The 72,089-nt window shown below is 36.9% G+C and overlaps 3 protein-coding genes across 4 annotated transcripts; 2 read left to right on the top strand and 1 right to left on the bottom strand.

Annotated features, from left to right (window-relative positions):
- Positions 1-24,085: 24,085 nt before the first annotated feature.
- On the top strand, positions 24,086-27,337 carry LOC110698012 (DNA-directed RNA polymerase V subunit 1-like). The gene is made up of 6 exons (XM_021875412.1): positions 24,086-24,115; positions 24,267-24,442; positions 24,797-24,872; positions 24,972-25,096; positions 25,336-25,490; positions 26,925-27,337. Exons 1-6 carry the CDS (start codon positions 24,107-24,109, stop codon positions 26,939-26,941), a joined length of 558 nt encoding a protein of 185 aa, XP_021731104.1. The 5' UTR covers positions 24,086-24,106; the 3' UTR covers positions 26,942-27,337.
- A 24,682-nt stretch (positions 27,338-52,019) lies between these two features.
- LOC110698010 (probable serine/threonine-protein kinase PIX7) lies at positions 52,020-62,119 on the top strand. Its single transcript, XM_021875409.1, has 6 exons — positions 52,020-52,690; positions 54,940-55,277; positions 55,389-55,524; positions 59,725-59,861; positions 59,945-60,068; positions 61,018-62,119. The coding sequence occupies exons 1-6, from the start codon at positions 52,498-52,500 to the stop codon at positions 61,536-61,538; spliced, it is 1,449 nt and encodes a 482-aa protein (XP_021731101.1). The 5' UTR covers positions 52,020-52,497; the 3' UTR covers positions 61,539-62,119.
- Positions 62,120-63,698: 1,579 nt separating this feature from the next.
- LOC110698011 lies at positions 63,699-68,967 on the bottom strand. Of its 2 annotated transcripts, XM_021875411.1 has the most exons (8): positions 68,570-68,967; positions 67,846-68,044; positions 66,229-66,378; positions 65,837-66,049; positions 65,452-65,573; positions 65,103-65,266; positions 64,141-64,295; positions 63,699-63,999 (listed from the first exon to the last, which is right to left on the bottom strand). In XM_021875411.1, the coding sequence occupies exons 2-8, from the start codon at positions 67,930-67,932 to the stop codon at positions 63,901-63,903; spliced, it is 990 nt and encodes a 329-aa protein (XP_021731103.1). In that variant the 5' UTR covers positions 67,933-68,044; positions 68,570-68,967; the 3' UTR covers positions 63,699-63,900. The 2 variants fall into 2 exon arrangements, with proteins under 2 accessions (XP_021731103.1, XP_021731102.1); XM_021875410.1 differs by lacking the exon at positions 68,570-68,967 and having other exon boundaries at positions 67,846-68,270.
- Between the last annotated feature and the right edge of the window lie 3,122 nt (positions 68,968-72,089).

Genomic DNA, 72,089 nt, shown 5'->3' with positions numbered 1-72,089 from the left:
ACTTTTTCACCAGCTGTAATGCTAAAATCCGTCCGGATCATCCTAGCGATTGCTGCATATAACGATTATGAAATATGGCAAATGGATGTCAAAACCGCCTTCCTTAATGGAATTTTGGAAGAAATTGTGTATATGACACAGCCAGAAGGTTTTGTCGATCCAGGCAACGCTGGAAAGGTTTGCAAGCTGAAGAAGTCCATTTATGGACTAAAGCAAGCCAGCAGAAGTTGGAATCTGCGATTTGATGAAGCCATTAGCAAATTTGGTTTTATCAAGAATCCAGATGAGTCTTGTGTATACAAGAAGGTGAGTGGGAGTGATATTGCATTCCTAGTCCTGTATGTCGATGACATACTTCTCATTGGAAACAGCACAAAATTGTTGGAGTCCGTAAAGGGCTGGTTGGGAAAGTGCTTTTCAATGAAGGACTTAGGAGAGGCACAGTACATATTGGGCATCAAGATCTACAGGGATAGATCTAAGAGGATGATTGGATTAAGCCAAAGTACTTACATTGATAAGGTACTGGCTCGATTCAACATGGAAAATGCCAAAAGAGGGCATTTACCCATGTCCCATGGCATAACTCTCAGCAAGAAACAGTGTCCGCAGACACCTGTTGAGCGAGAAAGAATGAATCAGATCCCATATGCTTCGCTAATCGGATCGATCATGTATGCCATGATATGTACAAGGCCAGATGTATCGTATGCCCTGAGTGCAATGAGTTGATACCAATCGAACCCAAGAGAGGCGCATTAGACTTCGGCCAAGAACATCCTTAAGTAACTGAAAAGGAACAAGGATAAATTCCTGGTGTATGGAGGCCACAAAGAACTGGTTGTTGAAGGTTACAGCGACGCTAGCTTCCAGACTGACAGAGACGACTTCAAGTCACAGTCGGGGTACATATTCTGTCTGAATGGAGGAGCATTTAGCTGGAAGAGTGCCAAGCAGAGCACCACTGCAGACTCTACAACTGAAGCCGAGTACTTGGCCGCTTCAGAAGCTGCTAAGGAAGCTGTTTGGATTCGCAAGTTCATTAGCGAACTTGGTGTTGTACCCTCAATCAAGGGGCCGATAAATCTCTATTGTGATAACAATGGAGCTATCGCTCAGGCCAAGGAGCCGAGAGAGCACCAGAAGGCCAAACACGTGCAAAGGCGATTTCACATGATAAGGGAATGGAAATTTGAAGGTGAAATCAGAATTTGTAAGATTGGCACGAATGATAATGTAGCCGATCCTTTGACTAAACCGCTACCTCAAGTGAAACACAACAAGCACATTGAGGCGATGGGAATCAAGCATGTTGGAGACTGGCTTTGAAATTCCCTGTACATGTGTTTTAATTAAATAGGATATTTAATGTAAGACACTGTATTAAAACCATTCATTAATGGAGTAATTAATTTTTGTGCAAAATTATCATTCACTCCATTACTATTTAATTGTGGTTAGAATTAAATAATGAGTCCATTCGATTTACGAAAATATTCAAAACAGGGTATCAAGACCATGTCTTGGATAAAGAAACACCTGTTAAGTGAACATTGAATATTAAATCGAATATTGTCCCTAATCGAGGTCATCTAACAGATGGACGATTGATGACCGCCATAGATTAGTGTGTAGTATGATTTACAGCACGGTTTCTTGTGCTGCGAGGACGTGACGGTCATAAATCATTTGCACAGGTACAGTTTAGAATAAGACCTATGAGAGTACTTTAAGAAAATTTAAATTTTGTCATAAGTTCATTTCTCATTATGATTATCGGAACTTGTTTCCTCCGACCATGAATACTGTGAAGTTTTCTTGTTTGAGTAGTAGACTCTTTGATGTTTCCAAACGTCTATCGTAACTGGGAATTATAACGGGAACACTCAGGAGACTATGTCCTCTTAGTAAGAAGAACTTACAATACAAGACTAGGATTGTCCCCCTACTACCAATAGGGAAAAATGTTTTGTTGTTTACAAGGCTGCTCGAAGAGCGAGACTGTGAAAATGCATGGCCGTGCTCAGATGGATTTTAGAAATCATCTGCTTATTGACAGTCAAACTCGGAGATCAAGAAACACTTCTGAACGTAATAAGGATGACAAAGAATCTTACCTTATAGTTCACGAAGAAACATTAAGTGACATAGGAAATGAGATATACACTGTATGCACACTTGTCCGAAAGGACAAGTGGGAAATTGAAAGGAATGGTGTCCTTCCAACAAGTGTATTCTTCCGATAGAGGGTTCAAAATTATTACAGAGCTAATTCTTCAGTAAGGTTAAGTGATCGGAATGCCTAGGTGGAGGCCGCTTTCGATCAGTAATATCAATGTGCAATTGATGTTACAGCTTAATCTTAACTGAACCCTTCAGGTCGAACCCAATCGAATCACCGATCCGAGACGACAAATTAATCCAAAAGGATTTAATGAGTCAGCAGAGTTTTACAAATATAGACGTCGGAAATCGAGCCTAGGACGTCGAGACCGAGCGTCGCAAAATCACAAGCGACAAGTACGAGTGTAGCCGTAGCACCACAATGGTCTAACCATGTAGATGCTAGGCTAGTTCGAGTTAGCATGCACCTAGCATGGCTAGGCGCACCATCGCAAGCTCAAGGCGCACCATCGCAGCCTAGGCGCACCATCACAGCCTAGGCATGCGCATGGCAACCTATCGCAAAGCACCACAAGCCCCAAGCAGCCCATCGGAACTAGCAGCGTGCTAGCCTGGGTGCGCATGGAAGCCATCGCAAGCGCCATAACCACCAGGCAGCCCATCGCAGCTAGCAGCGTGCTAGCCTGGGTGCCTGGGTGCCTGGGTGCATGTAGCAGGCTATCGCAGCAGCGTGGCACCACGCACAGCACCATCGCAGTGCTAGGCACATGCGTGTGTGCATGTGCGTGTGCACCATCGCCCAGCAGCACGCAGCTGTGTGCTTGTGTGCGTGCCTTCGCATGGCAGCACCAAGCACAGCGAGCTAGCAAGCAACGCTGGCCATGCGTACATGGGCTGAAAGGAATGGTGTCCTTCCAACAAGTGTATTATTCCGATAGAGGGTTCAGAATTATTACAGAGCTAATTCTTCAGTAAGGTCAAGTGATCGGAATGCCTAGGTGGAGATCGCTTCAGATCAGTAATATCAAGGTACAATTGATATTACAGCTTAATCTTAACTGAACCCTTCGGGTCGAACCCAATCGAATCTTCGATCCGAGACGTCGAATCAATCCGAAAGGATTTAATGAGTCGACAGATTTTTACGAATACAGACGTCGGAAATCGAGCCTAGGGCGTCGATACCGAGCGTCGCAAGATCACAAGAAACAAGTATGAGCGTAGCCGTAGCTAGGCTAGGCTAGCTCATAGCATGCCTAGGTGCACCATGTGTGTGCTAGGCGCACCATGGTGTGCTAGGCACCATCGCAGCCTAGGCGCGCCCTGGCAGCCCATCGCAAGCTAGCAACATGCTAGCATGGGTGCCTGGGTGCGCATGGCAGCTATCGCAAGCCACACAGGCACCAGGCAGCCCATAGCAGCTAGCAAGCATGCTAGCGTGGTGCCTGGGTGCATATGGCGCCTATCGCAGGCAATGGCCGCACTAGGCGCACCATGGCAAGCACTTGGTGCTGCGTGCGTGCGTGCCTGGTCTAGCAGCACCATCGCAAGCACCAAGTGCTGGCATGGTTGGATGCCTGGCAGTGGCGCGCCATGTGCATATGCTTGTGTGCTAGCCTTCGCATGGCAGCACCAAGCATCGCAGCACATGCGAGAGGCTGCGCGCTAGCTTGATGCTAGGTCTCGCACAAGCAGCCTCGCACCACAGGCGCACTGATGCGTGTGGGCTGGTGCGTGTGCGTGCAATGGCTGGCTAGGGTGCTAGCAGCAGCACCACGCATGCATGTGCGTGTGCGTGGTGCATGGCGCATGGCTGGTGCGTGATGCGAGGTGCAAGGCTTGCACATATGCGACCAGCCAGTGCGTGTGGGCAGGAGGCGTGTGCGCAAGATGCGAAGGTCAGTGCGGCCAGCATGCTTGGCTCGCTAGCAGCACGCATGCTGGCTGTGCTAGCGATGCGATGCGAGAGAGAGTGTGCATGGTGCGATAGGCAATGCTAGGGTGCCAGCAGCAGCAGCGCCTAGCACTGGCCAGCGCCTAGCATGGCCTAGCACCAGGCATGCGAGGTTGCTGGGCAGCACCATGCTAGCTGGCTGGGCTGGCCAGCGCCATGCTAGCTGGCGTGCTAGCTGGCAGCAGCCCAGCATGCCCCTTGTATGTGGCGGTTTGAGGGAGTGGGGACCAATTGGCTTAGAGCATGCCTTGGGGATCAACGCAATGGTCCCCCCCAAGGTTAATGGTCCTCACCTAACCTTCTCTCTCTATTTGACACTTGTTGCATTGTGATTAGCTTTGTTTAATAATTTATTTTAGAAATAAATTAATTAGCAAAATACATTCTCCCACATTAGTGGAGGATGAAAAATCAAGGGATCATTTCCCTATAAATACCAAGCTTGGTATTGGGATTTGATACAACCTTGAGTGGAATTAAAAAGGCAACTCTAAGAAAAGAGTAAACCTTTGATTCGTAAAACTCATAGTTATTTTGTCCGGGTCTTGACTAACCTTCAAGACTTAGGACGCTCGGGTCGGGTCGAGGGTACGATCCGTCGGAGATCTCGTCTTTTCGGGATTTTGAAGTAAGAGCTCTTTAGGAGCGAAGCACGCGTCAAAGGTATAATTCTTGTCCTTAATCTTGTTTGATTAAGTTTATTATGCTTGTTTAATTGCTTTAATTAAGGGGCGGGTCTTGGTGGGTTTCCTTCCGCGTAGTATCGGGTCACTACGAAAACCTACATGGGCACCATCGCAGGCCACGCACCAAGCACAGCGCACCTATGTGTGTGCGTGCCTCGCACTAAGTATAGCAGTGCTAGGCACTGGCTGATGCGTGTCAAGCGTTGCGTGGTGCATGGTGCGTGGTGCGTAGGATGATGCGAGGGAAGGGCCAGCATGCGTGGCTCGCTAGCAGCACGCATGCTGGCTGTGCTAGCAATGGCGCGCAAGGAGGTGTGTGTGGGCTGCTAGGGCCAGCCCCAGCACTATGTGCTAGCAGCGCCCAGCGCCAGCACACAAGCACCAGCACCAGCCCAGCACCAGCACGCACTGGCTGGCTGGCTGGGTGCTGGGCAGCAGGGGACTGCTAGCTGGCAACCCTAGCTGGCACGCTAGCTGGCAGCCAGCTAGCCCTCCCTTAACCCGGTTTGTGCAAGGTTGTGGGGACCAAGTTTTTGCCCTTGGGGAGCAAGGCATATGGTCCCCCACCTAACCTTGGCCACCACTCCTTTGCATGAGAACATGCCATTTGTCGCAATATGATTAACTTGATTATTTATTTAATTTGGAAATTAAATAAATGATTGATTTTCAACACTCCCACATTGGTGGAGGATGAAAAACCAAGGGTTAATTTCCCTATAAATACCAAGCTTGGGTATTGGGAAATGAACAACCTTTAGTGGAATTAAAAAGGCAACTCTAAGAAAGAGTAAACCTTTGATTCGTAAAACTCATAGTTATTTTGTCCGGGTCTTGACTAACCTTCAAGACTTAGGACGCTCGGGTCGGGTCGAGGGTACGATCCGTCGGAGATCTCGCCTTTTCGGGATTTTGAAGTAAGAGCTCTTTGGGAGCAAAGCACGCGTCAAAGGTATAATTCTTGTTCTTAATCTTGTTTGATTAAGTTTATTATGCTTGTTAATTGCTTTAATTAAGGGGCGGGTCTTGGTGGGTTTCCTTCCGCGTAGTGTCGGGTCACTACGAAACCCTACAAACCGGTTATGTGATTAAACGCAATAAAATTAGCTCAAATAATTAATGAAGCTCCCACTAAATTCCGCATCCAACTTAATTAAAATTAATCCAATTAATTTAATTAAGCCGGTTTACCTGCCAAAATTATTTTGCAAGTGCCGGGAAAAACCGAGGCCTAGCCTCGTTTTAATTATTAAATTAAATAGTTAAAACGGAAAATATCGCAAAATCGCATAGCCCTTCGATGCCTGAGTGCCTAGCACCAAGCAACGAGGCTTGGTTTGCTAGGCCCAAGGCTCGTCTGCCTTGCATAGTTACTGCCCCTCGCACATCCACTTGTTGTGCCAAGCATGTGCATGTAGCTGACAGCATCGCACCAAGTGCTTTATGCTGGCCACACCAGCATGCTTGCGCGCACACAAGTAAAGGCCTCAAAGGCCTACTCTTGTGCGAGGTGCACGCTTCCTTGCAGCCGCAAGCTGCAGCCCACGTAAGGGCCCTTCGCAGCACCAATGCTCGCACACGGTAGCCCACGCATGCACCAAGCAGCGCACCAAGCTCGCACACACACACTCACGCACACCTCAATGCACCAGCACCCTGCACAACCTCAGTAGCCACATGTGGGCTGCGCAAACAACCCAGCTGGCCGAGAGATGTGATCGGGGCTTCTTGCCTAGATTTACGTGCTCGAGCCTCGGGATTTCATCCCGATTCTTGCGTGATATAAAATTAATTCTAAATTATTTTTAGGGTCAATATTGAGTAAAATGAAAATAAAACAAGTCCAACTTAAATAAATTCAATTTGAAGTGCACAAACAAAAATTAATTCAAGAACCATTCTTTAAATTATTTTTGGCTCAACTTGATGCTACGAAAATTTAAGGCTATTCTCACAATTAATTTAACCAAACATAAATTAATAATGAGTTTTGACAAAATGAAAGGAGTTGGAAAAATTAAACACAATCATAAAATGAAAATTGTCCAACTCTAACTTGTGTAAACTTGAAAAATTACATCCTACCAATATGAAGAGTAATCAAATTTCAATCACAAGTTTGAACTTTTAAGACTTTAATCAACTCAAATATGATTAAAATAAAAAATTAGTTCAACGTGGAATTTAGAAAGTTAAGTTCCAACCAAATATACAATTAAAGATTGGATCTTTAATATTTTAGGGGCTTCAAAAAAAAATACAAATTCACCATAAACATTCACACTTGAAGCAATTAAATTGCAAAAATGTGAAATTTCAAGTTTATGTGAAAAATGAACTCACCAAATTAAGCACCAATTATGACTTCATAAATATGTTTAATAAGGGCTATTATTGCAGTAGATTAATGGAGTAACCATACACATAATCTAACATTAACATGCCATAATTAATCAAGGTTTAAAGATTTAAAAAAATTTCGTCAAAAACAAAAAAAACCCCTCGAAAAACATGTTTTCGGGTGGATTTTGGCTTCCAAAGCAGTCACAAAGTGGATCAAAACTAATTTAGAACATCGATCCACCCAAAATTCACTAGTCTTGGGTCGAAATCTGGGTTCTTTAGCCAAAATTAGTATAAATACGAGATTAAAACTAATTAAAACAAGCTTCTAATCCAATTGGAAAGAAAAACAAGAAATTTAAATCCATTTAAATCGCCTTAATTAATTATTAGTTACAATAATTAAATGCACGCGACTCCGATACCGCTGTTGGGTTTCGTGATGTCCAACATCACGTAAAAGGAAACCCGCCCAAAATCCGCACACAAACCAAAGTAACTAAGCATTTATTAAAAGCATAATCACATAATTAACAAGAGGAGAGAGAAAGAATCATTACCTTTGACGCGTGCTTCGCTCTCACTGGAGCTCGGACTTGAAAGCGTAGAGTCCCGCAAATGCGTGAACCTCCGACGGCCAACACCCTCGCTCCCCGAACCGACCCGGACCTTACGACGAAGCTTAGTCGAGGCTAGGCCAAAAATAACTTAGAGTATTAGATCGAAGGTTTTCTCTTCTTAGAGTATTAGGCCAAAAATAACTTAGTGTTCCTTCCCAATGCCAAATGATTGGTATTTATAGGGAAAGGAGCCCTTGAAATCTCATCTCCCATCAATGTGAGAGAGTTGGAAAAATGTAAAATGGAATTTAATTTAATTCTAAATTAAATTAAATATCCAAATGAATCACCATACGACAAGTGGCAAGGGGAGAGCAAGTGGTTAAGTGAGGACCACATGGGGGGACCACCCACCTCTTACTCCCCAAGCAAACTCTCAACAAACCAAGCCAACAAGCATGTGCTAGCTGGCGGCCTACCTTGGCAGCCTTGTTGGAGCCTAGCGCCATGGCTGGGCCTTCCAGCCAACCCGCATATACGCACGCACAGCCAGCAGGCCACGTACGCAATGCGGGCTGCTGCTGCTGCTATGTTGCTTGTGCTAGGCAGCGCCTAGCTAGCTGCTGTGATGCATTTGCTAGGTTACGCCCAACTAGATGTTGCAACCATGCGCGAGGCTCAGTGAGCAAATGGTTATTGCTGGCCTTGCGATGGTGCGGGGCTGGATGATGGCTTGCCTAGCAAGCACGACCAGCCATGCTGGCCTTGTGATGCGCACAAGGCATGCTTGGCCAGCGTTTTTGGCCATGGTAGGCATGTTGAGCTTGTGGGTGAGCATTGCCTTACGGCAGTGGCCCTTGGCTAGCCATCTTTCCCTAGCAACGACTTGTTGTTTGGTCGATTTTTCCGTCTCATCAATTCCTGAATTCAACTCGACTTACGACGCTCGATTTTGACGCTCTAAGCTCGAAATCCAACGTCTTTGTTCGTAATACTCTGTTGACTCATTTATTCCTTCGGATTAATTCGTCGATTTGGTTCGATTCCACGATTGGGTGTGACCCAAAGGGTTCAGTCAAGAATAAGCTGTAATATTAATTATGCATTAATATTACTGATCGAAGCGGCCTCAAGCTAGGCATTCCAATCACTTGAGCTCACTGAAAAGTTAGTTTTCTAATTAATTTCGAACCCTCTATCGAAATAATACACTTGTTCGAAGGACACCATTCCTTTCACCTCCACCTCCTTGATGTGTTCTTCTAGTGTTTTCTCCTTAGCCTTCTTTTCTTTCCACTCTTGAATTTTCTTGAACACATTTGATGAAGACGACGCTTCACCTCCTTCAGAATTTTTCTCTTTCTCCTTACGGTTTTTCTTGGTAGTCGAGGTAGTGAGTGTGGGTGTTTCAGGAACTTCTTTTTCCTTATTTCGAGATTCATACACCACCATAGCAAGAGGTGTTGTCTGTTCTGGTTTGGAATATTGTGGAGTTGGGATTTTTCAGTTGAATTTTTGGAAGTCTCAATCGTCATGTTTGAAGAATTAGAGGTTATGAGAGTTTGATGGTTGTTTACTGAAGTGGGTTTTGTGATTTGATAGTGGAGTGAAAAGGTGGGTAAAAGATGCCTTTTATAATTTATGAAGCGGTGCAAGGATATGAATGGGTTACTGTTCAGTCATTTTATTGAACAACTATAATTTATTTTAAAAATTAATTAGGATAAATTTTTTAACAAAACCTTTTCTTTCCTAATTCAATTAATTTCCAAAAATAAGGTTTTTCCAAAAATCAGATGCAATTGGAACATGCTTTATACACACATACAATGTACATTACTAATTATACACACATTCAAGTATTAGTGAACTAACCTCTAGGAATTTACCAACGGTGACACTTTAGCTATGTTTAGCACACCACATTTGTGCTAGATGTCCTTTTTCCTCTTTTTACATTATTTCTGACTTTGCCATATCTTGGAACTTCAGAAGTAATCAAGTCAGCTTGATCATCCTAAGTTCCAATCTCAATTTCTCAAATCTTTCTCTATTTAAGGGCTTGGTTAGAATATCTGCAATTTGACTTTTAGTTTTAAAAAATTCTAACTTAATATTTCCTTGTTCCACATTTTCCCTTAGGAAGTGATGCCTAATGTGGATGTGCTTGACCTTTGACTGTTGAACTGGATCTTTAGAAATACGTATAGCACTTGTATTATCACAGTAAATAGGAACACATTCAAAAATAATACCAAAATCTCTAACCTGTAGCATTAGCCATAAAGTTTGAGAACAACATGCTGCTGCAGCTACATATTCAACTTCAGCTGTAGATAATGCAAATGTGTTTTGTTTCTTAGAAACCCAAGATACCAAACACGGTCCTAAAAATTATTCCATACCTGAAGTGCTTTTTCTATTAACCAAATCACCTGCATAGTTAGCGTAGTAAAATCATTTAACTCAAATGAGTCACTTCTAGGATAGAAGAGGCCTAAATCATCAGTTCCTTTTAAGTAACGAAGGATTCTTTTCACTGCTATCAAGTGTGACTCCTTTGGATTTCCTTGGAACCTGGCACACAACCCTACACTAAAAGATATGTCAGGTCTACTGGCATTTAAGTAAAGTAAAGAGCCAATCATACCTCGGTACATGGTCTGATCTATGCAAGTTCCAGATAGGTCTTCATCAAGTTTAGTTGCAACCCCCATAGGAGTCCTATTGGTTTTGGCATTCTTAAGCTTATATCTCTTAATCAGTTCCTTAATATACTTTTGTTGATGAATCATATTCCTTCTTCAGTTTGTTTAATTTTCAAACCAAGAAAGAAATTTAACTCACCCATCATGCTCATTTCAAATTCTCCACCCATGAGGTCAACAAAATACTTACACAAAGATTCATTAGTTGCACCAAATAATTTATCATCAACATAAATTTGTACAACTAAGATGTCAGTTCCATTTGATTTCAAAAACAAATTTTTATCTATTTTACCACGTTTAAAATCATTTTTCAAAAGGAACTTAGACAGCCTTTCATACCATGCTCTAGGAGCGTGCTTCAGTCCATAAAGGGCTTTGTCAAGCTTGTAGACATGGTTTGGGAACTCTGGATTTTCAAATCCAGGAGGTTGTTCCACATAGACGTCTTCCTCAAGAAATCCATTTAAGGATGCACACTTGACCTCCATCTAGTACAACCTAAATCCCATGTAAGCAACAAAATCTATAAGTGAACGAATGGCTTCTAACCTTGCGACTGGAGCAAATGTCTCATCATAGTTGATTCCTTCCTGTAGATTAAAACCTTGAACCACTAGTCTAGCTTTGTTTCTGACAATAATACCATGTTCACCTAGTTTGTTTCTGTACACCCATTTGAGACTTATAGTCTTTTGATGACTAGGTCTAGGTTCCAGATGCCAAACTTTGTTTCTTTCAAATTTCTTCAATTCAGCTTTCATAGCATTAATCCAATCGACATCAGTCAAAGATTCTACATGGTTTTTAGGTTCCATGGAGGATAGGAATGCATAGAATGCACAGAAGTTCCTAAACTGAGCTCTAGTCTGAGTTCCCTTAGCAATATCACTTATGATTGCATCCACTGGATGTGAACTTTGATGTTTCCAAGACATAGGTTGAAAGTCTATGATGGGATACAACCTCTCTTGAATAGCATTATTGACTGGTACTTCTGTTGGAACCCCTCCTTGAGCATCATTTGAAACTTCTACAGGATCTTTCACTCGTTCTTGTTCTTGGTTCTATTGTGAAGTTCCTTGTGCTTCCAGTGGTGCTTGCTCCTCATTTGCTTCATGATTCGTTTCACCTTCCTTTTTAGAATGTTCCTTCTGCAATGATGTTGATTCTTCATCTGGAATACTTTCGTACAAGTCCAATTTCAAAATCATCATCACCTTCTTGTACATCAAACAATTGTTCAGTTTCATAATAAATTACATGTACAAACTCTTCAACACACATTATTATTTTATTATAGACTCTGTAATCTTTACTATTTGAGGCATATGCTAATAATACAGCCTCATCACTTCTCTCATCAAACTTTCCCAAGTTTCTTTTACCATTATTATGAACAAAACATCCGCAATCTAAAGATCTAAAGTAAGAAATATTAGGCTTTCTCCCTTTTATAAGCTCATATGGTGTCTTGTTGGTGATGGCTCTAACAGTGACTCTATTTAGTATGTAGCATGTTGTGTTTACTGCTTCTGCCCAGAAGTTCCTAGGAAAACCACTAGAAATCAGCATTGTTTTGGCCATATCCTCAAGGCTTTTGTTCTTGCGTTCAACCACTCCATTTTGCTGTGGAGTCCTGGAAGTAGAGAAGTTGTGGTACATCGCATGCTCTTTACAGAATTCATTAAACTCATAGTTTTCAAATTCTGTTCCATAATCTGATCTGAGATGCACTAGTTGGTTACTTGTTCTTCTCTGTTCTTTCTTCACAAAGGCAACAAATTCATCAAACGTTTCATCTTTGCTAACAAGAAAGAAAACCCATGTAAACCTTAAGAAATCATCAATAATAACCATAACATACCTCTTACCACTTCTGCTTTGGATTCTCATTAGACCACAAAGATCCATATGAATGAGTTCCAAAGGTCTATTGGTGCTTACCATATTTTTAGAGAAACACGAGTTTGTTTTCCTCTAACACAGGCATGAAAAACTTTATCATTTAAGAACTTGATAAATGGAAGACCTTCCACAAGTTCCCTAGATCTAAGCTTGTCAAGTAAAGAGATACTAGCATGACCAAATCTCTTATGCCATAGCAAAGGATCATCCTCAATGACACTAAGACATGTCAAACTACTATTTGGAACCTCGTTGAGATCCACTGTATAAGTGTTCCCATTACGAGTTCCTTCCAGTATAGTATTCCCAGTGTCATTGTTAATGATTCTGCACGAATTGGGAGTAAAGCTAACAGAGTTACCTTTGTCACAGAATTGCAAAATACTTAACAAGTTGTGTCTCAAACCCTCGACCAAAAATACATTATCAATAGCATAGGAACTTGACCTTCATACTTTTCCAATGGCAATGATTTCACCTCTCATGTTGTCACCAAAAGTCACAGTCCCACCATAGTATGCATCCAGTGAGAGAAATCTAGTTTTATCTCTAAATAGGGCAACACACCTAGTTACAACCTATTAAACACGGACCTTTACTCACAAGTTCCAGACTAAACTTACTACACGGTAGAACCCTATTCTACCCAACCTAAGTCCCCGATTTAGATTCACTCAGCACTCCCAGAGTACTCACACACTCAGCTTCAACCTTAAAGCCTACAATCTGTATGCAATATGCTAAACACTCACCCCAATACCAAAACAATACAAACTCTTAACTCTAATATGTGATTGGAAAGCTACACATGAAATCCGACACTAATATGACAAAGTTTAGAATTGGCAAACTTACACTTTTCGCACTCTTCAAATTTTTCACGCATAAACTCACACCTTGTGTAAATTATGAATTCTACTTTATATACAAGTTGTACTCGTATGTAAAGTAGGGTTTTCATAAGATAGAAATTAATAAACAACCGTTTTCATAATCACAACACTTAAGTAAATCTTTTAGAAGAAAATCTTTTAGAAAACTTAACAAAAATATAATTTTAGAAAAGAATAATATTTTGAAAAACCCGAATTTTATAAGATAAAATATTTCAAAAATATTTTCATAAAATCTAAACTTATCTTTTATAAACTTTCCATATTTAATAGCTTGTCAAGCTTTTCAACGCTTCTAATAGATTCCATGCATAATCTTACCTAACATATTTACAACAATCCTTGGTAAAATAAACTTAACACAAAGACTTTTATTCTATACCAGGATTGTCTCATCAATCACTGTATTGTAAGGATACTTGGGCTTCACGCAGACCAGGACTAAGTTCCTGCTGCCTTCAACTCTCCAGCTCCGTGCTGGAACTCGCAGTCCAAGTTCTTGTGGAACTTGTTGTCTTCAACGCAGTCCAAGCTAATCTTCTCAGCTTGCTATCAAGCTCCTGTTAGGGAACTTCTCTTCGTGTTCCTGTTAGGGATCACAGCTAGTTCCAATGAGGAACTCTTCTTCTACTTTCTTCAACTTTCCTTTAGACACTACTAGAAATAGGCCGAATTCCGACGGACTGTTTCCAACGAAGACGTATTTCCGTCGGAATAATCAATAATTCCGACGGAATTTTATTCTGTAGGAAATCCGTCGAAAATTTCCGACGGAATTAAAATCCGTAGGAAAATATAGGCTGTTTCGACGGAATATTCCGTAGGAACAGTAAATTACCAACGAAAATAAAATCAGTCGGAACATTAATTTTCCTACGGAAATAAAATCTGTCGGAATTTTCCTCTCTCCTCTCCTCTTCTTCATCCGCCCCTATTCCCCTTTCTTTCCTCATTTCTCTTTCTCTCTCCTCTCCTCTTTCAAAGTTTCAATTCCTCTTCTCACGCCCCCCTCCATTCCTTTTCTTGCCTTTCTCTTTCCTGCTCTTCTTTCTTCTCATTCCCCTTTCCCCTCTCAACACAACCACATCCGCAACCACCTCAACCACGCCTCACCTCAACAACCACAACCACGCCTCACCTCAACAACCGCAACCACAACAACCACAACCACAAAAATCGCCACGTGTCAACGACCGTCAACCACCGTATTTGTGGAAATATAGGTTAAATATTGGTTAGTTTGTAGATATAGGTTTATTTTTCACAAAATTTTTTTATTATAATTATTTTTTTGATGAAATTGTAACGTAAGTTTAAAAATTTTGTAATGTAAGTTTGTATATCTTGTTTTTCGGATTTTTGGACTATGTAATGTATAAATTATTTTTTCGATTTTTTGGTTTTTGTTTCTATTTTGGATTTTTATTTCGGATGTTGATTTTTTTGGTGTTTAAGAATTTTTTGTTTCGATTTGGTTTTTTTTTCGTTTTTCTAGGTGGTGTGGGCAGTGGTGTGGGGTGGGTGGTGGTCGGTATGTGGGGTGGGGGTCTGTGTGTAGGGTGGGTGGTGTGGGTATTTACGAATTTTGTTGTTACGATTTGGTTTTTATTTTTTTTCGTTTTTCTGGGTGGTGTGGGTGGTGGTGTGGGGTGGGCGGTGGTTTGTGTGTAGGGTGGGGGGGTAGTGGTCTAGTCTGGGTGTGGGTGGTGTGGGGTGGGTGGGGGGTCTGTGTGAGTGGTGGTTTTAGTGTGTGGGGCGTTTTTGTGTGGGGGGGTGGGTGGTGGTCCGGGTCTGTAAAGTGGGTGGTGTGGGGTGGGTGTGGGTGGGGTGGGAAAATGGGTTGGACTTGGTGGTGGTGGGTGGTGTGGGCTGGTGGCTGTTTTTTTTTTTTTTATTGACTTTTGCTGATGGAAATTTCCGTCGAAATATACCTCTTCCGACAGAAATTTTCGTCGGAATATCTCCAATTTCGACAGAAATTTCCGTCAGAAAACTGCGACGGTCAATTTAAGTCAAAATAAGCGCCGACAGAAATAAATCCATCGGAAATTCCGTCGGAATGGACCTTTCCGACGAAAATTCCCTCGGAATATAGCCAAATTCCTACAAAATGTAATGTGACGGTGCCTTCCGACGAAATTCCGTCGAAAACCGTCATTTCCGACGGAATTTCAGGATATTCCAAGGGACTATTTTCGTCGTTGATTAGCTGTTTTCTAGTAGTGAGATATCCTTGAGTCTTCATAGATAGGTTACTCTTCTAATTCCAAAGTCAACTTCCCTTATTCTAATCAAACACTTAGAGAAATCGCATTAGTTGAAGTTTGCTTTTATTTATCATCATCAAAACTCTTAAGCTTCAACACACTCCCATGTGGTCGGCCCCAACCATGGGCCTTGATGGCAAACCCAACTGGCTGCCATTGCCCACGGATGGGCTGCCAGGCCACCGCATCCCACACGCAAGCTAGCGGGCTGCTGCTTGCCACTCCACGCCCAGCAGCCATGCGGGCTTGGTGCGCTAGCAGCTTGGCCAGCTAGTCATGCTTGTGTGCATGGTGTGCTGGGTTGTCTTCCATGCTACACATGATGGCCCGGCCTAGCAGCCATGCTAGCACTGTGCTACTAGTAGCCCCACGGCCCTAGCCCGCGCATGACTAGCACGATGCTAGGATAATAAGAGGCTACGGCTTTGGGGTTTTGGCCTTAAATTGTGTTATTTAATTATTTTACCGTCTCGTCAATTCCTAGAATCGACTCGATATTCGACGCTCGGCTTCGACGCTCTAAGCTTGGAATTCGACGTCTGAGTTCATAAAATCTCTATCGACTTATTTAACCCTTCGGATTAATCTGTCACCTTTGTTCGGTTACACGATTGGGTGTGTGACCCGTAGGGTTCAGTCAAGAGCAAGCTGTAAGATTAATTATACATTAATCTTATTGATTGGAAGCGGCCTCCAGCTAGGCATTCCGATCACTTGAATTCACTGAATAATTAGCTTTCCTAATTAATTCCAAACCCCCTATCGGAATAATACACTTGTTCGAAGGATACCATTCAATTAATCTTACTAATAGTAAGGGTTAATTATATATTAATCTTACTGATCGGAAGCGGCCTCCAGCTAGGCAATCCGATCACTTGACTTCACTGAATAATTAGCTTTCCTATTTAATTCTGACCCCTTTATCGGAATAATACACTTGTTCGAAGGACACCATTCCTTTTACCCGATACCCCTCATCAGAACCAATAGGAGGGATACTTCTTGGAAATAACAGAGGGGGCGAATTTGCATGAGATCTAGTCATATTTTCTACTCTAGGGTATCCTAGAGGGATATTCTCCCTTTGATTTGCTTTAGTAATCCCACTACCTAAAGTAGTTAGAACATTCATCAACTTCTCATTGAGTTGGTTATGTTTTTCCACTAAAGGATTAAGTCTTGTAACTACTTCGGTTGCTACACTTTTTGATAAAGCCACGTTAGTAGCGTTCAAGGTTTCATTAATATCTAAAATAATCCTATCCACCTGTCTGGTAACCGCTTGTTGAGAAGTAGAGTAAAAATTCCTTAACTCGACAGTTACAACTCTAGCGGTTTCTTCTATTATGACATGATAGTAGTTATCAAACTGCTCTCTATTATTTTCTTTTAAATCCTCCATCAGACTTTTTACAATGTCCACGTATTTTGTGTTGTATTAAGTAAGTTTCTGGTAGGCGAATGGCTTTCACCTCTATCCAAAACTAACTCATCTTGCCTTTGAATTTGAGGCTCGAGTTGTTTAGAAGAGTATGCCATATTTTCAGTTGGCAGTTGATTTTCTAGATCTTGTTGATCCTCTAAAATGGTATCAGGATTGAGTTCGAATGAACTAACATCTTCCTAAGTATTTCCTTTACCTGTTGAACGCTTAGGAGCCATGGGAAAAACTTCCAAATTAACAGAGGCAAATGGAGTTAGTTTAGTGTTCTCCCACTGTGGTCGCAAAAAAAACTTATTGAGGTATATATTGTTCATTACCAACAATTCAAATACGCTATCTTATTCTAGAGTATTAGAGGGTTGCCCCTCGAGTTATCGGTTTCAAATATTGATAACCTTTCTAACATAACAAAACAAACAATAAGAGCTTTCCCAAACAAAGTAAAACAAGTAAGATTGCTTAAAGAAACGAGTAGATGAATATATGACAAAAGATACAAATGCATTCCATTAATTAACAATAGAGTAAGGTCTAAAATTGTATAAGTTGAAGGAGAGGTTACCTCCATGTTCATACAATTGAAAAAGAACGGACGATCTTCAATACATGCTAAGAAAACTACACTATCACTTGGCTACTAAGTCAAGGGAACTAAGAAAGCTAAGAAGAAAGCTTAAAAAGAAATGAAATATTTGTTGTTGATTGATTTGCTGATGTCCTTCCTTTGGTCTTCATGCCTCTATTCATAGGAAAATTAGAGCGGTTATGGGCTGACTCTCATAACTGTTTTGCAATTATGCCTCTTAGCGCCAACTTTTGAAAATCTAATTTATCCATTTTACCCCCAAACCGGCTCTTTTTCTTTCTTGGACCTTTGGCTAATACTAGCCCATTTCCACTTATCCTTTGTTAACTAACCCAAAACCTTTTACTGTTTCTAAGGTCCATTTAACTTGGTCAATTGGGTCATAGTCAAGGAAAAGTCAAGAAAATTCAAAAATCTGATTTTTGGGTGTAATAGTATCTCATCCTCAGACTCTTCATACTCAGAAATAATATTCCCATCCCTCCTAACCAGTTCCCTCCCAATTGACCTCTTTTCCCTTTGTGCATAAAGCTTACCCTTAGTAGCCTCTACTTGTAGTTTATGTGCTATTTCAATAATACTACAGTTAAATCCCTTAACTAAATCCCTAGATACTCTCTATTCATCATCACTTGTATCATGATCTAAGACCTCTGGTTTTCTCAACTCATCCAAATCTTCTTCCTCAACAGCTTCACCATTAGGCCCAAAACTAGCTTCATAAATCTGATAGTCAGCTAGCCAATCATCCTCCTCATATTCATTTTCATTGTAATCTATATCATGAGCTAGTACATAATCTAGGTCACTTTGTTCACCACTCAAATTGAGGTTTTCATAATCATCACTATCCCAGTCATCCCCACTATTGTCTGAATCATACAGTAAATGATCCAAGGGAATGGGCTTGTTAGGTCTAGGATCTTCCTAAGGTATGAAGTGGTTGCTTGTTCATCAGGAACCCTAGATCTGACAAAATTATCCTAAGGTATGAAGTGGTTGTTGGTTCAATTTGGAGTGTTTGTGTTTCAGTAGGGTTTTCCAAGATAAAAGGGTTAGAAACTAGGGACAAGATTTAAAGCTTCAGTGCAAGATTTCTTTGCTTTTGTGGTTGGTTTTATCTTTTTCTTTTCTGTGAGGACACTGTGGGGTTTGATTTTTTGGTGCTTTAGGACAGTTGAACCATGTTGTCTGACACCTCACTAGATTCCTTAGTCAACCTTAATGACCTTCTTGGAGTCAGTTATTAGGTCTAGGGGCATCAACTGGGCTATTCATGGGCAGGGCAAAACTTATGGATCCAGTTTGTGAGGTTATAATAAGGGTAAAAAAATCAAGCTCTCTACCATCATGCACAACATACAAGTCAAGGCTTCTACTTTCCAAAGCAATCTCACCCTTTGTTCTCACCTCATTATCATCATACACACTCCTTAATCTAGATTCAATATCAAGGTCAGACATCAAATAATACACCTTCAATTCACCACTATAAGCACCATATTTACCAACGACTAACTCTTTCAAGTAAAACCAACACAATTCATTAGGGTCATCAGCAAATGTCCTATCACTAGTAGAAGAAATGAAATAGGCACCCCCCCTTTAGCACCGGTTCGTGAAAACCGGTGCCAAAAAAAATGGGCGAGATTGAAAAATTCAAAGTTGGCACCGGTTCCAACCAAAACCGATGCCAATCATTTAATTAGCACCGGTTCAAACCGGTGCCAACTTATAAAAAAAAAATAAGTATGGCATAGAGTTGGCACTGGTTCGCCTTAAACCGGTGCCAACTATGTTAATTAGCACCGGTTTAAACCGGTGCCATTTTTGAAAAAAAAAACCGGGTCTTCTTTGTTTTCATTTCATTTCCCATACTCTTTCTTTCTCTTGCTTTCATTTCCTCTAAACCTGGGCACGGGCCGGGGGGGCCCGCGTGCCGCCCGGCACGGCCCGCCGTTCGGCGCAGCCCGGCACGGCCCGAAGTCAAGCACGGCACGGCACGAAGTTCAACTTCCGTGCCACGGGCCGTGCCACGGACACGGTGGAGAATTCCCAGGCACGGCCCGGCACGAGCACGGGCATGGCCCGCCGTGCTGGCCCGCAGGCACGGCCCGCGGGCCAACGGCTATAAACGGCTAGTTTTTTGCCAAAAATTCTATAAATACTCACCTCCATTTCATTCCCAAATCACAAAATCACAATCTCTTCTTCTTATCTCTTATATTCTCTAAATCTCTAATAATCCTTATTTTCTTAAATTCTCTAATTATTCTCTTAAATTCTCTAATTATTTTCCTAATATCGGAAAAAATTAAAAAGTTCGTAATCGTAATTAGTGGAGCGTTGAAGCACGGTTGTAAGATCTAAACTAATCTTAAATTTATTATTGTTTTATTGTTATTATTAGAATAATCTTGTTTAATTATTATTGTTGTTAATTGTTATTGTTGTTGTTATAATTGTTGTTATTAATTATTATTATTGTTACAATTGTTGTTATTATTTATTTTTGTTGTTATTGTTATTGTTATAGTTGTTGTTATTAATTATTATTATTGATATTTTTATTGTTAAAATTGTTGTTATTAATTATTATTATTATAGTTAACCACTTTTTATTAAAAAATTAATTGTTAATTATGGCATCGAACAACCCATCATCTAGGTCTAGGGGGAAAGGCCGACTTATCCGTAGTAGTAGTTCTAGGGAACCACCAAATACAACGAGCCCCCAAATTACGAGTCAAACCAATGACCCCATTTACTTCCCCCCGGGCTATGAGCCATATAATACGTCGGGATTTCCAGCACCACCACTAAACCAATTTCCACTACCACCATACCAATTTCCACCTAATTATATCGGTAATCAACAAAACTATTGTTCTAGCCAAGGTAGCCAAGAAAGTACCCGAATTCCCTCCGGTTCTACCCCTTCTACTGCCACTCCCACTAGTCCCCCTACTAACCATCACACACATCATGAATGGTTAACCGAAACTGAGATGCTACTTTTGAAAAACCGAAGGAGTGAGGTATGGCGTTATTTTGTCCTAAGTAAAGATGGTGAACAATGGGCAAAATGTAAAACATGTAATAGTGTATTCACGGCAATTACCAAAAACGGGACGGGACACTTATCTAGACACATGAAAGCTTGTGCAAAACCAGCTAGTGATCCAACCCAGCCCAAAATTTCCCAATTCCATCCATACGGCTTTACATACAACTATGAGAGGGATAGGGATGAACTAGGAAAAATGATAGTACACGCCGAACAACCTTTTCTTTTCTCGGAAGTGATGCATTCAACACCTACATTAACAAAGCACTACAACCCCAACATAAAAGAATCTCTAGGAAAACCGTTCGTTCCGCCGCAATGAAAAATTTCCTAGAGTACAAAGTCCGGTTACAAGCCGAATTGAGTAACCTTAACTGTAGAGTATCTTTAACAGCCGATTCTTGGGATAGTGGTTATAAATATCACTATTTATGTGTGACTTGCCATTGGGTAGATGATCAATGGATGTTACAAAAAAGAATAATACATTTCAAAATGCTGGAATACCCACACACCGGCATTAACATTGCTCACCATTTAATGCAAGCAATAGACGAATACAACCTTCGAGATAAAATGATGTCTATGACTTTTGATAATGCAACCTCTATGACATACACAGCTAATCTTATCAAACAAAACTTAACCGATGTACTATTAGACGGTGAAGCTCTTCATACTAGATGTGTTTGTCATGTACTTAACTTATGTGTACAGGATGGAGTTCGGGCAATTGGCCCATACTACAGCAAAATCAGAGATGCTATTATGTCTATTAATAGCTCTAACATGAGATACCAAGAATGGAAGAGTTTTCTAAAACAACAAAAGATAAGGGTAATAAAAATTAGAACCGATTGCCCAACTAGGTGGAATTCCACCTATGACATGTTAACAAAGGCAATTGAGTACAAGGGCCCGTTAACATTATTTTACAACCAAAAATTTCCACAAAATGCTTTGTATGATGATGATTGGAATAACTGTGAAAGATATATGCAATTTTTACAGTTATTATATAACATGACGTATTGTTTTTCTACTGTTTACAATCCTTGTGCTCAAAACTTTCTTTCTAATGCATGCTTACTCGCCCAACTTTTCGCTGATCATCGCGATCAAAGTGATTATGATCAGTATCTTCCAGCAATGGAAAAAAAGTGGCGTAAATATTATAGTGAGATTCCTTTGATTTATATTTTTGCTTCCATATTAGATCCTAGGCAAAAGTATGAAAACACATTTATGTTAGTTGACATTTACTTTCAATGCATGTTTCTTGACGATGATGTAGAAAACTATAAGACTAATGTGAAGGATCAGTTTTTTGCTTTATATAGAGTCTATGAAGCCAAATATGGCACCGTTCCTCGCTCAGGGCCTTCCCAACCATCCAAAAACGTAAGTAAGAAGGCCAAACATTTGTTTTCACAAGCTACTAACTTGATTTCAAGGTTTTCAGGTGATTCATCAATCAGGAGAACGCAAAGCGACGTCTCGGAGTTGCAGATGTACCTGAGTTACGACTTCACCAAAGGCATGGACGACGATGAGATAAACAGCCTCGACCTCCTTGCATGGTGGAAACAACAAAGCTCGAAGCATCCAACTTTGGCGGCAATGGCACGAGACATTCTTGCTATCCAAGTTTCCTCCGTCGCCTCCGAACGAGCTTTCAGCGCATCCGGAAGGGTTTTAGACGATAGAAGAACAAGTCTAAAACCCGAAACACTAGAAATGTGCGTGTGTTTCAAAGATTGGTTGGATGCGGAAAATCGCTCACAAGACCGTTCTTACGACCACAACGACAACGAAGAAGGAACCTCCGCTTCCGGTTCGGGTTCGGCTAGTTCCCAATCTATGCAACTAGCCGATGACCTTGAAGGCGAAGACGAAGACGAAGACGAAGACGAGCAAGAAGAAGGAGAAGAAGAATAGACAATTATTGTATATTGTACGATTTTAAAAATATCAATTTTATCATTTTCCAATTTTTGTTTAATACCATCATTGTATGATTTTTATCATTGTACAATTTTCTCAACTCAAGTAATAATAATATAAAGTACGCATTATTCACATCCAAAGTCCAATTTGCCTTTTTTCCCCGTTTTGTTACAATTTGTAAATTCATATTAAAAAAAAATATATACCAATTACTAATAAATCATAAACATTAAATTTTAAAGTAATAGTATAAAGTAAATATATAAATATAAATATTGAATATACAAATTATAAAACATAAATATTCAACTTATAATTATAAAATTCATAACTTAATAACTTATAACTTATAAGTTATAAACTTATAAGTTACCTTATAAAACTTATAATTATAATTTTATAACTTATATACATTATAAACTTATTAATTTATAATGTTGTCATTAAAAAAAAAAAAAAAAAAAAAAAAAAAAAAAAATGAAAACTGCACCAGCCCGCGCAGGCCAGCCCGCAGGCCGGCACGTGGCCGGCACAGCACGAGCCCGCCAGGCACGAGGGCCGTGCCGTGCCGTGGACTGGCCTGTGAAAATGGCCGGCACGGCACGGCACGAAATCCTGGGCCCGCCGGCACGACCGGCACGGCACGAACCAGCCCGTGGCCCGCCAGGCACGGCCCGCGGCGGCCCGGCACGGCACGGTGCCCAGGATTAATTCCTCCATCTTTCCTCTTCTCATCTCATCTGCCTCTCTCTCTCCTCCATTGAAGCGTACTCGAATTTCTCCATTGAAGGGGCTTCTGAGTTTTCTCCTTTCATTCGAGCTTTCCTCTTCTCATACTCTTTCTTCTCTCTTTCATTCGATCTTCTTCTCCTTCTCTCTTTCTACAATATGGAGGTTAGGGTTTCTGGGTGCGTCTATTTTGAATCAATTCGATGTCCGTGAGTCTTCAACAACAACAAATTCGAATCAATTTCGAACCAAAAATCAGAAATTCGAGGTTAGGGTTTCTGGGTTATTTAGCTTTTTGAATATTTTTCGATTTTTATTAATTGCTTATTTTTTTAAGGTTTTTTTGGGTTGAATTTCTATGTTTTCTGAATATTTTTCGACTTTAATTGATTGTTTTATTTTTTGTTTTTTTGGGTAGAATTTCTAGGTTTTCTGAATATTTTTCGATTTTTATTGATTGTTATTTTTTTGGTTTTTTTCGGTTGAATTCCTAGGTTTTATGAGGATTATATGAACATTATTTTATATATATATGTAGTTTTGTTAATGGAGCATAGACCATTTTGAGTAATGAGATGTGTGCGTTTTGAAATGAGGGTAGGACTGATTATAGGGCCAGAAATCTCATGATTAGTCAGGAAAAAAAACTAAATTTTCAATTACTACTGTAAATTTTCAATTATATGTAAGTAGTATGGGTTGAAAGGAGTGTTTGCACAGAGAAAATATAGTATAATGGTTTGTCAGTCTAAGCTTGATTGCCAAATTTTTTTACTAATACCAATAACGTAAGCCTAATTGATGATAGAAATCCTTGGTTGAATTTCCTTGAAGACATAAATTTTGCTTCTTTCACAAAATTTTGGCTTTGTTATGTACTTTGGGATATGATGAAGGTATTCTTTCATTGTCTGTTTAGTTATTACTAACAAGAAAATATTGACTTTAGATTGTTAATCTAGCTTATGGTGTATATTTACTTGATGAATTTCTATTTTTATTCTTATTCCTTGTTTGTTAGCTGCTGATTCATCTTACTTGTACCAGGAAATATTGTTCTGCCGTGCGAATTTCAGGAATGATAATAATGATCGGCGGGTTATATTATATCTGAATGATTGTTGTTGTGGTAGGAAGTATTGTCAAGAAAATGCATCATGCCTGGTAAAAAATCATTTGAAAAAGGTTAGCCTCGGAGATGCTGCAATTGAGCTATCAATTGAGTAAGTTTCTCTTACCACCTTTTTTTGGGTATAAGAAATTCTATATGGTGGTGTTGTTATGCCTTGTTAACAAATTTATGATGCCATATCTCTTCAGTACTCTTTCCCTTGGTCCATAAGTAATTTTCTTAACTAATTATGTTTGATTCAAATTTTCAATCATTCATGTACAGATGTACTTGCAAAATTAATATGTCGATTTATTGTATGATCCAAGTCTTTCTAGTATATTAAAATGAGTGATGCTATGTTGTTGAATGTTTGTTCTTTACAGTCGCAATAGATGCTTTACATTCCATATATATTTTATCTGTTTTTATGCTGCTTGAATGCTTATGGGATCACTCCATACAGGTACAAGCGGCCAAAGCTTGAACCTGAAAGTTGTGAAATGGACACAGGACTTGTTGGTCATATTCATCTCAATGCGGTTTGTAGACTTTTTACCCTCTTATTCCTTATTGACTTTGTAACATTAGTTTTCCTTGTGGAAAGGTTTCAATCATGTGACAAGTTTTATGTTGTGTAGGGCTTGCTAAAGTCATCAGGCATTGGTATGCGTGACATTTTACAAAAATGTGAAGAACAAGTAAACATGTTACATAAGAAGAAGAAATATGGTTATCATTTTAAGAGGATTCTTTTGTCTGTAAGGTAGGTTCATGCCATGTTTCTTCTTGTTGTTTTTTTTTTTTGTAATGTAGTATCTGATTGTTCTAACGGTGATAATTTGATGATAGTTATTCATAATAAATTTCGTGGATAATATAGTGCATAATAATTTTGAGTCATAATAACTGTGTCAATAATGATCCCCTGCTTATGCTATGTGATGATTGCGAATGCTTCTGATAGGTCTGATTTCTAAATGTCTCTTTATTCTCTGATGGCAGTGAATGTTGCTTCTTCAACCATTCTGATAGCAAATGGACTGACATGCCATGTTTGAAATTCTATTGGCAAGACATGCCTGACTCTGATTTGGAAAGAACAAAACATATCATGGCTGATATGATCTGTCCAGTTCTATTAGACACAATTATTAAAGGTACTTTTTTCACTTAATTTGGGGAAATTTTCAGAATTTGCTTAATAAATTCTATTTGTACTGAGTTGCTTTCTTGTGGTATGAATGTTTTGTCCCCATGTTTAACTTCTGTACTGCAGTGGATGTCATTTCTGTGTCCAATTATGGTAGCTTAAGTATGCTATAATAGCAATGCTTTTGTCGCTCAATTGTGGGGAGTTTAATCTGTATCTTAGAAACTGTGTTTTTTAGCGTTAAGTTGTGCTGTATAAGATTTGTGTATTTGTGTAGGTGATGCTAGTAAGTTTATTGGTCAAGAACAGGACTGTAAGCTTCTAGAAGAATGATATTTTGGGAATAAGGAGATATATTCTTGCTTTAACACTTAACTGGTTTCATGCATCTTTTGATTTTCATAAAGCATGCTGTTTGTTCATGTTCTTTTTCTTGCTAATAACCTTAGCCCCTGTTTCTATTACTAAAGATAGTCATCAATTGATATTCTGTTATTTAGTCACTTTTCAAAAATTCATGTTTGTGATGTGTTATTGTGGCCTGTTTCCTTGCTTTATGTCCTGTTATCGATCTAAATTATTGACGGGTAAACTGACTATAAATGGTGCGGATAGGAGTTTAGATTAGTTTTTTTTAGTGATTGATTATTCTAATTTTAGGGGTTTTACTTGACTTTATTTCAGGATTTGTGCAATTGACATGTTAGGTATTTTTGTATCAAGTTCTGCATTTTAATCTTAAGAAGATAGATTGCTGAATATATGCCTGCATTTTATTGTTGCTGAATATATGCATGCATTTTATTGTTGTTGAATATATGCTGCATTTTAATCCTATAACATGTGCTACATTTTAATCCTATTAAGTTTGCTGAATGTATGCTGTGTTTTAATCTTATTAAGATTGCTGAATGTATGCTGCATTTTAATCTTATAGAGATTGCTGAATATATAGAGTGACCCTGATCGTTTAATTTAGGTCCATGTCATCTGTTGGCTGTTGCCCTGCTGTTCCATTTTAAACTTCATCTTTACCATGCATTCAGTGTGGAATTGATGTTAGCGCATTGAAATCTCAGTAAATAAACTTGAAATATGGTTGATGTTCTATTTATTCATTTTTATGCCGATGACCTGCTCTATTGTATTACCTCGAGCTTCTTCTTGACCCTATGTGCTTGGTATTATATGAGTGACATTGCCTGGTGTTGCTGCTTTCGCCTTCTTTCTAGGCAAGCTGTTTGAAGTGGTGTTTAATTATTGAGATTAATGAACTTGAAAGATGGTTGATGTATATCCTGTGAGCAAGATCTTTTTCATTTTGTGTCTTCACCTCTGTTATACTACCTTGAACAAGTTCGGTAATTTACGTGTCACATTGCTTCTGTTGCTGTTTTTGCATTCTTTTCTAGTTTGTTTTGTCTATTGTGTGCTGCTGCAGGCTGTATTCTACTGTGATGCTGAGCTAGTTAGTGTGTTGGGGTTGATTGACTGTTCCTGTGCCTGCTCAGAGCTTCTGTTTTTTCTGTCCCTGCTGGTTTGCTATGGTTTGTCTTTCTGCTGGCCTGTTGTGTAGCTGTTCTGCGTTCCTGAGTTTGGTTCTAATGTGGTGGCTACGCTGGTGTCTTTGCTCTGGTGCAGTTTGTGTTTCTGTGACCCTGGGACTGTTCTGTTATGGTTCAGATTGCTATGATGCTGTTTGTGTTTGGTCTGGTCAAATTTTCAGTTGCGGTTTGGGTGCTGTACAGTAGTGGTGTGGTTTGGTGTTGCTGTTTTGGTGGGCTGCGAGGTTGTAATATTATTTAATTTTTTTAGACGAAAATTGTAATATTACAGCCTTTTTAATGAAAATATGTAACTTTATATATATGTTAATGTTTCTACATCAATTTAAGTGAAAAAAATGCAAAAAAAAAAAAAAAAAAAAATTATTTTTTTGGGGTATTTCTGGCACCGGTTTGGACCAGAACCGGTGCCTAAAGTGGGGTTTTTTGCACCGGTTCTTACTTAAAACCGGTGCCAATAGTGTTGATAATAAAAAAAAAAAATTCGCGCCTTTGAAGTTGGCACTAGTTAACCGGTGCCAAAGCCTTTAGTTGGCATCGGTTTTGAACCGGTGCTAAATTTTTGAGGATTTGGCATCCCTCAAATCCCCAACGGTTCAAAACCGGTGTCTTAGGGGGGGTTTGAACCGATGCCAAATTACCTTTTTCGTCTAGTGTATGCATCCCTCCCAAATGCACCCACGCACCGTTTTTGCCATTCTTAAAAACACCACCATGATACAACACTAGGCGAAAAATGGTAATGAGCACCGGTTCAAAACCCCTATTAAGCACCGGTTTTGAACCAGTCCAGATTTGAGGAATGCCAAAAACCAGAGGATTTCGCACCGGTTCAAAACCGGTGCTAATTCATAGATTTTGCACCTGTAACCGGTGCGAATTAAACTCTTTGGCACGGGTTAACTGGTGCTAAAAGTACCTAGCGCACTTTTTTCATATAATTGGTTAACCGGTGTGAATTAACTGTTTTTTTTTTTGTTTTTGTTTTTTGGCAATAAATAATAATATTAATACTAATAATAAAAAAAAACATGTACATCCTGCATTAATTCTACCATTATTATAATATATTATAATAATAATTGTAATTATTATTATTATAATATTAAAAATAATAATAATAATAATAATAATAATAATAATAATAATAAAATAATAAAAATAATAATAATAATAATAATAATAATAATAATAATAATAATAATAATAATTTTTAAATTAAAATAATAACAATAATACATAGATATTAATTAATAATCCCAAATGCAATAAAATGAAGTGTCATATTTACAATTCCTCAAAACAAAAAAAAAGTGTCATATTTACAAACAATACTAATTAATAATGTAGTTAAAAAGTTAATAAAATACAAATTCCAATAGAAATGATAATTTACAAATTAAAGGTGAGGAAAGATGCCAACATGTCTCGAACTTCATTAAGTTCCTTGCTTGTCAATTGACCTCCCTTTTGTACCTTGCAAAACTTGGAATAAATAAAAATTATGTTAGAATTAATTACTTAGGTTATGCATGTAAAAATACATTTACAAGTTCACTTAGGCAAAAATTTATTACTTAGGCCTATATGACTACTAATTCGCCTATTTTCTACATTTCTTATCAAATGAACTCATTCTTTTTCATAACATGTAATATTACTTAGTTATCGGCGGCTAAGGCTTAAAATCACATGAAAAGAGCAATTCAAAGGTTTTAGGACGCATTTTCATCCAAAATGGCCCAAATAAGGCCTATATGACTACTAGGATGCCTATTTTCTACATTTCTTATCAAATCAACTCATTCTTCTCATAACATGTCAATATTACTTAGTTATAGGCGGCTAAGGCTTGAATCACATGAAAAGAGCAATTCAAGGGTTTTAGGACGCATTTTCATCCAAAATGGCCCAAATAAAGCTTATATGACTACTAGGATGCCTATTTCCTACATTTCTTATCAAATCAACTCATTCTTTCTCATAACATGTCATTATTACTTAGATATAGGCGGCTAAGGCTTGAAATCACATGAAAAGAGCAATTCAAGGGTTTTAGGACGCATTTTCATCCAAAATGACCCAAATAAGGCCTATATGACTACTAGGATGCCTATTTCCTACATTTCTTATCAAATCAACTCATTCTTTCTCATAACATGTCAATATTACTTAGTTATAGGCGACTAAGGCTTGAAATCACATGAAAAGAGCAATTCAAGGGTTTTAGGACGCATTTTCATCGAAAATGGCCCAAATAAGGCATGTATGACTACTAAGATGCCTATTTCCTACATTTATTATCAAATCAACTCATTCTTTCTCATAACATGTCATTATTACTTAGTTATAGGCAGCTAAGGCTTAAAATCACATGAAAAGAGCAATTCAAGGGTTTTAGGACGCATTTTCATCTAAAATGGCCCAAATAAGGCCTATATGTCTATCAAATCACATGAAAAGAGCAAATTAACTAAGTCAATGGCATACCTCATCAAGCTGTAGTGTGTCCGTACAACGACTCACTATGTCAAACATGAATCTCATCACGTATAGGCCACAATCAACTCCGTTATCTTGTTGTGCGCACTAGCATAGGAACAAAGTACATGAATCAAACATGCATAGCAAATTAGCAACATCTTACGCATTGTTTATTACGGAAATCACAATATCATGTGGCATTACCGGGTCGGTGATTTCCATGTTGGACCGTCACGAGCTCAACAATTTATCTTCTTCATAACACTATAGAAAAGTAAGTTCAAATTTGATTAGTATGACTAATAAATGAGTTAGGTAATGATAATCAACACTACGTAGCTATATTTACTTTTGCAGTATGGATTTCAAGAGGAGCTTTTTGGATGAGGCAATCGAGCTAAATCAAATAAGAAGATTGTGTTATTGGAAACACAAATCACCAGCAGGGTCCAATACAAACTACATAAATTCACAATAGATAAACAAATCAATAATTAGGAGTCAACATATAATCAGGGGAAACGAATCAATTTGACATGGTTAGACGTACTCCTCATAACATGGAGCGAATATGAACTTGTCTCCCGCACGCACTGATTCCTTGATGCTCCTTTCAACATTGTACAACACGTCAGGGTGGTTGCCTAAGATTCTAGTAGTGGAGGTCTGCTCAAGGCATAACCACCCAACTTGACAAGGAGAATCAATGTCACGTAAGTGCTCCTGTAGTGCTCTGCATGCATGATAATCGAATATTAATGGAAAAATAAACGACAATCACCACTAATCTGAATAACATAATTTAAGCGTCATTGAATTACCTTATGAATGTTTGAATGAGGGATATGTTAAGCATTAAACCACTTAGAAATTCCTTCACATCTTCTTTGTTAATCCATGCAATTGCATCCTCATCATAGTGGAACAATGCGTTAGGTAGTGCAACTTCAATAGGAGTGTCACTGGGCAACATACTAACAACATTGTGTAGAAAAGTTAAATCCTTAGAGAGCGATTGAAGGACCGTGTCTCCAACAAGTGGAGTAGCTTGCATGGCTGAACCTCTCGAAGAGTTTTTCTTCAACGCTTTTTCACTCTCCGACCGTTGTTCACTCATCTTCTTTGTAGGTTGATCAATGCTTTTAGGCTGCTCCACCCTCCTCTTTGAATTTTGGCTTTTATTCGAAAATCTGATAAAACAAATCACGCAATTGGTTAGAAAAGAAATACATCCAACACTTGGGAAAACAACCGGGCATAGAGTAAAGAGTGAACCCAAAATCTTACCTCGTTGATCAACCTTACCCAAGCACATGGCCATTTCACAAAGCTACCTTTTGCTTCCCAAGGTGTAGTAAGCCCATCCTCCTCTACGGGTACCAATACTAGGATGACCTCGAACCCCGCAATCACAGAATTGATCCCGACCGAGTAATGTTGTGGCCTAAGCGGTCGCAAATGGACCGTACCATAGGTCGATTGTGCACTAGCATACGCAACCAAATGCAAAGCTCCACAATTTGATAGCCCCAGGAGTAGAAGTGCACAAAGGGTCTCTTCCTACACCAATTTGGAAGATCACTTAAAAGAACCAAACATATCACAATAGGTCGTTTCCTACACAATTGATAATGTAACAAAATTCACTACGCTAAAACTAAACAAAATCACCTGTAAAGCTGGAAATTCATGAGGTGCTGGATTATCAAGCTCCCTCGAGTCCGCATGTGTAGGAGTATCAACCTGCAATAGTAAATTAATAATGCCACCTTAGATCCCACGTAACTCAATATGCCAAAACTAATAGATTTGAAACTACCTCATGTATCTCATCATCTCGATGTATCTCATCTTCTCCTTGTCCTTGTGGGTGACTACATGAGTAGACCGGTGTAGTCGAGGGGAATGGAAAGCCTGGCAAGTTCAATTGCTTCGCCCAAGCATTGAATTCATCTCGCATCTCATTGCGTACCTGTTCCTTAATTGATGCCACCTTGGCATCCAAGTCATGTGGTGAGTTAACACTTGCTCGGGATCTTCCTGATTTGGTGTATTCTGCATCCATCACCTTTTCTCATCCTAGCAATGTCCCTCCCGCACCTAATACCCGTCCTAGATGGTAGGGATTTTCCATAGCCAAGGTGAAAGGGTCTTTTTCTACAGTTGGGACGAGCTTTCCTTCAACCAATTCTTCAATGTACTCAAGCTGTAGCAAAATCAAAAAGGTAACATGAATATAGTTATTGTTTTTGTATAGTGATATTTATGCAAAAGCTTCATAAAGTTCACAAGTTCATAGTTAGCTTACAAGTTTATCTGCATTTCTTTGGTTTCTAGAGCCTTAATGACCCTTTTTTCGATTTCCTTGTTACTCGCATGCAGAGAACAAATGAAATCACCAGCGCGACTCACCAATGTAGTGATTGTGGAATCAGAGGGTTCTTTGGATGACCCTAGAAGCGAAGTGGGGTATACTCCCTCCCTGACCCACGTTTCTTTATATTCACCAAATGTCTTAGACCCCATACGATGGGTGTATTGCCTCTACAATGCCTTCTTGGAATTTTGCTCCCGCAGTTCCTACATAATTAGAAATGTTAGTATCATAACTTCAAAAAGAGTCAATGTATTATACAATTGTCATCAGATTTACCCAAACTTACAATTGCTTCCTTTTTACTTCTTTGAAGAATGAAAGCTTCCCAATCATCCTTCGATACGCTTGGCCATTTTTTCCATTGGAGTTGCTCTTCCTCTATAACTTCATCATTTCCACCTCCATTATCCTTTCCCTTGCAACCTTTCTTCTTCTTTGGTTTTCTCACAACTCTCTTAGTGATCCACCCACGAACTAAGGTGGTCTTGAAGCCTCTGAATCTTTATTCTAGTAAAGATTCAAACACCCTTCACTTGGCAGCATCATTAGGAATATTAAACAGACTCTGCAAGCACAGATAAAAGCAATTATTAGTTTCACCTTTTAAATAACAATAAGGTGAAGGTATTTATAATTGTGTAAATGTGCAAACAAAACACTTGCCCTTATATCATTCCAAAATGTTTAAATCAAAAGCCTGGAGATACTTCCCACCAACCAAGTGTAATGGAGAATTTGCGCGCACATATGCCAACGTGAACAGCATATTGACGACGCCATTTGCCCATAGGTTGGCCTACCTTGTCATACTCCAGGACCATGGGACCGACAGGTTTCTTGTAACTTGTCGTCGGACCCCTCACCTTTTTCTTAGCCGGTGCCTTCACCCCCCCCCCCCCCTCCACCACCTTGTCCTTGGCTTTGAAATTTGGGAGTAGGATTTTCACCAGCCGTCTCAGAAACTGCAATTCAATAGGAGGCGCTTGTTCAGCTGAAATTTCAAATTCATCAAGCCTACGCTCAAACTCATCCTGAGCCTGATCTTCTGCCTTACCCATGTCATTCTCCTTGTTGACATCTTAAAGCTCGTCCTCGTCCTCATAGAAATCATCATCATCATCCTCTATATCCTCTACACAAATATGGTCCTGATCGTCCTCCATGAGATATAAACACCTGCCATTACAAACATAACACGTTATTAGCTTTAATATAAATAAATTTGTACGGTAAAGCTATAATCAAATATAAATTTATGAATTATAATAAAAATCAACATAGAAAATGGGTAGTATAGATCATTTTTATTCCATATTTCACATGTTTTAAAAGTTACTTCATTCATATAAAAGAAAATGTGAAAAATGGGCAAGTAAGTTAACACTTTCATTCATTTTCACCAAATTAATTCTTTAAATCACCTAACCTGTGATTTTATAGTACTTTCAACGCTTACAATTTCAAAATCACAAAGAATAGTACCTCAATCTAATATTCCTTTGTTGTGGTCTGATCGCATATAATTTGTTTAGTCATCTATGTCATTTGGTACAACAAGTCTAGGAACAGGGAAAGGTGTCGAGTCATCAAACACATCATATTCTTCCTCATCCTCAACATCTCTAATGCCTAGGATTCTTCTTTTGTCGGCTAGCACAATAGACCATTTTGAATCGACTGGGAAATTACGTAGAACACTTGCTTAGCTTGAGATGCAAGGATGAATGGTTTCACACTATCATTCAGGTGGCCAAGATCTACAAGAGTAAAGTCATCATATTTGACGTTACGCCTGATATTATCAACCCACTTACACAGGAAAAGAGCAACCGTGAAGTTACAATAATCAAGCTCCCATATTTCTTGAAATCAACCATAGTATGACAACTCAACATCAACGGGTGATTTATCCTTAGCACTTGCAAACTCCCTTGATGATTCCACAATCGTTACACCACTATTTTGGGTCGAGGAAGATTTCAAATCCTAACGCTCAATCCAAAAGGCGTACCCATTTATGTCATATCCCTCAAATGAGAAAACATCATCCCTAGGACCATAAGCAAGCCACCTTACAGTATCAGTGACACTCTCATCCATTCTACTCATCACTCGATCACGAAACCAACTCACAAACCTCTTATTATACAATCAATGCCCTTTCACCTTTCGATGGAAATTCATCACGCAAATTAGCCATGTGCTCGTCTAAATATGGATGAACATCTGCAACATGGTGCAACACATATAGGTGTCCTTGTAAGAACTTATCTCGGTCAGGTGACATTCGTTTCGACCCGATTGTGCCATGACCATCAAGTCTCCCTTCATGTCGAGAAGTAGGAAGACCAATAGGTTCAGCAACGGCTATGTAGTCGGCCACAAAATTACCAATCTCCTCACCCACGGTCCCTTGAATCATACTTCCTTCCGGGTGAGCCCGATTCCTTACTTTATTTTGCAATGTACCCATGTTTCTTTCAAAAGGATAGCACCACCTCATGAACACTGGACCACACAACTTAATCTCACACACCAAATGAAGAATCAGATGCACCATTATGTCAAAAAATGAGGGTGGGAAGTACATCTCAAATTTGCACAAAGTCACAACCACATCCGCCTGCAAAGCATCAAGTGTACAAGGATCAAACACTTTGCTGCATATTGTATTGAAAAACGAACAAAGGCTTGTAATAGCTTCCCTCACATGCTTCGGTAAAATACCACATATTGCAATTGGTAGGAATACTTGTATCATAACGTGATCATCATGGGATTTCATACTTGTCAGCTTCAATTCTCCATTTAAGGATACAAATCTTTTCATGTTAGATGCACATCCTGATGGAACCTTAATGCCTTACAAACATGCACAAAACACCCATTTTTCTACCCTTGACAATGTGTAGCAAGCCAGAGGTAAATAAGCCTTTTCATCCTTGGCTTTTCCCTCATATTTCTTCTTCGACGCATCCGTGGCCTTTCCCTTTTCCTTTCCCTTTCCCTTGCTCTTCCCCTTTCCTTTTTTCGAACTCATTTCATTTTCCTTTTCTTGTTCCTTTCCCTTTCTAACCTTTTCTTGAGCCCACAATTCTGGACGAACCCCCATCTTTTCCAAATCTAACCGTGCACCTTTTCCATCCTTTGTTTTTCCTTGAATATTCATCAGCGTTCCCACAAGAGAATCACACACATTCTTCTCTATATGCATTACATCAAGACAGTGCCTAACGTCATGTTCTTTCTAGTACGAAAGCTTCCAAAAGATTGATTCTTTTTTAAAGTGAGCAATTGAGTCCGCAACTTTTTCTGTTTTCCCAAATACTGTTCGTATACCCTTAACTCGAGCATAAACCTCCTCACCAGTCAATGGCCTAGGCGCAGTCCCCTCTTCCGTTGTCTCATTGAAAGCCTTTTTCTACCTACGGTACGGGTGATCGCGCCTGAGCAACCTTTGGGTCCGCACGTACACCTCTTTGTGAGAATGATCAAGGCGCATGCTTGGTGTGTCATCAATACAAATGGGGCATGCTTTTTTTCCTTTGTTCTTATACCCAGACAAGTTGTCATATGCAGGAAAATCATTAACGGTTCACATAAGAGTTGCACGCAATGTGAACATCTCATTCTTATGAGCATCAAAAACGGAAACCCCTTCGTCCCACATCTTTCTCAAATTGTCAACAAGTTGCGCAAGATAAACATTTATGTCATTTCCAGGTTGCCTTGGCCCATTATTAGTAGTGAAAGCATTACATACTTACGTTTCATGCACAACCAAGGAGGCAAATTGTAGATCACTAAAAGTACTAGCCATGTGCTGTGTTGGGTACTAAGAGTGCCAAATGGATTCATCCCGTCCGTGCACAACCCTAGCCTTAAATTTCTGACTTCATCACCAAATTTCCTAAACTTCATATCAATGTTCTTCCATTGCGGGGAGTCGGCTGGATGCTTCAACATTATGTTTTTCTTTCTTCCCTCTGCATGCCACCTTAAGTTTTTAGCGTCTTTTGGTGTTGAGAATAGACTCTTAAACCTTGGAATAATGGGAAGATACCACAACACCTTAGCAGGAGGTCCCTTCGTACCAGCATTGCAACTCATGCGCTTATAGCGCGACTTCTTACATCGTGGACACTCCTCCAATTGTTCATATTCATTTCGAGAAAGAATACAATCATTAGGACATGCATGTATCTTCTTATTCTCTAAACCAAATGGACACATGAGCTTCTTTTCATAATAGTAAGACTTAGGAATTTCATTCCCGTCAGGCAACATCTCACTTAACGCGGTTAACAAAGAAGTAAAACTATTGTCCGTCCACCCATGCTTCGACTTAATGTTAAAAAGTGTTAGCACGGCTGATAGTTTGGAGTATTTTTTGCACCCAGGATACAAAGGCTTTTTAGAAGCCTCCGATAATGACTCAAACACGTCACCTTCAACACCACGCATTATCTCATACACCCCTTCATCCTCGACCTCATCCACCTGATCATCCTCAAATCCATCCTCATCACCATTATTAATAATATATTCATCATTCTTGTATTTCTCGTCCACATGAATCTCATTGCTTCTATCATACATATCATTCCCATCATCATCCCCACTGTACTCTCCTTCTTCACCGTGCCAAATCCACACATGGTATTTAAGCCTAAACCTAAGACAAATTACATGATCTCTAATAATTTCAACACTACTGACCACCTTCACATTATTACAATCAACACAAGGACAATAGAGGCAATCAACACCCATTCTGCGCTGATAAGATGAAGCCCTCTCGTAAAACTCTTGAACCCCATGAAAGAATTCCAATGTATCACGCCTACCATACATCCAACCACGATCCTTCTCCATTAAGTAAATTGTTTCTAAACATAGCAACATATTACAAATAATGTATAATTGCTACATATATTATATATGTAAATCATCAAACACACACCATGCATATAACATTCATATAGTAAAAAATGCATATATGCTTCCAAAGGGTCCTTATCACTCCAACCTAACCCATCCTTGAACGTCTAATCTCACTAGTGAATGTATGTCGACATTCCAATTTTAAGGAAAATTCGGTAGCATTTCCCCCCATTTCTCCAAGTACACGATGTAGATAATTACTTACCCACATATGTACCCAAAGAACAGGGTGAGGAAATGGTAAGCCAAGATATTCCTTAAAATCGAAAAAAAAGACATACATTCACCACCTAAGTGAGAGTAAACGTTCAAGAACAGTCCCAACCGGGGACTATTCAAGACTTTCTCCTAATGAGAAAGCCTTGAACGGGTATCTAGACATATGATAATGCAAGAATTTTATATATTGTTGTATTTATTTGTCATTAAACAATACACAAGTTGTAATAGCATGAAAAAACTTTTATTAAATGAATAAAGAGAAAGAAATATAGCTTAGTAAGTTTATAATTCATACCAATATAGCAAGTATAATGGATGTATTCTTTCTAACTTCCCACTTGAGCTAAATATGTAGTCTTCAAGCTAAACTTGTGCTTCAATACACATATGAATCTATAAAAAAACAAAAACAAAAAACAAAACAAAAAATAAAAGTTAGTAATTAATTAATACCTACATACATTGCTAAAGTATATCGCATCTTTAATCAAACTAACAATTGCTAATCACTAATTTTTTTAAAATTTAGAGTAATTAATGTAATTTCACTCATTATTCACTAATTTATAACACAATTGCTAATCACTAATTCAACCACATTATATTTTACATACCAAAATTCAACTAACTCACTAAGTTATCTACACTTTAATGTGTATTGATTTTAAATAAGACAATGAGCATATACATAAACTCTAACAAATTATGCAAAGAAAAAAAAAAGCAGAATTAAGTTAATTCATCAGAAAAATAAATTGGTGAGTATAACCTTAATGTTGATGAATTTCAAACAAAAATTAAAACTAACCCTATATTACAAGAGAACTTCGCGGTGGTACGTCGTTGGAGGACGCAGTTGTAGGTGGCGGTAGTGGTTGAGGGGGAGTCGTGCGCGCAGGTGAGACAGCTTACAGCAAGAACCTTAGATTACAAGAACGCCCAAATTACTATACTGGAAATCAAATCAACGACAAACCCTAGATTGCGATAACTGAATTCGATAATTCAAAAAGGACAAAAACAAAATCTAACCTCGAAGCTGCTTCAATGGAGGTGAGAAAGCTCATAATCCACTTCAATGGAGACTTAAGAGCACGCGTAATGGAGGAGAGATATGGAGAAAGCTCAGAATCCGCTTCAATGGAGAATTACGAGCACGCGTAATGGAGGACAGATATGGAGAAAACGAGGGAAAACAGAAGTGAAAACGAAGGAGGGAAAGAAAACTGAAATGAAAATTTCGGGGAAAGAAAGAAGAAGAAGAGATGCGCAACTCAGATCATTTTTTTTTTTAAATTCGCACCGGGTTTGAACCGATGCTAATAACATTATTTCGCACCGGTTTGGTTTGAACCGGTGCTAATAACATTATTTCGCACCAGTTTGGTTTGAACCGATGTGATTACTCTTTCCTTCTTTTTTTTTAAAAAAAAATTCGCATCGGTTCCAACCAAACCGGTGCGAAAACTCTTTCCCACAATCCCACCTTTTTTTGGCACTGGTTTTTAAAAACCGGTGCGCATTCTGCGGTGCTCATTACTATTTTTCTACTAGTGAAATTTCAGACTAACACAATCCATATCAATCTAAAATCAAAAAGGGGGTTTTATCGAAATTAGGGCTCATGAATTAATTAGTAACATCAACATATACAATTCATTAATTCATTCACTTCAATTACTCATATACACTCAATTATTCGAGAACATAAAACAATTAACAAAATTACACGATTTTACGCAAGTTAAGGTTCAGGAATTTACCTCAACAAGCTGTCGCTTGTAATTCTCTCTCCAAAATGCAAAAGCTTCCACCTTCGACTGAATTTAGGATGAAATGTCTGATTTCTCTTTTTAAAATTAAAAATTTAAATTTTTTTTCTGAGTTCATGTAGCAACCATGGAAATTTGAGATTAATTGGTTGAAGAAAAAAGGGTTAAGTGAGAAAGATGGAGGGAAATGGAAAAGGTTAACCTATTGTTTAGGTAGCCTGTAAAAAGGCTTGTTTTAAGAAGATGGAGGTATAAGGTGGGATTGTTTTCAAATTTCAAACAGGTGGGATTGTTTTGAGCAGAAAAGGCAAAGGTGGGATTATTAGTTTCCAATTTTTCTTTTCCTTTTCTTTCTTTCTTTTTTTTTTTTTTTTGCTCATTTGCAAAAATTGAGCAAATATGTCCAAATTCTTGTTCTTGTTTACTTACTATTCCAATTATGAGCTAAAAATAGACAAAAGTAAGCTTCTACATAACTATATTACACCACCAACAACAATAATAATTCCAAAAATTCAACCAAAATAAAGTTTTTCATCTTCCAAACAAACATAATTTTTACTCATTTAAATAGAAATGAGCAAAGTTCAATATTTATGTCACTAACTTTTAGTACAAGTTTTGCTCATTTATTCAAATGAACATATTTTATAAGGTACAACCGATTGTATGGTGCATGAAACTTATTACCTCATATATTACTTCATAAACGTACCTATAGAGTATGATATACACGAGTATATATATATATATATATATATATATATATATATAAAATAAATAATGATTTCAAATATAGAAGGATCTCATCACATGAGTCATGACAAAATGAGCACATACACATTAATATTCACCAGTATCGTGTATAGTGAAGCAATACCTTATACATAACATAGTTGTACTTGTACGAGCACTCCTATTAAAATACACAAAATTTGCATAAAAAAGATTAGAGTTGTCATTTGCAAAATTGCAAGCTATCCTCGACTGCATTACCAAGAAAAGGACATTGCCATTTTCAACAAAAACCACCCTTATTATTTTTTTTTTTTGAAGCACCCTTATTAATTCTTCCGCGTACTAATTTTTACTTTTATTTTTATTTTAATAATAGAGGTAGTGTATTATTAATTAATTATAATAACTACGAGTATTAATTAAAGTTAAAAACTATAGGTTATAATAATTGAGAATGTACTGTAATGTTTGCAAATGCATGCACAGCGCCGTTTGTGTGGGCGAACAATATGACGCCCAACATGGCGTAATGCCTACCGAAGCTTGACACATTAACCCCTGTTTTTTTTTTTTTTTTTTTTTTTTTTTACCTACATTTTCCCACATCTCGTGGACCAACTTTGTCCTCCTATTTCCTTCCTCCAACAATATTAATACTAGTGCAAAAGTGGGTAATTCTAAATTTCTAAATAGAATTAATTAATTGATTAATATATACTCCTAGTTAAGGAATATTATTACGAATTACTCCATTCGTTTCATAATAATTGACATAATTGTCAATGCATTATTTTCACTCTATATATATATATACTCTCCTCCGTTTTATAATAATCGCAACACTTTGAATGACACACATGTCAATACACAACTTTGACTATGAATATTTGTAATTATATATTATTAAGAAATATAAAAAGGTTAATATAATGAAAATATACTTTTTACCAATATATGAAAAAACATATGTTGCCATGAAAACACATACTTCCTCCATTCTTTTTTACTTGACCCGCTTTGACTTTTACACAATTTATCACCCCTCCTTTGACCGTCTTTTGTGGATAATAAAAGGAAAATTATATTCGTATAGGATCTTTTTAAATTCGTCTCAATAAGTATTATCATAATATATACTAACTTTTATAGTTTTTACTAATGAAAAATTAAAGTTATTGATTGTTAAAGTTTTGCATTGGCAATCGTAATAAGAGAAACAAGTCAAGTAAAAAAGAACAGAGAAAATAAATTTTAGGAAAAATTCATGGGAATAATCCCACCTTTGGGCCGTTCGTTTTTAATAATCTCACCTTTGAATTATTTTTTAATAATCCCACCTTTACCCCCAATTCTTTTTTAATAGTCCCAACCGGTCATTTAACCTGTTATAGCAAGTTACATGACACGTGTCGCAATCTAATTGGCCTAAAATATAAAACAAATTAAAAGAAAAAATTAAAAAATTATACTTAATTAATTAAGAAACTACTTGTTTCATAAAATTAAAAAAATAAAAAATCCCACCAGCCCAACCACCTTCCACGGCTGCCCACTACCACCAGCCCTCTTTCTCATCTTCTTATCTCTCATCAGATTATTCTCTCTCAATTGAATATAAATCAAGGAAGGTAATTTGATTAATTGCAATTTTTGTTTTTGCAATTGATTTCGACCAATTATACTATTCCATTGTTGTGTAATTTGTGGCCAGTTCATCAAATTGGAGGAATTTAAAAATTAGGGTGGGTGACCCTATTTAATTCGTAACGTTTGGCTAGTTTCGTCATGTACGTATATGCTCTCATCTCTTGCTGTTGATGCCGCCATTGTTGGAATTAGAGCTTTTTTCCCTAGATATAAGTTTTGATTTTGGGTGTTTTTATTTTTTTATTTTTTCTTAATTTTTTAGGGATTTTGAAATTTGGAAAAATAGGAGTTCTAGATTTGGAGAAATTGGAGGAAGAAAGTGAACATGGTGCCAGTCATATAACCGCATCGCGCGCTCTTGAGGTCTTGAGGACGACGGTTAGGGCGCGACGATGCTGGGGGCTGGGACGACGGTGAGACAGGGAGGTGGCTGGTAGTGGTTTTAATTTTATTTTATTTTTTTTCATGAGAAAAATATTAAAAATAATTAATTAATGTTATTTGCTAATTATCATTTCTTAAAACAAAATTAAAATTAAAACTTATTTTTTTGACCAATTACGCGGTGACACGTGTAAAATAAACTTAAAAAAAAATTTACCTCTTCAACCGGTTACTGGTCACCTGGGACCATTAAAAAAGAATGGAAGGTAAAGGTGGGATTATCAAAAAATAATCCAAAGGTGGGATTATTAAAAACGAACGGCCCAAAGGTGGGATTATTCCCATGAATTTTTCCTAAATTTTAATTAAAGTTCATTTAGAGCATGTTTAAAACAAGTGGCTGAATGACAATCAGATTCGAATAAAATTTGTGGTTGCAAATTGGTCATGAAATGGTTCAATTGGTTCCAAAGTTAAAAGCCTTGAACCCTGAACATTGGAAATGGTATTTCTTAGTAGAGGTGTCAAAATCACACCTGATCCGACCCATCCGAAATTGATTCGAAAAATATCCGATTCAGATTTGGACTCGCGTAGACATAATAATTTAGCATGACTCAACTTTAAAAATTGACCGACCCGACCTCATCAGACTCGATCCGATCATCCGAATTAACACCTCTATTTCTTAGCGTTGTCAAATTTCAAACCGAAACCGTTTAACTGCCCGAAACTAACCGATCAAATGAGAACCGAACCGATTAAAAATCGCTTTTTTAAAACCAAAAACTGACCCGAACCATATTTTAGTAAGCCCGCAACCGAACCGATCCGAACAATGTTAAACTGTATAAGAACAGAACCAGTTCTAAACTGAACTGAAATAAAATCGAACCGTTAACCCGAAACCGTTTTTAACCCAAAACTGTTTGAAGCGGGGTAAAGTCGTTTACACTGAACCGTTAACAAATCGCAACCCATTTGCACCAAACCGTGTACAAACCGAAGCGTTTATAAACCGAACTACTTACAAACCGAACTGTTTATGAACTGAATCGTTTATAAATCAAACCGTTTACAAACCGCTTACTATAAAGGGAACATTAAAATCACATTAAACGGAATTTTAAATGAAATCTAATTATGCTCACATGTTTACTATGGAGTAAACTTCTATTTTCCTGACTTTTTTTATGTAATTATGGAGTAAGAAAAATAATCTTCGTCTTCTCTTTAACAACATCATTAAAGTGCTTCATATTGTGCTCAGAATTATATTGGACAAAATCTGGCTTAATCAAATTCTTATGATGAATTATTGTAATTCTCGAAATTTTGAGAATAAGATGATTGCATCCTTTGATCTTTCAAAAACAAATTAAAGTCAATACAAAAACTATAATAAAGAATGTTAATAATAAATTTATCAATTAAAAAAGAAACTTGAAAAATTCTAGCATGAAACCAACCGACCCAAATGAGAACCGAATCGATTAAAAACCGATTTTTTGAAACCGATATCTGACTCGAACCGTATTTTAGTAAACCCGAAACCGAACCGATTTGAAAATGTTAAACCGTATAAGGACCGAACCCGTTAACGAACCAAATTGAAAAAAATCGAACCGAAATAGAACTAAACTGTTTCTAACCCGAAACCATTTGCACGGGATAAAAACCGTTTACACCAAACATTTAACAAATCGCAACCCGTATGCACCGAACCGTTTACAAGCTGAACCGAATTAAAACCGCTCAAGAATAAACTGAAACCGAACCAAATCGATAATAATTTGAACCGAATCGAAACCGACCCATAAGGCACTTGATGAAACCGATTTCGAACCGACCCGTATTCAAACTGAACCGGTTTCAAACCAAACTGTCAAACCATTTTGACAGTGCTAATATTTCTCGATTATTGGATGATTGTTTGCAAGTGTACTTTCGCGATGGTGATGAAACAAAAGATAGAAAGACAAAGATAAGATGGTTGTTAAGTTTAAAATAGGCGAATAGAGGGGAAGTGAGTAATTTCAAATGCATTGATGAAAATTTCAACTTTACCACATTAATTTTAAAGGTTTAAAGTTAATTTAGGCTTAACATGAAAGATTGAAATACATGCAAATTAAATATATAAGAACAAATAAATATATTAAGGAAAATTCTTAATGGTGACCTTCAATTTGTGCTACATGGAAATGGTGACCCTCTTGAAAATGAATTATACGAAATGACCTTATTTAAAAAATTTATCCCACTTATAACCTTATTTCATTAAATGATTATTAAATTTAACTATGGTTAGATTTATTCTTGAAAAAAAAAACTAAAATAATTAACCTAACCACCGAACCCAGAACCCGAACACCTCTAGATCGTTGAACCGAGACTCCGACCACCTCTAGACCGTCGAAATCAAAAACCCAACCATCATCCCTCCTGATCGCCGAACCCATACCCCGACCTTCTCAGACCGTCGAGCTCCGAACCCCGACTTCCCCTAGATCGCCGAATTACCTAGAACCCCAAACCCCGACCACCGATCCTCCCTCTCTCTCTTTCTTCTCCACACTCTCCTCCACCCTCTCTCTATCTCCCGCCTTCTCCCTAGAAAGAATCAAAACTTGAAACCCTTAACTTACCACCCCTCCTCGACCGAAACCTACCCTAAGGTGAAGCGGCCTAGGTTGGAGAAGAAATGGTTATAGGAGAGAGAGGGTAGTTGTGAGGTCAAGGTTCGGGTCTAGGCAGAGGAAAAGGTGGAGGGAATGGTTCGGCGGTTCAAGTGGGAGGTTCAGGTGTTTAGTGGCTCAGGTGAAGGGGGAGGTGATGCTGGCTAGGTCTGGTGGGGGATGAGGGTGGAGGTGGTGGCTGGGTTGGTGGTTTTTCTTTTTAGTTTAGTTATTTTAATTTTTTCAAAACTAACCATAGTTAATGTTTTTAACTAAATAACACTCTTTAATGTCATAGGTAAGATAAATTTCTTAATTGAGGTTATTTTGTATATAAAAAAAAAAAAAGGGGAGATCACCATTTCAGTGTCTCACTTTTACAGGGTCACCGTTGAGAATTTCCCATATATTAATGAATAATTTGGCCTAAAGTCACATATTTAATTTCTTTATTGTAAATGTTATTCTCCCCTTAAATAATTAACGCCTTTTTTTCTTTATGTTATTACTAGCTTTTTATGCACACGATGCATGCATGAATTTTCATGAAAGCCTGCATTTATAAATTAAAATCTACATCAATATAATGGTATGCTTTTTTATGTCAAATTAAAGCTTTAACAATTTAGTAAGCTTTAATGATATTAGATCATAGCGATCAAGGTTAAGAGAATAATAAATAAAGAATATAAAATTTATAAAAAGATCTAATTTTTTGGTAGTGTATATTGTATTATTTTATAGATGCTAGATTGTCAATATTTTCATATGATATTTCTTTTAGTAATAAGTCATAAATAAGTTTACATTGTGAACTGCTATTAAAACAATTCAAATTAAATTTTGGAACATCTCATGCATTGTGATGTTTTGAAATCGCATCAAAGACCGATTTAAAAGTAATTAAGGATAAAAAAATAAAAAATGTTAACTATAATGTGAAAATGTTATACATATCAAAATAACAAAAAACATCATATTTGTCTCTACAAAAAAAATTAAAAATAAAATAAAATAAATAACAATAATCAAAGAACTTGATTAATCATTAGGAGATTAAAAGCACAATTATGAATATATTAAGTAGATTGGGATTGAAAACTTGAAAATGAAGCGATAATTTTAAAAGGGTAATAACATGTGTTATTGTGACTGTGAAATAAAATGAAACCAATTACAACCCTTAAAAAAACCACCTATTACAACCAAAAATAATAGAGTATTGTAGACACCTGATTGTGTCTCCCCAAAAACCAAACTCGGTGATTTGTACCTTTCATGTCTTTGATTATCGAGTTAGGTGAAGAGTTGAAGAGTCTCGTGAATTTCCTTTAGCCCTGAACATTTCTAACCCTTTCCTTAAATGTTTTAATCCAAAATCATTCATTTCGTGTCTTTAAATCCAAAATCATTCATTTCGTGTCCTTAAAATCATTCATTTCATATCCTCTTTATAAAACGTTCAAACCAGTTTATTTTGGTCCATAGTCTAGTTCCAATAATTAGGTATTTGGATGGAGTTTGAAAAGAGCTTTCCAGCGATATATTATAAGCCCAAATCCGACTTATAACGAAGAACTTATGGCCAAAATACTAAATTGTGCCTAAACCGAGCCTTACCTACGACCCAATGACCATGTGGCGGGTCCATTAACCTTAACATCATTCTTAAACCAATTAGGATTTATTATGAGCTTCTAGAATCCTTTAGAAGGTTGTTTTCAATCCTAAATCCCTTAGGATTTGTTATTAGCTTCTGGAATCTTCTAGAAGGTTCTAGTTTATCCTATTTTTGAAAGGATAAAGACTTAAGAATTTACATCGAATAAAACATTTGTTTTTCAATGATTTTAATTCTGATAAAATTAGAATACGTACGGATATTCGATTAACCCAATTTAATTGGAAGTCATATTCTGTACGGATTCTATCTTTTAAAAATATCGCTGAGTAATAGAAATATCGCGTCGTGATAGCGTATGTTTTACTCCGAGTCAAATTCTGACTCTTTTTTGATCTTCGACCCTCGTTTTTCCCTATAAATAGAGGTCGTTTTACCTCGTCTTCAATCATCAACAAGTTTGATCACCAACAATTATCATCTCTTCCCCCTTCTAAGCTAAAAGCTTTTCTTTCTCTCTTTCTTTCTTTCTAGCCTTAGCCTAGCCCAAACACAACCCAACACCTTCTTGATATCATACACCATACTTCCTTCACGAGCTTTGAATACTCCAAGCCAATCTCGTAGTTGCCTTCAACCTCGACGTGAAAGGTTGATACCCAAATCTATATTTCAATTCTTATTTGATTTATTTGTTTGATTTAATCTTTCTTAAAGTTACTAACGTGTGTATTGTTTTGATAGAAAGAGATACGAGGCATCTAAGTGAGTAGATCTACTATCCTTATTCCTCACTTTTGATATAGAAATCATGCTTAGAATATTACTTTGATTTCTAGTACCATGATAGGATGATTTTATGATTTCTAGTATCATGTTAGGATGCTTTTATGATTTCTAGTATCATGTTAGGGTGTTAATTAATATTTCTAATATCATACTTTCTAGTATCATGTTTAGGCTAATGCTTTGATTATGATTTTTAGTGGCATGCTAGGGTTTGTTATTAATCTGTTTAGTATCATGCCTAGGATCTTGCTAATCATATTTTGATATTGTTATTATGATGATGATTGTTGTGTCAATTAATTATTATGTTGCTTGATTATTCATAATTTATTGTTATTGCTTGATCACACCCTTTCTTGCAGATTTAAAGGGAATTTGTACTTGAAATCATGCCTAATGAGATAATTAATAATTTGTTCTAGGCTTAATATGATTTTAATTCAAGTGATCGCCAATAATAGACTTATTTGTGCATTAATAATCAACCAACATAGATTAAACAGGTTTTGGGTTAACTTGTTGTTTGTAAGTTGATCGAAAAGCGCACATGAATATTATAAGAATTAAGTAGAGGCCGATTTAGGGCAAGTTTAATCTCTTTTAGGTTGGAGTAGTAGCATCATTCCCGAATATCCAGTCATGGTTCCGGACCACTATGAAGTTAGCGATCTCCGTGATCGTGAAAGGGGTGTAACCTTCACGCCCGTGAACGGTTCACAAGTTCCTAAAACTTGTTGGTGACTCTTTTATCTCTAACTTCTCTCCCTTTGGACGCCACCATATTTAAATGCATGATCATAGTGGGGCTCAAAGTTAAAGTTCGAAATATTCCCTACAAGTACAATATTCGATAAAGTAAATGTGTAACATAATAATAATACATTAGAGAAAGAGAAGAAGAGAGATATGGTCTTTTGAGTGTTTAAGTTAGAAGGGGTTGAAGTTGAGTTTATATAGTAGAGAGTTTTTACTTATCTTTGACTTTTTAAGAGGTGATTGAGGAGATAAGTTTAGAAATGTTTCTCGGAATTTAGGTTGATTATTGAAATTATCTAATTTTCTTCTAAAGTCCAATTTGATGCATAACTTCCTACCTGTGAATATGTGATACCTCTCTTCTTTCTCCTCTATTCTTTCTGGAAAAAAAACCCTAGACTCCATTGTTAATTTTGAAGGGGCTTTTGTCGGTTTTTACTGGTGGAAAGCCCCAACCTTTGTTTCTTTAGATTTTTTGTTTGTTATTTTAGTTTTATAATAATGATTTATCCCACGAAAGAAAGAGTTTTCGATCTCCTTCGAAAAACAAAGTTTTTTTGATCTCATTCGAAAAACAAGGCTTTTCGATCCTTCGAAAGACAAGGTTTTTCTTCTCTTTTCGAGAGGGAACTTTTTCGGCTTTAAATCCGGGATAATAAATCTGATGGATTGCCATGACTTTGTTTCGCTGGTGAAAAATTATGCGAGTCGCAAAGGTTGTCTCTCCAACAAGGCTATCAGCGATATAAGCGGGAGATGTTCCGCATTGCAAGATCTGCTTGACGATCGTAATTTTTATGAAGGAATTTTTTTTTATTCAAATTATGTATTTGCCGAATTCGATTATCTTTGTAGATGTTGTATGACTTTTTTTTTTATTAATGAATTAATTTTACTATTCAAATTAAAAAAAAAAAAAAAACTAATTTTCTTCTAATTTGATCATTATGAATAAAATTATGCCTGATTTAATATGGGCAAACTCCAAAATTTTAAATTGATTGATTGAATGAAGTTAATATTTATGTATTAATCGATTACTTGTACTAAGATGTATAAATTAAAAGGCTTAATTCTGTTTCTTAGATGTAAATAAATAATGTAATTCAAGTAATTGATTGCCATGTTTTTTAGACATGATTCTTATATTTGTTGATTGATTGAACTTTTCCTTTTTCTTGACTGATTGATTGACCTTTTTTTTCGTTTATCATTATTATTATATATATCTATCTATAATCTATCTACAGTAAGCCCAAGGCACTACATGCTATGATGACATGTGGCATCGGCATGACATGGCGCTACATAAAGTCTTCTTATAAAAAACTAAGGTGTTTTGAGGTTTTGTTGATGTCCTTCGGGAGCCTTACAACACTGAATATAGCCCTCCGGATATACTACACCTGCAAAACAACAAAAGCTCCTGCGTAGTGGAGTTTCACCTCCGAAGATTAAGTTAGTACTGGAAAGAAGGTAATAATTGTTGTAAGGTAAGATATATGTGAGAGTAATTTCCCCTGTTTTCGTGTGAATGTAATGAATGTGAAGGAATCTTTACTGATCATGTATGAACAATATTTATAGTCTATGGGAGTGTATGCCTTTTAGGTTATTTTAACCTAAGTAGATTGGATGTGCCATTTTTATAGCTCATCGGGAATTGAGCCTAAGCCCCTTTTTACCCTTATGATGCGAGTACGTGACACGTGTCATGCCTTGATTGGCTCTTAGAGCTCTGATCTTAGGGGACACGTGTCACTGCACTATTGGTCCACGTGTCTAGGGTATTTTTACCCTAAACATAAGGCGTGACATGGAACCTAATAATGTTTAACCTACTTGAAAATCTTTTCCTATGCGTAACCTCTCGATAATAATGTTTAATGTAATGAAAAACTTCATATTTAAATAACCTCCCTATTTAATTTTTTCTAACTCCTTAGTAATTGCACAATAAAATTAAATTTAATTAGCAAGAAATTAATCATACTAATGGTGGTTCCTTGGATGTTAAATTCTAAGTTTAATAAGCATCAAGCAATTAAAAGAATAATATTTCATCATTTAATTTGATTTTGTAACGTAAAATTTACCAGCTAGTAATCTTATTCTTCTGTTTCTCTTAACTCATACATACATTAAAAGAAATTGCATGCTAAGAGTTGGTTTTTTTTTTTTTTTTTTTTTTGGTGTACTTTTTCCCTCTATCTTTATTTTATTTAATTTGTATTGGCTTGGGTTTTGAGTATAAGCCTATAATTTATGATTCTCATTCATAATATGCAGGTAATACAATTTCAATTATTCTTGTGAGTATGTGCTTATAATTTACATCATTTCTCATTTATACTATGAAGGTGGTATGTTTCAATTATTCTTATCTTACACTTAAGGCAATATTTCTCAGGTGGTACATTGTACATTCAATTGAAATTTCATTATAAGTTACATAATATTCACTCATTATCTTTTACAAAAATTTAAGTCTTTTTTTTTCTTTTTTTTTGTGCATTTAATCAAATGTAGTACAGTTTTAGAGTATTATTATTTATTAATAGTATAAATATTTAAATAATAACCATATGATTCTTTCTATTGATGCAAAAAAAAAAGAAAAAAGTATTATTATATATTCATTCACTTATTATTGTTGAAAATTAACCCTATCTAATTTAATCTTAGGAAATTTTGTCAGAAACAACCTTTTATACACTATTTTATGAGAATTGAAACAACCTTTTAAATATTTTTTTCAGCAAATTAAAACTTTTAACAAATTTTTTTTTTTTTTGTAAGATGAAACCTTACTTCATTTTCCTACATTGACCAAGGCTTTTTTGACGTTGACTCTCACGTGCAAGTCACGTTGCTGCATTTTAGGCAATTTGCACACTCTTCTTCTTCCCATTTATATTTCCATCTTCTTCTTCCCCATTTCAATTTCTTCTTCTACATTTCCTCTCTAAATCTCCATCTTCTTCTCTTCATCAACTCCTCATTACACTTGCATTAGTCACCTATTTTACTCCCCTTTTCAATTTCACCTTGAATTTATCTCTTTACACCGTCATGTTCATCATCATTATAATGATATAAAATTTTCCTATAGTTCAGCACAATAATCAAGCAATTAGAGGGAAAATTTAGATGAGTTCTTTTTTTTGGGAAGCCCAACCCCCCTAGCTATTAACGCCTTCCCACCATTAATGATACTTCTCATTATTTTAAAAAATTAGGGTTTATGAGGATAATACCTTTGAATTGAACGCCCTCTCAATGTTATAAGTAAAATCAATGTGATACAATAAATCCTTATATATTATGGAAGCCAATATTAGAGGTGAATTGAGAAAATATTAACATTTAAAGCAAAATTTTAGTTTGTGAAAATTTTTCATTATTAAAGGAGTTGGAATTGGGGCAAAAGAGAGTTGGATTGGAAAGAGAAGATTGATGCAATCGTAGAGAGTAGAAGATGAAAATGAAGATAAAAAGGTTGGTGGTACTATGGTGTAAGAGGATATAAAGATGAAAATGGGTTTTGGAGAAGAAAAGAAGTGCAAATTGAAGTATAAGAGTGCAATTAGCACGTAAACATCGGAATAGGCTGGTCAACATTGGAAATTAAAGTAACGTTTTGTCTTACAAAAAAAAATGTTTAAGGTTTTAACTTGTCATAATTTTTTTTTTTTTTTTAACTTGGGTTTCCCACTGCCAGTCCCAAGTTTGGATAAAAGAGGAGGGTTACGGTAGGTTAGTGACAACCAGTGTAAAATTTTGTCACATCGCTTGATATGAGCCACAATGATTGAGAGTAATACTAGGATTGATGTCCTCCTGGAAAGTCATCATATTCGTTCATGTAGCCAACCCCACTTATGGGATTAAGACGTTCAAACAGGAAAAAAAAGAAGAAGAAGAGAAGAAGTTTATGACAAAAAGTTCTATATAAAAGTTTGTTTCTTATTTATATTCCTTAATTTTATAATGATCCGAGACATTGTTTGGACCAATAATTAGTATATATTTGAAAGAAAAAGGGTTAAGGACATCTCGGGGAGACCACAACTTCTGTCATTGATTTATATAATACAGATATTTTATACTACTAACTAATATTATAGTAAAATATGTCATAATTATGATGTTTAAAAAGGTAAAATATAACACGATTATCATAATTATACAAATGATTTGGCTATAAAAAATTCAAAACATTCACCATATGTTAAAGGTTATTATTATGGCCATCATTATTCACAATCTTTAATAAGTAGTAAATATTCTAGTTATTTATTTTACATTTAAATCCTTAAAAAAAAGTGGAATTGCGTATAAAAATCACCAAAATGCAAAGCCCTCTCAATGTGATTGTTGTGAACATAGTGACACAGTAGTACGGGTAGTCGGGTAGATGTCTAACGGGTAGCATGGGCAGCCTAACCTCCCGGCTGCCCGTATTCATCGGGCAACTTGATTCTGCTTTTGTAGTCTTCGATACCATTAAAAAAAGAAGAGAGAGAAAAGGATTGGTAGAGAGAGAAACTAGAGAGAGAAAGAACTGATAATTCAGAGTATGTTTTTTTCTTTCTTTGCGCATTTTTTTTATTTTTAATTATTTATTTCTGGGGTTTTGTTTGAATTAGTCACCCCTTTTTCCTATGAACTCTCACAATTTCTGAGATTTGCTGTACAGCCATTTTTCTGGGTGTTGTCCTTTCAAGTGAGAGAAGGAGTCTAGCTCTAAAAACCCCACAATTTTTTCAATTTTAAGGGCTTATCTTCTGATCTGAATCATTTTTATTTCTTTTTTGAGCTCTTCAATCCAATTTTTCTGGTAAAATTTTATGTGGGTTTGTGTTATTTCATCAGATTTTGGGTTTTTGAGTTAAAAATCAATAGGGTATGAATTATTTGGGGCTAAAATTATTGGGTATTTTGTAATTTGAGTCTTTTGTGGGTGGTGGGTGGAAAAGGGGTTTTAGGGATTTTGATGAATTTGAAAATTTAAGGGTTTGCAATTCATAGGGTGACATGGGATTTGGTAGTGATGTAGCTAAAGTGGAAACTTGGGATGTTGAAAAATCAAAAGGGGGAAAAAAGAAGAAAGATGAAGATGATTCTGGTGAAGATACTGGTTGTTGGATTAAGCTCAGATTCATAGGAAGCTGCATTACTTCAAGATCCAAAGTTGATTCTTCTGTCAGTGGAACAAGTACTAACTATGGTAACTTCCCAATTTTTGCCAAATTTGTATATATATTTTATTTACTTATATGATACTATATGTTATTGGTTTGTTCCTATTTTTGAAGTATTTTGCGTTTTAAGTTGTCACTATAGCTTTGTTTTATCATGTTTCTAGGTTGTTTATTTATTTGATGCATGTTTATATGTGTTTTTAGTGGTAGGGCAAGCATTAAGCTTTGTTCAATTTTGAAATTAGCTTGAAAGACTATCTTGTATAGAAAGATAGTCAATTGATTATTTGGGTTTTTTCGAGTTTATTTTCAGTCAGTTGTTGCTTGCTTCTAGGTTGAGCTTGGGTTGATACCTTGCTTATGAAAGCTTTATAATGTACTCGAGTATATTATGAGTATAAGCTGTCGATTAGTTTTATTTCTTTATTTTTCTCATGTATATTGTGTTTAGTGCCTTAAGAGTCTTATAAGTTGAATACTACCTATGAAATTAGTGGATTATACCCATGAGCAATGTTTTGTAGAAATTGTTATGTGCTATCAACTTGTGGAACTCACATTGACATCATAGTCGTGTGTCTAAAGCTCTGGTAGCATCTGTTTAAAAAATATCGTGTCTTGTTTATAAAGTGCATTTCCATTGATGCAAGTAGCGTGTTCTGCGAATGTCGTCGTAGAATTGATAAATAGTAGGAAGAAACTGATTAAAATATCTGATTTGTTTCAAGATCCAATGAGTAGGGGACTTGACCCATTCATTAAGTAGTAAAGGATTCAACTATATTGTGAATTTGTGAAGGCTGTGGTATGCCTCTTATGAAGTTGATGTTTTCATGAAAAAGGAAATTTATTATTTCAATGTTTTTTATTAAATTACAAATTTGTTGAAGAATAGTGATTAGAGGTTTATTATCTGAAGTGTCTTGTCTTCCAAGAAACTCGGTGTCGTTTTTCTGTGGCTTGTTAGTTCATATGGTCAGAGAATTGCTATCCAATACCCAAGAAACATTGAACTACAAAATCCATGGTGAGGCTGTGCATATGCATCCTGTCTATACCCCTGTACTTGGAATTGTAAAGTCAGCTGATTTCAAATTGTTGCTTGAGATCCTTAAACGTAGCAAGTACTTGTGTTGGTCATCGTTCAAATTCTCTACATTACTTGCCTCCATCTTCTACATGATAGAGAAAAATGTGATTCTTGTTCGCTTTATATCACCAAGAAGTTTTTTACCCTCTTCATCATTAGCAAAATAGCAAGTTATATGATGCAATGCAGCAATTTAATAGCCACTGAGCACTTTGAACTTGTTTGGCAATCTTTTTCTTGTACATGGCTGGTTGTTTTTTTTTATACTTATTGCTTCAAACCTTGTTAGGATTTTTATCCTAACTAAAGGGTTCTAATTATTCACATCCACATTTTTTTTGTAGAGGCCACTGCAGGTGCCCTGTCATTTATTTGTAAACGCACGAATACAGATTTTGATGTATCTTAGCATTATAAGCGAATGGTCTTTAAATGCAAGAGAATTAATTGCATTAGAAAGCGAATTTGTAGTCTCCTGGCTGTTGAATTAGACTTTTAATCTCTCTGTCCACTGAGTTGACAAAAACTTCTGCCAATTTTCTCATAATTTTATTGAACATAGAGAGTGCCATATATCTTAGTGAAGAAGCTTGGAAGTGAAAGAATAAGTAAGAGACCTCATAATAAATGATTAATTGTATATTCCTTTTTCTTTATCCTTTCCTGAAATTGTTTGGACTAAACTTTTGGTGACTCCAGATTACTGTTCTCGATCTTTGAGCCTGCTATGATTATGTGGATTTTCCTATTAAGTATGACCAACTGACCAAGAGATGTTAAACTTCCTCACTTAATCAGTTGGCACATTTTGTGACCAGATATCTTGTTTCTGGGATGGAGTGAATGGAGTGATTCTAATTTTCCGAGATATAAGACTGGAAGCCCATTTCTAGGAGGATGTTCTGTATGTGTTTTGTAGTGTCATTGTGGGCTCATGCTTCAGGACCTCTTTCTTGGCTAACTTCTGATAGAATACTTCATGATTATGTTGTTAATGGTGGGCATATGCTTCAGGACTCTTTCCTGGTTTAGTTTTAGTAGATATACAGCATGATCAGTGTACTGATTTTACCACTAAGTATTCGATGTCTGAGGTCTTCTGACAGTTCGTATACCCTCCTCATCTAATTATCTAATCAATAAAGTTTTCTTAAAAATTAAAGATTTGTACTGAATGTGTATCAGCTGAAAGCAAATCAACAATTGATGCAAGCAGAGATCAACCGGTTACTGCAGTTGTCTCATCAACAACAACAAGTAATGCTGAAAGCAGCACATCAACATCCAAGCTAGAAGAAGAACTCAAAGTTTCCTCTCGGCTTCGTAAATTCGCATTTAACGACTTAAAATTAGCAACTAGAAACTTCAGACCTGAAAGTCTACTTGGTGAAGGTGGTTTTGGGTGCGTGTTTAAGGGATGGATTGAAGAAAATGGTACTGCTCCAGTGAAACCTGGTACAGGTCTTACTGTTGCAGTAAAGACACTCAATCATGATGGACTTCAGGGTCACAAAGAATGGCTGGTTTGTTTTGTTGATTATTTTTTGTAAAATTTATTGCTGCCTTATATCTTTACATGTTGTATCTTGAGCTGAATTATCCCTTATATTTGTATGTGCCCTTATATTTGGCAGGCTGAAGTGAATTATTTGGGTGATCTTATTCATCAAAATTTGGTCAAACTTATTGGCTATTGTATTGAAGATGATCAAAGGCTTCTAGTCTATGAATTCATGCCCCGAGGAAGCTTGGAGAATCATCTTTTTCGAAGTATGTAACTACTTTTATGCAATTTCTCACATTCTTCTTGATCTATAGATTTTTGAAATGATATGCAAATTAGACAATCATTACTCTGAAAGATGCATAAACATAGGATGAGTGAAATTTAAAACTTTTCGGAGGCATGAATTGTCTCATTTTTATTTTTACCTGTCGATTGTCAATAAATTCTTTTAAAAGTTTCTGAGTGCACATGTTTCACAACTTTTTTGGTATTAGGTATCCTGTATTTGATAATGAGTGTATTACTTATAATAGTGGGGATCTGGGGAACTTATATACTCTTCAACTCTTGTTATGGATTTTTCTGTTTGTTGTTAATAGTATAGTATAGGTAGGCTCACCACTTCTTGGGTTGGAGGAATTGTGGGCCTCCTTGCTCCATTGCCTACAGACATTGTAGTCTATGTAAATAAAGAGTGCCCGACCATAATTAGCTTGCTTGGATTAAGCCTATGTTAATAATGAGTGCCCTGTGTAGATGACACTGATCCATTCAAGTCTAACTATGGTGCTGTTTACAACCTCTCTTCTTTTTCCATACAAAAGAAACTAAGGATTTTTGCTTATATTGGATTGGCAATGAGAGCCAACCAAGTGTAAATGTTCCTGCATTCTTGTCATTCTGTTCTCTCTTTCTACTTGATGTTGACAAGGGAAGAGCTATCTGGAATCAGACTAGTTTCTGCAAAAATAGATGGATTTTGGATTGCTGGTATTTCTTAAGTTTAGGCCTCATCACTGATTCTCTGGATGGCCTCTCAAGGCCTCAAGGGTCATACATGATTTGTCTGGCTAGTCAAAGACCTGATGGCTCACAATGATGACTTGAGGTGTCAGTTTACATACTCTTCTCAGTTTGTTACTGTTTTCCATAGACTTCCTATAATACAAGGTGCATAAGTCATGCATCTTTTTTTCATGATACTTCTCATCTTCCTTAGACCCTTTACATGAATTGAGCCGTTGATTATTTAGTTGATTAGGTAATATGCAATAGATCATGCAGTGTGTTATGGTGTCTGGAAAGGTCAATTGTGTTTCCAGGAACTCAAGAAGTAATAATTTCTATAGTGACAGGATAAAGGCTTCCTATTGATTTGTTTGGATGTTGTATACTGACTACTGAGTGCTCGAATTATCATCTGATCTATTCTGGATGAGACTTTACAAAGCAAGTAAAAGGCTTCCAGTTGACCTTACACTTTTGATCAATTTGACTCCAATTGAGATCCTCACTATATATATATTTTTTTTTAATAATTTCTTAATCATTCTAAGCTATGGCATGTAATAACTGTAATTGATTGTTATTTGTGTGGTTCAAGCTATCAGATATTTAAATTCTTTCTTTTTAGGGTATGGGGAGAAGAGAGAGAGAGAGAGAGAGAGAGAGGGAAGGGGGGGGGGTCCAATTGTCCTGTCATGTTGTCCTCAACCTGTCAACGATTGAAATGGTTACGAGGGATCTTTCTTTTTAGGGTATGGGGAGAAGAGAGGGGGGGGGGTGTCCAATTATCCTGTCATGTCGTCCTCAACCTGTCTATGATTGAAATGGTTACAAGGGATCAAGATAAGAAGCAGTCAAACTCTTTTTGCTTTCCATTGGCCAGGGTCATTATTAACCTTGCAGTCTCAGTCTCATATATTACTTTTTTATGGGAAATCTTAAACTTCCATGGAAGGAATAACTAATTATGATCATGGTTCTATAGTAGATATGGATTCTACCTATGTCCTAGGCAGGTCATGCAGTCTTATTCCTGTAATAATATACTTATAATTCCTTATGGGAAACCAGACAAGTGCTTTCTTCTTCACAAGTCACAAGGAAGGGTTGTGGATAGTTTAACCAGTCATTTTGATTTTGTCGATCATAAGCACATCTATGAACAGTGATTCTTTCAGCTTCATTGGAAATGTCATAATTTTCAAGTTTGTAAATTGATAAAGTCATCATGAGACTTTAAGGAAGTCTTAAGGTTATTTTGGGTTTCGTCTATGGATCATTGGGCTAGATTATGGGACATAAATAAGACAGAAGGATATGTTTGGAATAAAGGAAATCATTCAGTAGGGAACATCACTAGAACAGTCTACCTGCTGATGTATTCCGGTTTTCCTTCAACTACAATGATCTAACTAGATCATTCAAATAAGTTTGTAGGAATAGAATTAGTTTTACTCGGAATCTTCAGGGTTGTCATCATCATATTTAGTAATTTCTCTTTTCCAATATTGAAATATCTTTTGTTGGATAAAAATTTAGGATAAAGCATCTTATGCGGTTTTTTAACTCTAGTACTCTAAAGTGAGTGAGATAAATGTGTGTGGATGGGTATATATCATCTGTTGTTCTTGGAGTTGTGTAGATCTGTAATCATTATATTGGTATCTCCTATTATCCTACATATTGGAGTATCATTTGTAGGAGAATTATTTTAGGTAATGAATCTTATGTGGCCTTTTAAATCAGTACTCTAAAGCAAGTGAAGGTAGCAGTGTGTGGTGTTCTATCTATATTGGGAAGATAATGTTAGGTTAGTAGACTTAGTTCAGCTTCTGTTTATTTATGAAGGTATACTAGTGATAGCGGAATTTAGCACTTTTAGGTGGTACTGTTGTTATCTGCTGTTGCCAAAACTCCATACATCCTGTGTAGTTTCAATTTCGAGTTACCTGCTTTGATGATCTCATGAAGCCTTGCCCTTCATGTTGATGTTACTGTTGTTTGATGTCACTATGGTGCCTCTATTGTTAATCTTACTAATCAGCATAAGATATATTGGAAAAGAAACTCATCTGGAATTCAATTTGACAAAAATCATTTCCTTGATAGTTGTCATGAACACAAGGCACCTACACCATTGACCTGAATATGGAAAAAGCACATGAAATGCTCACAATTCTTTGAGAAATCTTGGCTTGAACATCATTCTAATTGGCAATGTGCAGAGTGAGATTCCTCAATAAGAGTTGGTCTCTGCGTTGCTATTTTGATAAAATTATTCCAAAGCTATCCGATAGCTGCAAGTGCACCTTACAGTCGCAATTCATTCAGTTTTTTGCTAATATTGTGGCTGGATCCCCCTTTGTCCTGTTGTTCCAGACTTCCAGTTTTCTTCATTGTACCTTGAAATCTCCTATACATGTAACTATATTATTTGGTACATTCAAGCATGTGCAGCACCGTCTTTCTGCAGTGTCAAGGAATTAACCTATCTAAATACAATATATGTCTTTATTCTATTATTTCCTTAGGCTATAAAGGTTTCTAAATAGGTGTTCTCCTAGTCATTTACCTCTAAAAAGTTTCAGGATATTGATGATCATCTACCGCAATGATAAGGGATGTGCTTCCTCTCATTTCCCTGAGAAATGTAGTTACTGGTGTGATTCAATTTACTCGTGGTTCATGTAATCATGTATGTAGTTGAAACTGAAGTTCCTTAGCTGAGATTTGTTGAAAGTAACTTATTTAGAAGTTCCTATAGGCTTTATCAAAGTTATGATGCCTAAGAACCAAGACCATAAAAGGAAAAAAAAAATTAATAATTAGAGATGTTTGTGAACGTGGTGCCACTTTTATATTTGAAGAATGGCTTGGGCTGGAATGGAGTAAGACATTATTTGAGACATAAGGAAATTGCAAAATATTTTTACAGGCAAAGTGCTTATGTATTGATATGGATGATGTAATGCCAAAGATTAATGATACAACCATGTTATAATTCTCATGGTATTTATGCAAGACTACGAGAGTACCCTGTCCCTGTTGAAATGCCATTTACTGTATTGGCCTTTTATGTCTTCTTCAGTTACTATAATTACATTCAATACACTTGAGGATTGTTATAAAAAGACATCATATGTTGCATCATTTTCCTATTTTCTAATCTTGGTTTGTATGATGCCATTGCAGTTCGAGTCATATCTTTAGAAGTTTAAACTATGTTTTGGATGGAGTTTTGAAAGGTTTTACCGATGGTCAATTGTTTTAACCTAGAAAACGAGTTTTAATTTGCAGAGTAAAATATTATTCTATTCCTGTACCTATAGTTGACCTTCATAACATAATAAACTGTTCCTTTAAAATTCATGTTGCTTGTTCTCACCTCTCTTTATGGAGCCTGTCTTCTCTCCACAGTGTCACTCCTTTTCATTGTTGCTGACTTTGTGATGTTGTAGGATCTTTACCTCTCCCATGGTCCATTAGGATGAAAATTGCTCTTGGTGCAGCTAAGGGTCTTGCCTTTCTCCATGAAGAAGCTGAAAAGCCTGTGATATATCGTGATTTCAAGACCTCAAATATCTTATTAGATGCGGTATGATATCAAACTCAACAGTTTTGCTGTATTTACATGGAAGCTTCTATGTTGCTCTAATTACTACCAACTTACTGCATCAGGAATACAATGCAAAGCTGTCGGATTTTGGACTTGCTAAAGATGGTCCTGAGGAAGGCAAAACTCATGTATCTACCCGCGTGATGGGGACATATGGTTATGCAGCTCCTGAGTATGTGATGACAGGTAAATCTTTGAATGCTGGGTGTTATGTTGTCATCCATGAAGCTTCTTTTGTCATTATGCTGTTTTTGTATCGTCTAATTTTGGAATTTTTACTGTTGCACTGGTTCAAGTTGTGTTTGCATCTCTTTCGAACTTTCTTGCTCTCATCTGCTGTACCTGCTAAGCATTATCTAAGGAGGGGCACATTAGGAAGTAGCATAATAACTCAGTTAATTGTGGCTGTAAGGAAAAGATAGCTAGTTAGTTAGCTCAAGAAGAGGATTACGGAGAGAAATAGGATGTTGAATATCAATGAGAGTTTTCGTTGGCTTTTAAAATTGCTAGTTGGGAGAACCAAGCCTCTTGAAAGCTCGAATGTCCTTATTTTTTCCCTGTAATTTTAGATCATCAATCCATCTTCTTTCCAATTCTTTTAGGGTTTCCGTTTTGCCTAAACCCAGACATTTTTTTATATGGTGCTTCTGGTTTCATATGAATTTGCCATGGTACTTCTGCTGCTGTGAGTGGAACATCATCATTTTTCATGATTGATAAAAGCTAATAGTCTCATGTAGTAGGATATTCACTTTTCATCAGTTTGTGCTTTTATTAGAATGTAATATATTGGTTTGTATTATTATACTCTTCTTTTTCGGCCTCCCTTTTGTTACTTTTTCCTAAGACGGGGAGAAGGGGGGGGGGGGGATTGTCTATTCCCCTGGTGGTTTTCCTCCCCATCCTAGTCTTCTAAGAGGGACAACTGTATCCTCTTAGCTGCACTTTTTCTTCAAGAGGTATTTTCTTATCTAGGATGCTGTATGCTGTTTAACATGAATGTGCGGATGATTTTACAGCAATTGGAACTTAATTAGTCAACAGCAGATTAATCTTGAACTAGTTGATGGCATTGGATTCAAGATCGAGCATGTTCTGCTGTGTCCTAATCTAATTTTTATTATTCCCGTCTCAGGCCATCTGACTTCAAGAAGCGATGTTTACAGCTTTGGAGTAGTGCTGCTGGAAATGATTACTGGCAGGAGATCTATGGACAAAAACCGACCCAATGGGGAGCATAACCTTGTTGAATGGGCAAGGCCACATTTTGGAGACCGAAGAAGATTTTATCGTCTGATAGACCCTCGGCTTGAAGGTCACTTCTCCATCAAAGGTGCTCAAAAGGCTGTGCAGTTGGCTGCTCATTGCCTTAGCCGGGATCCAAAAGTCCGCCCTTTAATGAGCGAAGTTGTAGATTCCCTGAAGCCTTTACCTAACCTGAAAGATATGGCTAGTTCGTCCTACTATTTCCAAACCATGCAAGCAGACCGAGTTAGGGCCAGCCCGAATGCTCGAAATGGTCAACCTATTGGTCCTCACCAAAGGAATGGGCAGCAACCAGGTTTAAGGAGCCTCTCAATCCCACATGGCTCACATGCTTCACCATATCATCATCATCAGTACCATCCATCACCTAAACCAAGTGGGAAATCCTAACCTCGGGCCAGTCGGTGCACTTCTTGTTCTGCAAGTGGTTCATCATTCTTTTCTCCCCAGCTTCTGATCGTTTTCATGAAGTCATCAACTAATTAAGTATGTGATCCTGATATCAAGGTTCTTTGCTCCTTGATCAAAGATGAAACAGGATTGGGAGGGGGAAAAAAAAAAAAACAGAACAGAAAAAGAGGCAACAGAAGACAATGTATGAATTGTGCAAACTATTATCTTTCAGTCAGGCTCTCTGTAAAGGAGTTAAATGTAAGAAGAGGTGAAGCTTTGTGGGCCAGAAATTTCATGTCATACCTCGTAATTTTACGTTAGTCAAGCTTGAAAATATGAAAAATGAAGTTTCACCAATTGTTGCCTCGATTATCCCCATTTTGTTATATGCTTTTCCATCTTCAAAGATCCCTGAAATTGCTGTATAGATCATGCTTGGATGTAGAAACAATGAATCAATGAATTAGGTCAAACTTGTGTTGTCGGCTCAGATTCCTATTCTTGTGGGTTGATCTGGGGTTTTAAACCAGTTTGCTTACTATTGTCATTGCTGAAATATAGCTGTGCTTTGTTTCTAATGTTGATGAAACGTTTAATTTAGGGTCTGCTTGGGACTATTGTGGTTTTGATGGTTTCCTAATATGTTAAGCTACTGCGGTGAAATATACATCTTTTCTTCCGTTTTCTTGAAACTACAACAGAAAAGCAGAAACCATTTTTTGAGGTTCTGTAATTTTAATTTAAATGAAAGGCTTTGGCTTTTTATGACACGCAACTTCTTATAAGTCGCATTCTTTTTCTTGTCTCTTCGTTCTCCCTCCTTGATAACACCATTTTTTCATTTCTACCGATGCTGATTTGAATTGCTTTTCACTGTCTTCCTTTTCTTAATAACCGCATTAAAACACAAAACATAACATGTGGGATGAAAGGAGCAGCTATTAATCACTATTTATTAATTTAATATCAATAAAATCAGTAATTCGTATTTGAATTTGATTGATAATACTTTGCATATTGACAATACTAATGGTTTACCTCAATTGGTTATAGTTTAAAATGTAGATGGTTAATATTTTCTCCATTCTTTTTTAGTTGACACGTTTTAATACTAAAAAGTAAAAATTATAAAAAGTTGATATTGTTAAAATATAAATCGAGACAATTCTAATAAGTCTCCACATGAGTACATGACTATACTTTATCATAATTATTAATTACAAAAGGTACTCAAGGTAGAATTTATAAATAGTGTAGAAAGTCAAAACGTATCAACTAAAAAGAGGAAATATTTACCTTATTTTATATATTTAGTAATCTACAACTAGTTATATATTCATAATAATTGGATTATTAAAAATAGTTGAACGTCTCTTTGCAAAGCTACAATCATCAAATGATTTTACCAAATGCGTTATAGACAACCTAGTATGCTAACAGCTGGTCAAACTAAGGATGTCAATGGGGCAGGTCAAATAGGAGACCCGCCCCATCCCCGTCCCAACGGGGTGGAGATGGGTCTTGGTTTGGCGGGTGATGGGGCGGGGATGGGGATAAAAACCATACCCGCCATGGGTGATGGGGCGGGGGTGGATTTTAGGTTGTACCCGCCCCATCCTCGCCCCGCCCCACCCGCCCCATCCCCACATCCATATATTTTTAAAAACAAAATTATACTTTTATACTATTTTATAAAAAAAATTATGTAAAATAAAATAGTAAATATAATACTTTGTAATACACTTATATTATAAATAAAAAAATGTGTAATATTAACAATAATTTTTTTCTTTTTGCAATCTTTATTAATTTTTGAAGGATTGTGTATTTGGAAGGCGAGGATCAGGCGGGTCTTAGGCGGAGGTGGATATCCAAGTGGGGGTTAGGGCGGGGACGGTTTTGGAATTGTACCCGCTAGGGCGGGAAAGGGGATGAATTTTAAACCCGCCGCGGGGATGGGAATGAGGATGAAAATTTTAGATGGGGATGGGAAGGCCAACATCCGCCCCGCCCCGCCCTATTGACATCCCTAGGTCAAACCAACCAAATAAAACAATCGATAACCAATTGCCAAACAAGTCTTATATCACTTAAATTTTAAGACATAATTTGGGAGCTCCTGATATATTTTTATCTTGTAATAACTGCCATTCTGAGTTTGGAACCTTCAACGCCCAATTTTAATTCATCCAACTGTAATATTGATAGTGTTGAAAGTTTTACTAATGTTCAGAAGAGCTCCTATTTGGTTTTAGTAATTGGATTAGAAATGTCTTATATCATGTCATTATTCAAAATATCACCCCCTATGTACATACAAAGTACGAAGTATATTATACTTTATCAAAGTCACATTTTTCTAAGCAGCGTTTCGAGTCAGTTGCTCCATGGATGTGCTCTCAAATATCTTATCAGCATTGCCAACTTCAAACCCATCACGTCGATGGAACTCCTTGACCTACAATAATTCATTCAAAAGTTAAGCAAAGCTAATCAAATATAACTGTAATACATCCTGCATCACTATGAACATACACTATGTTAGTGGATAAACTATTAAACTCTATATGTTTTGAAACTTAAGAGGGGCAATCCATACCTCTTCATCAGGTACATTTTTGTACTCAGGAAGCACAAGCCTTTCAGCAAACTCTATGTATGAACATGGAACTGATTCTTTCGTACCATCGGAGAATTCGAAAGGCACTGAATCAGCTACTGTTGAACTTTGCAGCAGGAAACCATCAGGACTAACTGGTGCAGGAACAATGATATTTCTCAGATTAGCATTGTCGAAAAAGTGGTGATCAAATATACAAAATTCATAGCAGAATCTTTCCAGTAAGCCTTGACTAAAACACGAAAAATGGACACTGCTAACACTCGGAGTGACACCTTCCCCTCCTTTCACTTAAGTGACAAAGTTCATCACCTTTTAACTGTTGCTACATCAATCCTTTAATAAAACATAAATTACATTTGAGTTGGGGTCATATTTAGGGAACATTATCTAAATAACTGTATATCCTTCGCTACATAAGAGTTTAAATCTTAACTGTAGATTGTCTTCCTTTGAATGTGCCCACTATTCATGAACATAGGTGTATAATAATATCACCTCCTGTGTTGTGAGTAGTAACTGAAATAAACTTTTTGCAGGACAAAGATGCAAAATGCAACAAATGGAGAATTTCCTGTCTGATAGTGATATCCTTTTATCATATTGCCTCTTTGAGTACAGCACATGCCGCGATTTGAGGCTATATTATGCAATCTAGTATGCACAAAGGAACATAAATGACACTTTAAAGTTTCTCCAGTGCTCTACTAAGTTAGAGTTCGACCAAGTGACCAACAATCTTAACATAATTTATGATAAACCAAATAGATTGCTGATACAATGCAATCTCAAGTTCCAAACCAAAGAATGCATGTTTCTCTCATTCTTTTTTAAACCGTGGGGAGTTGTATAAGCAGGGGGCCGATTAGAGATGAATTATTAAAAATTCGTATAATATGTGAATGCACCGGAGTTTTGAGTAAATTAAGAAAAAAACTAACCTTTTAAAGTCCCTCCTTCAGAATTCAGCTTGAATCCATTCTCTTCAATGAACTGATTCAGGCGATTGATGTTATTCAAATTAGACTTCAGTTGGTGAGTAGAAATAGTGACATGATTCAAGGCATATCCATTAACTAGTGTCCATGCAGCATATTCGCTTTCTCTGCAATTTTAAAATTACAGCACATGAATTTCAGAGATAATACAAGTCACAGAATGTGCTTCAAGACACAAACTAAAAGGGTTATACTCAGGAGTGATACGCAGGGATGATAGGATAAACTCCACTTGTAGATCCTTTCAGTTCCAATCAAGATGATATACTCAGAAAGTCAGAAGACATCTTACCTTGCTAATTGCTGAAATTCGGAATGCAAGGGTTTCTCCCAGGTCAATGACCCGTGTGCACTGGCAAGAGCTGCATAGTTACTTCCATTTCCTGAAATTCCAGTGTACTTTCTGATTATTTCCTGTAATTGCAAATAGCAAATATTAAGAATAAAATCTCAATGAAGATATCTTCTGCTAAGGGACACATAATTGCTGGACAACGTATTCTTGTGATACTTATACTCCCATACCGAAACAAATTCTTTCATACACCATGCAGACTAAAACATATTGCAGCATATCAAGCAATGTTCCTCATCTTAAACATGAGCCTCACATATACAATCATGTCCAAAACACGGTTAAAGATAAATCAGTGTATTGACCAAACTGGAGAGTGTACCTGAGCTTCAGAACTCATCTGATCTACAAGAAGTTCGGAAATAAACACCCTAGGCAAAGGTCCATTGACACCACTGCCTTCTTCATAGGAAACAGTGGGAGGGGAGAACCAATAAGCTTTCAATTTCTTTCCAGGAAATCTCAGCTCATCCTTCTGGATGTACCCAAAATCAAGAAAGACCTTAGCCATTGAATCGATACCATGACCATCCACCTGCAATATTGGTATCAAAATGAGGTCCTTGTACAAATTTAGATTCACATTTTGCTAGTTGAAGCCATCAACCCAATATACAATATTACATGTTACTAAATAGTTCTATAACATGTAAATTATGAAGAGAAACAAGCTTTTCCCTATTGCTACAATTGAAGTGGTGAAAAATGGCGTACCCCAAAAGTACGAAAGGCGAAATGATCATAACAAATCCTATCATTTCCTGCTGAATGAACAAGTTCCAAGACCTGTTTCGCCGTTGGATTCCTGTTCAAATAGACAGTCTCCATTCTTTGCAGCACATTTCTGAAAAATGATTCTGATCCCTTTACATATGAAAACACCCAAATTACCAAAGTTATATGAAGCAACAAATACTTTTATGAAGCAACAAATACTTTTATGAAGCAACAAATAATATCATGACTACTAAGATGGTTTTATGTGTTATTCACTTATTCAGTGACTAATAATCAAAGGGGGAGCCCCAATTGATCTTGAGGATAAACATGGGGCATTTATCTAATGGCATTACAGTACATATATTGCGTTGGGAATCGTGTCAGAGTATTAAAAAATAATTGTTTTTTTTTATTTTTTTTATGAGCTTTAAAATTAAATGGATGACATTAACTCCTTCATCCATCTTCTTCCTCCCAAATTCACACTAGTCTGCCATTGAAGGACCCGGAACTTTCCTTCACCTCCCACCTTCTTCTTCTTCTTCATCCTCGATCACCCACCCTCCACCGACATACTGACCACCATTTCTGGCGGATTCGCCGCCGAACTAAACGAAAACCCTAAGGAAAAAGGGAGAAACTAAGGGCAAGGTCAACCCCAAAGAGTAGGGGTGACATTTTCCTCCATTGAAGCTTCCCCTGAGCTTGAATTTCTGTAATTGAAGTTTCTGAAATTCTTAGTGAAGCTGTCGAAGAGAATTTCCGCCATCAACGGCTTTCCTCAAGCTTAACGGTGTTAATTATTGATATTACAAACTTATCCATACTTAAATGTGCGAATGGACACTCAGTAATCAATATCCTGTTTGTAAATTTCATTAATCATAGAAAAAAAAAAAAAAAATTTAATTTTGTTTATTTTTTTTGTCAACTAATAAAAGTAATCAACGCTGACAAATACTAACAGTAGTAGCTAAAACCCCACTAATAACAAGAGAAATTACTGGTTGATGTCCTTGATTTACAAAACTCACAATAATCACAAATCAAGTGGCATTTTTATATTTAAATCAAAAAATTATATCCAGTCCAAATGATTGAATATCCGATCACCATGATTATACATAAGAAGTATTCTTTTATTTTAATAGCATATATTTGTACAAGTATTACAGATTTTTAAAGAACATACCATCATCTTGATTTTTTTGCATGTGAAACAACGAGATCAGATTAATTTGATGGACCTCCTATTACAACCTTAAAATCAATCTTTACAAATAATACAATAAAATAAAACCTAATAGTAGAATATTTTCCATTCAACACCTAAACAAGATAAATTTTATATAAAATAAACAAGTATCATCACCTTCATGAAAACTAATCTCAATCTGTAAAAATTAAAAAAATTATGTCCAACAATTCCTAGAATATTACCATATAAATACAAGAAAACCCCACATCAAAATGACAGATTTCCCATTCTTTCAAAAAAATAAAAAAATGACAGATTACCCAAATCATTAAAATCAGTTTAATAGTAAGAGAAATAAAAAAATAAAATAAATTAAACCCATTTAAATATTTCAAATTTTAGGAAAAACTTACCTGAAAAGAAGGAGAAACATGAGACCCATTTGGTGAATTTGATGATGAATCAATTTTTACAGAGAAATTTCGTTTATCATTCAACATGGGTTGATATGAACGAAGATTTGGTTTGAAAAAAATTGAACTTTTGGAATCGGATTGAGGAAGAAAAATTGAAGTACGAACTGCAGTAGCAGGGGAGGAGAGAGAGTAGAATCTGGTGATAGAAGAAGAAATCACGGTGTTAGAAATTTTTGATGTTAATAATAAGTTATGCATCTTAATTAATTTTGTTTGGAGCAATTATATGAATGTTATACTAATGTTGCGTTACATGGGTTCATAGATTTTTTTTTTACAACACAGTTCATAGAATTTGGATTTTGGATAGTTGCGTTACGTGTTGTAATTTCTAGGCTAGATAGACTTGTATTGTATGATTTGTATCATTATCCAACGTGGATGTGTCAATTTTTTTAATTTTTGGCACATGTTATGACTTTATTTATGTTTCCATTTGTAGTTAGCATATTTAGCATTATACTCCCTTTGTTTATTTTACGAAAACTGTCGTAGTCAATAGTTCATGCGGGGTGTAGCGGCAGTGGCACTCCATCCTCCCACCACATGTAAAATCAAACACAATGAACCACAATCCAGATCTACATCCCCAAAATAAAAACAAATCACAAAATAAAACAAATAAATAACCCTAAATCGAATAAAGCAAAAAAAAACTTACAATTGGAGGTGCTAATGGCGCGGCATCAGCTTTTGGTAGAGGTGGTGGTGGTTGCGCGGCGTCGGCTTGAGTCGAGGAAAGACAAGAGGTTTGTGGGTTGGTGGGTTTGGTGGTTGCATGGTTGGACTCACTGCCTCACGAGTCGGCTCAGTTACACATTGGACGACGGCGGCAGATCGGACTTTCGAAAGGTTCTAGAAAGACGAGAAGGTCTAGAAAGAAAGGGTGTTTTGTTAAGGTTGTAGTGAGTTGACCCGGTGAATGAGATCGGGTTATGGTTGAGTTGGAGGGCGGAAGTGTTCATTTTTGGGAGAGGAGGAGAGAGAAACAAGGAAAGTGGGCTGCCATTTTTTGGGGGAGGAGGAGAGAGGCTGCCTTGGGGAGTGAAGGGTTTTAGAAAGGAATCAGGTACTTGTAATTGGGTTTATATTGTGTGACGTGAAAATGTTCATATTAGCCAACAAATGATGTATATCAGCCATTAGAATGAACATATTAGCTAATTGATATCTAATATCAGTCAACATTAGGGATATATCAGACATTAATCAAAACGTATCAGTCAACACAAGGAACATATCAGCCAACAAATGAAACATATCAGCCAACAAATGGAACATATCATCTAACAAAAGGTACATATCATCCAATAAAAAGAATATATCAGCCAACAAATGAAGCATATCAGCTAACAAACGGATGAAATCAACAAACAAAAGTAATAGGTAAGCCAACAAAATAAACACATCAGCTAATAAAATGAAACATATAAGCCAACAATTAAAATAAAGATATCAACCAACTAAAGAAATATATCAGCCAACAAAAGGAACATATAAAAAATTAAAAAAAAAAACATATCAGCCAACAAAAGGAATATATTAGCTAACATAAAAACCATATCAGCCAACAAATGAAACATATCAGCCAACAAGTAAAATATATCAGCCAACCTGCCGCATGCATAATTTACGTGCTGCAGTCCGCACCCAATACTTACTCTTTATTTTAAGTGTTCTATTGGGATGTGCGCGAAGTTATAGGTAAAAGAGTACACCTTACGTTTTGTAATAATTGCAACACTTTGACTTTTGCACTATTCATATGTTTATTTTGACTCTTTTTTTTTTTTTTTTTTTTAATCATATATTGCCATGGAATTTATTTTTAGATTAGTCGTCTTTATGTATATTTTTATTAGATCAAGCTTTTGTACTTCTTAGTAATATATACGTAATTTCAAATATTAATGGTCAAAGTTGTGCATCGGCATATGTGCCGGTCAAAGTGTTGTGATTATTATGAAATAGGGGGAGTAAAATAATAAATAAATGGGTATAATTAGTAATAAAAACTTCGAAAAAGTAAGATAAAGATATAAATGGGAGACCACTAGGTATAATGTGAGAGGGAGAAATATTATAAAATGATGGTGGGGTTAAAAAGAAGAGAGAGAAATGAAAGGAATGGTGTCCTTCGAACAAGTGTCTTATTCCGATAGAGGGTTTGGAATTAATTAGGAAAGCTAATTATTTAGTGAGGTCAAGTGATCGGAATGCCTAGCTGAAGGCCGCTTCCGATCAGTAATATTAATGTATAATTAATATTACAACTTGTTCTTGACTAAACCCTTCGGGTCACACCCAATCGTGTAACCGAACCGAAGCGACGAATTGATCATAAGGATTAAATGAGTCGATAGAGATTTTACGAACTAAGACGTCGGATTCCGAGCTTAGAGCATCGAAGCCGAGCGTCAAGCGTCGAGTCGATTTTAGGAATCGACAAAGACGAGAAAATAATCAAATGACGTATCGTGCTAAAATTACAAGCATAGCACGAGCCCTAACCATGCCTCGGATCGAAGGCAAATGACTAGGGGCCGCAAGCACCAAACCACCAAGCCACCGCAACCATCGCAAGGCCCAGCTAGGCTGACCTTGCTTGCGGGCTAGATGGGGCAGCCTAGTGGCTTGCGCACCAAGGCAGCCCTAGCCGGGCCTGCCTAGCTAGGCCAGTAGCAAGGCTGGCGCTTGCGGTGCTGCTGCTAAGGCTCGGCTGCTACTGCTGGGCTTGCGGCAAGTGGCCAGCAGGCCTAGCCTTATTGCGCAAGGCTGGCAGCATGGCTGACCTTGATGCCCAAGGCAGGGCAGCTGCCCTTGTTGACCGAGTAGGTTTGGGGCAGCCCCTTGCCTTGTTCTCCAAGGCCAAGGTGGTCTTCCAACCTACTCCCTTTCTTGTGTGATGACACTTGTCATTTGATTATTGTTCATGTTTTTAATTTAATTTAGAATTAAATTAATTCATTTTTTTTTGGCATTTTACCAACTATCCCACATTGAAAGATGATGGGAAATCTTGGGAACATTTCCCTATAAATACCAATCATTGGGTATTGGGAATTTCACTTAAGTTGGTGAACTCTAAGGGGTCTCCGTAAGCGAGAAAGCCTTAGTTCGTAAACTCTAAGTTATTTTTGGTCTAGCCCCGTCTAAGCTACGGGGTACAGACTAGTTTCGGTTCGGTAAGCGAGGGTGTGAGCCCTGAGAGGTTTCGCACTTGCGGAGCTTGAAGCTTTCCAAGTTCGAGCTCGTTGAGTGAGCGAAGCACGCGTCTAGGGTGAGCTTCTTTCTCTCTCTTCTATCTCTTTATGTGTCTGTGTTTTTGTTTATTTGCATGGTTTTGGTTATGTTGTAATTATTATGCATCCGATCCGGTTTTCGGGTTTTGTTTTCGCGCGGTGTCGGACACCGCAAAACCCAACAGCGGTATAAGAGCCTCTTGCATTTGATTTTTACAACTAAAAATTAGTTAAGGTGATTTAAATGGATTTAAATTTCTGGTTTAGCATCCTAATTAGATTAGGACATCATTTTTAATTAGATTAAAAATCGTATTTATGCTATTTTTGGCCTACGAACCCCGATTTCGACTCAAAAATAGTGAATTTTGGGTGAAATCAACATTCTTAATCATTCTTAATCCACATAGTGTTTGAAAATGACCTTCTTGAAGCCAAAATCCACCCAAAAAGTGGTTTTTTGAGGGGTTTTTCGTTTGGAACGAAATTTTTTAAATCTTTAAACATTGATTAATTATTTCATGCAATTGTTAGATTATGTGTTTGATTATACCATCTTTTAAATTTTTATACCTTATTGAGCATATTTATGAAGTCATATTGGTGTTTAATTTGGTGAGCTCTTAATTTCACATAAACTTGAAATTTCACATTTTTGCAAATTAATTGCTTGGAGTGTGAATGTTTATGGTGAATAAGAATTTTTGAAGCCCCAAAATGTTAAAGATTTAATCTTTAATTGTTTAATTGGTTGGATCTTGACTTGCTAAAATCTATAATGAACTAATTTTTGGTTTTAATCATTTTGGAAGTTGATTAAAAATCTTAAATGTTCATACTTCTGCTTGAAATATTATTGTTCTTCATATTAGAAGATTACAATATTCAAATATGCATAAGTAAGTGTTCGATAAATTATTTCATTGGACGATTGATTAT

Source organism: Chenopodium quinoa, unplaced genomic scaffold (assembly GCF_001683475.1).
Source record: "Chenopodium quinoa cultivar QQ74 unplaced genomic scaffold, ASM168347v1, whole genome shotgun sequence".
In the NCBI taxonomy this organism is placed as follows: Eukaryota; Viridiplantae; Streptophyta; class Magnoliopsida; order Caryophyllales; family Amaranthaceae; genus Chenopodium; species Chenopodium quinoa.
Note: the sequence above shows the minus strand (reverse complement) of the source record. Positions and strands in the feature narration are given on the sequence as shown.

Bases quoted from the DNA above. Each gene is read 5' to 3' on its own strand.
- LOC110698010 (XM_021875409.1), top strand. From the start codon at position 52,498: ATGGGATTTGGTAGTGATGTAGCTAAAGTGGAAACTTGGGATGTTGAA. The intron at 52,691-54,939 runs GTAACTTCCCAA...AATGTGTATCAG, and splicing joins TGGAACAAGTACTAACTATG to CTGAAAGCAAATCAACAATT. The intron at 59,862-59,944 runs GTATGATATCAA...TTACTGCATCAG, and splicing joins CAAATATCTTATTAGATGCG to GAATACAATGCAAAGCTGTC.
- LOC110698011 (XM_021875410.1), bottom strand. From the start codon at position 68,106: ATGCATAACTTATTATTAACATCAAAAATTTCTAACACCGTGATTTCT. The intron at 65,574-65,836 runs GTACACTCTCCA...TTGCAATTACAG, and splicing joins AGATGAGTTCTGAAGCTCAG to GAAATAATCAGAAAGTACAC. The intron at 64,296-65,102 runs GTTAGTTTTTTT...TTCCTGCACCAG, and splicing joins TGAAGGAGGGACTTTAAAAG to TTAGTCCTGATGGTTTCCTG.
- LOC110698012 (XM_021875412.1), top strand. The intron at 24,443-24,796 runs GTAAGTTTCTCT...CACTCCATACAG, and splicing joins GCAATTGAGCTATCAATTGA to GTACAAGCGGCCAAAGCTTG. The intron at 25,097-25,335 runs GTAGGTTCATGC...CTCTGATGGCAG, and splicing joins AGGATTCTTTTGTCTGTAAG to TGAATGTTGCTTCTTCAACC.